Raw genomic sequence first — 61,275 nt, 5'->3', positions numbered from 1 at the left:
TGGGGCGGGGGCGCTGAGGGCCCGCGGGTACTCACGGCGGCAGGTTAGTGCGGGCGCCCGGGTCTGGCGCAGGTCGGCGTCCATCGGGACCCACGTCGGGCATGTGGGAACGGCTGCTCCCAGTCAGAACCGCCGGGTGTGCCGGGAGCCGTTTCCCGGGGCGTCGGGAGCGAGGTGGCTGCGCGCGGAGCCTGGCGGATCTGCGGAGGGTGACTCATCCACTGCAGCCTTCTGTCTGAAATGTGTGTTAGCCATTGGCTGCAGAGAGGAAACAAAGGCAGCCTCTCGCCGCGGAAGGTGGGACCTGATGGCCTTCTTGTCCTTGTCCAGGTTGGAAAAATTACAGGGTGCGCAGAAGGCCTCGGCTCTACGAACAACCAGCTGGGCGTTTAAAGCCTTAAGTAAAGACGAAATCAGACGTGGGAGCATTTTTCTTTTAAACAGTAAAGGTCATCATTCGGAGTCAAGAAGCACTAGTATGATTGCTGCACAAGGAACAAACTTGACGTTTTTTGGGATCCAAATAACCAAGAAGTTTGTAGAATAAAACCTGAAGTTACTTCAGCATTGAATATAATAAAGCTTATTACTAAAATCAATTATATAAGGTGTGGGACTTCCCTGGTGCTGCAGTGGTTAAGAATCTACCTGCCAATGCAGGGGACAAACGCATGTTCCACAGCTACGGAGCCCTCGGGCCTAGAGCCTGTGCTCTGCAGTAAGAGAAGCCACTGCAAGGAGAAGCCCAAGCACCACAACTAGAGAAAGCCTTTGTACAGCAATGAAGACCCAATGCGGTCATAAATAAATAAATAAATAAAATTTTAAAAAAATTGTATAAGGGGAACTGAGGATGTCACACTTGAAGGTTGTGGCTATCATTCAACAAGAAATTCTATTAAAAGGCCTAATATGCACAAGGCATTCCGCTGGGTGAGGGAGCACATAGAATGCCTGATTAACCACAATATTGGCTGCAACTGATTCACATGCTAATATGTGGTTTTGTTTTACAGCACAGCATCCACAGTCTGGATGAAACTTAGGGTATTGTTAATTGGGGTAACATTTTCTCTGATAGGAGTCCATAAAAGTCACTGTAAATAAAATGATTGCATAAAGTGTCACAAAACTAAGACAGGAAAGGAGTCAACACTCTGAGAGCCTGTTGCATGCCAGGCAGTTCACAGCTTTGGTAACTTTGATCCTCAAAACAACCCAATAAATTTAAAATTATTCTATTAGAGAAATATAAATCAAAAGTGCAATGAGGTATCACCTCACACTGGTCAGAATGGCTGTCATCAAAAAATCTACAAATAACAAATGCTGGAAAGGGTGTGGAGAAAAGGGAACCCTCTTGTACTGTTGATGGGAATGTAAATTGGTACAACCACTATGGAGAATAGTATGGAGGTTCCTTTAAAAACGAAAAATCGAGTTACTGTATGATCCTACAATCGCACTCTTGGGCATATATCCGGACAAAACTCTAATTTGAAAAGATACATGCACCCCTGTGTTCATAACAGCACTATTCACAAGAGTCAAAACATGGAATGAAAAAAAAAATGGAATGAACCTAAATGTCCATTGACAAGATGAATGGATAATGAAAATGTACATGAATACAGTGGAATACTACTCAGCCATAAAAAAGAATGAAATAAGGCCATTTGCAACATGGATGCACCTAGAGATTATCATTCTGAGTGAAAAAAGAAAAATATGTATCATGTGGGATCTAAAGTATGATACAAATGAACATATTTATATACCAGAATAGACTCTGATACAGAAAACAAACGATTATCAAAGGGGAAAGGTGGGGGGTAGAGATAAATTAGGAGGTTGGGATTAACATATACACACTAATATATATAAATAGATAACAAGGATTTACTGTAAAGCACAGGGAAGTATATTCAATATCTTGTAAACCTATACTGTAAAAGAATTGGAAAACTACATGTATAACTGAATCACTTTGCTCTACACCAGAAATTAACACAACTATACTTCAATTAAAAAAAAGAAATTATTCTAAATTGAATTCTAATTAAGGGTAAGAATGTTAAAATTACTTGTCAGGGCTTCCCTGGTGGCGCAGTGGTTGAGAGTCCGCCTGCTGATGCAGGGGACACGGGTTCGTGCCCCGGTCCGGGAAGATCCCACATACCGCAGAGCGGCTAGGCCCGTGAGCCATGGCCGCTGAGCCTGCGCGTCCGGAGCCTGTGCTCCGCAATGGGAGAGGCCACAACAGTGAGAGGCCAGCGTACAGCAAAAAAAAAAAAAAAAAAATTTACTTGTCAAAAGCAACCTAAGTGTCCATCAACAGATGAATGGATAAAGAAGATGTAGCACATATATACAATGGAATATTACTCAGCCATAAAAAGAAACGAAGTTGAGTTATTTGTAGTGAGGTGGATGGACCTAGAGTCTGTCATACAGAGTGAAGTCAGAAAGAGAAAAACAAATACTGTTTGCTAACATATATATGGAATCTAAAAAAAAAAAAAAAGGTTCTGAAGAACCTAGGGGCAGGACAGGAATAAAGACACAGACGTAGAGAATGGACTTGAGGACACGGGGAGCGGGAAGGGTAAGCTGGGACGAAGTGAGAGAGTGGCATGGACATATATAGACTACCAAATGTAAAATAGCTAGTGGGAAGCAGCCGCATAGCACAGGGAGATCAGCTCGGTGCTTTGTGACCACCTAGAGTGGTGGGATAGGGAGGCTGTGAGGGAGATGCAAGAGGGAGGAGATATGGGGATATATGTATATGTAGAGCTGATTCACTTTGTTATAAAGCAGAAACTAACACACCATTGTAAATCAATTATACTCCAATAAAGATGTTAAAAAAATTACTTGTCAAAAGTCAGAAAGCTAGTATGCAATGGAGCAAAGATTGGATTAAAATCCAGGTCCACATCAAAGTCCACATTTTCCACAGCGCATTCCTTTGATAGGGCTGTTGTAACAGAATAACACAAACTAGGCTTCAACAACAGAAATTTATTGTCTCAGGTCTGGAGGCTTGAGGTCCAGGAGCAAGGTGTCAGTGTTACATTTTGTTTGTGTCAGTGTTGGTTCCTTCCGAGACCTATGATCTATGCCATGCGTCTTTCTCTCTCTCCTCTCTCTCTCTCTCTCTCTCTCTCTCTCTCGCCCTCTCTCTCCCTTAGTTTCTGGTGGTTTGCCAGCAACTCCGAATGGTAGAGGTCAAGTTTTCTAATTCCTTTTATTCACAATTTTAAGTCGCTACACTTCCGGGTGCAACGGCTCACGCTTACCGACCGATATCAATTTAGTGCACAGAACGGCCGCGAGCAGGCGCCTCCCCACGCCTCAGAGCCCCAGCGTGCAGAGACGCCTGACAGCACGTCACCAGCGCAGGGCCTCGGGCGCCTCGATTGGCTGGCTCGGCCAGGGCGTGACTGGTGGGCGGCCGCTCTCCCAGGCCCCTTCTCTCCTAGCTCACGCTGTCAGGTAGCTCCGCAGTCGAGGAGCACCCCCCTCCCCACTCAGCGGCACAGGGAGGACGCCGAAAGCACCTGCGCTTCGGCCTGGGGGCGGCTCTGCAGCTCACGGCCCTGGGAGGAGACGCCTCACGCTCCGGGAGTGGCGCCACCGCGCGACCGTGACGTAAGGCGCGGCCGGCGCGCCATTGGCCAGCGGCAATGTGGCGCTCTCTGGCGCGGGCGCGGGCGATTGGGCGCGCGGCGTTGGGAGGCCGGGCTCGGGCCGGGGGCGGGCCCTGTGCTCGGGAGCTTGGCCTGCAGGAGACGAGCGCTGCGGAGTGTCGTCCCGCTGCCGGTCTGCTTGTGAGGTAAGGAGGCTGGGTCTCTGAGGGGAGGCGGGCTGGAGTCCCGGGCTCGGCGTCGGGCTCGGCGCTGAGGGGCGGGCCTACTGCCTGTTAGTCGCGTCCTGTGAGCTCAGGGTGCTTTTACCTCTTAACTGTTTTGGGGAGAAGCCAGAGGGCGGAGGTCTCTGCGGCGCGGGAAGCGCGTGGGGTCGCCGCCGGGCTGGGTGGGCGCAGGCCGGGAGGACGGCGCGGGGTAGGTGGCGGGGCGGGAGGAGGGAGGGGCGCGGGGCGGCGGGCTCAGCCTCCAACCCCCGGGTCCCGACCTCCCCCGCCAGGTCCCCGGGTAGGCGCGCAGGCTGGGCCGCGATGCCCGAGGTGAGCACTGACGAGCTGGACGAGCGGCAGGTGCAGCTCTTGGCGGAGATGTGCATACTCATCGACGAGAACGACCGGAGGATCGGGGCGGAGACCAAGAAGAACTGCCATCTGAACGAGAACATCGAGAGAGGTGTCCGCGGGGGCGGCGGGTGGGCCGGGTCCCCGGGCGGCAGCCCCGCTTCCTTCGGACCACAAAGCAACAGGCAAGTAACTGGCCTCTTAAAACTCAATTCATCGTATTTCTTTTGCTTTTAGGATTATTGCATCGAGCTTTTAGTGTTTTCTTATTCAACACTGAAAATAAGCTCCTGCTGCAGCAGAGATCAGACGCTAAAATTACCTTTCCAGGTTAGTGTGCTTTGTGTAGTGTTTTGTTGGCGACTGTATTTAGTTTGATTTTGTCACGTGGAACTTCTGGTAGCCAAGGTCAAAAAAGAAATCTTGTGAATGACTTAGTTTTATATTCTTCATACAAAAAAACTTATACGGCGGTTGCAACCTAATAAGACGTAAGGTTTATCCTAATAAAGGATAAAAACTGCTAGGTATGTGTAGATTCATATATAACTTTCTAAATTGTATCTAATACACGTTATCATCGCTTTGGTTAAGAAGGCGTTCATAAAAACTTATCTACCCAAGTGTCACAAAATGGTTGCTGATAGCTTATTATAACAGATTTAGAAATCCTCAACAATCATTTTTTGTTACTTTTAAAATTTAGTTTTCTTAACCTTTGAGACCTGCTTTGAAGAAAAGTTAATGTACATCTGTATCAACATGTTCCAGGTTGTTTTACTAATACTTGCTGTAGTCATCCCTTAAATAATCCACGAGAGCTTGAAGAAAACAATGCAATTGGAGTAAGGCGAGCAGCACAGAGGCGTTTAAAGGCTGAATTGGGAATTCCCATGGAAGAGGTAAGCAGCCATACTAGCTGAAATCTAGAATACTTTGAATTTAGGTGTAGCTTTCTGCTTTCTTAATCTCTTGCTTTTTTAGGCCAAGAAAGCCCATTGGATAAAGGTTAAATTTTGATTTCATAATACTTGTCGATATTTAACTCAGTGCCAAAATGGATTGATCTGTTAACCAGTTTATAAAGTTGACTGTTTTATAATTGATCAGATCAAAGATGAATATTTTCTTGTGAACCTCAGATCTGATTGGGTGAATTTAAATAATCTTTTTTTCACTGGAATTGTCTCCTTTTAATAATACACGAATAAATAATCTCTCATTTAGTTAAAATGGTAAATTTTTTTCTCCCATTTATATGTGAGGCAGAATGGCACACTTCTAGTTAGAGTGACTGCTTTTCTTTTTTTAATACAGTTTTCAATAAATCTACTTCTATTTTTGGTCCCATGGGAAAAGTGTCAGACACTTGAAGCTATTTAATATTATTTAATACTATTTCCATATATTAATAGGAGACTGATGTTTCAAAAGTTGTCATTCTAACACTAGTTCTGTTGTTCAAGGTATTACTGAAATGTAGTGGGTTGATTTAGATTACTTTATTGATATTTTGGAGGTTTTTGGGGTTTTGTCCTAGGTTCCTCCAGAAGAAATTAATTATCTAACACGAATTCATTACAAGGCTCAATCTGATGGTATCTGGGGAGAACATGAAATTGATTACATTTTGTTTGTGAAGAAGAATGTGACCTTGAATCCAGATCCCAATGAGATTAAAAGCTATTGTTACGTATCAAAGGAAGAACTAGAAGAACTTCTGGAAAAGGCAGCCCGTGGTGAAATTAAGATAACTCCGTGGTTTCAAATTATTGCAGAGACTTTTCTCTTTAGGTGGTGGGATAACTTAAATCATTTGAATCAGTTTGTTGACCATAAGAAAATACACAGAATGTAGATGTGGTGATGATTACTAAAGTACTAAAGAATTTCTCTACTTAGTAAACTTAAGATGAATTTTTTAAAAACCTGGTTCCCCGTTCGAACTCTCATTGGAAATACTGATACTTTACAACCAGAATTCGTGTGGAAAAGAATTCTTGATTTGTGTCATACAACCCATATATGTTAACTGCAATTTGTAAAAAATATTTATGAGATTATTATAAAAAAGAGCAAATAACCTATCTAAACAGATGGTTATGACAAATTTGAACAAATAAGTTCATTTTTTTAACATATTGTGATAAACCTTTTCAGAAGACTTGTAGAGCACTTTGCTGTTTGCCAGGTGCTTGATGTATCTTTCAATTTTTATCATAGTCCAGAAAAATGTGCAATGGAAACTATTTGCTTATCTACTTCAAAACAGTTCAAATTAACTTTTCAGATTGAGATTAATATAGAACAGGTTCAAGGGAATTCAATGGTATGTATCCTGATTTCTGTCATTGTTAATTTTGTGTTTTGATCATTCTGAAGTATTTTGATACTTAAAGTCAAACACTGTTTTTGGTAATGACATTGGCTAGGTTAATTCATTTAAATAATCGTTGCTGATTAGCAAAGTCTGTGGTTTTCAGAGTTACTGGGAACAGACAGGCTATTTGTAAAATGGAACTTGGGTCAGTTGGGTCATACTCTACAACAGGGTATTCTAACCTTGGCACTGCTGATGTTTGGGTTGGATAATTCTTTTGGGGGCTCATCCTTTGTGCTGTAGGATTTAGCAGCATCCCCAGGTTCTACATAAAAAAATGCTGTTGGCACCCCTCCCCCCACGACAGCCCCGGTGACACCAGATGCCAAATGTCTCCTCAAGGACAGCATCACCCACAGTTGAGAACCACTGTTCTGCTGAGTCAGGCTGTGTTGTAGGGGGAAAATTATCAAAAAGAAAGGCTAACGTTCATATTAAATAGATTTGGGTTATGGAATATGTGTGTATTAATATTTAAAGTATACTTTGACTAATGTACTTCTTTAAACTCTTGCCACAGACTTCTCAGATTTGAAATCTTAAGACAGCTTTATTATCTTTGAATGCTGTGTATTAGTAAGTAATGAAGAAAAAGATAAAAATTTCTTACAAAGCTAAATGTTTTATAAATTCAATAGAAAAATCCATTTGTTAACCCTGAACAATTAATTTCAGGCAAGACTGTGTAGCTAATAGTAACTTTATTGAAAAATAAAAACAAAACTAAATTACCACATTTTGATACTGTTGTCTACTTTGTTAAAACTTCAATACAGTAATAGGTCAACCTGCCTATGGTAGCTTAAGTGATAAATGACATAGAGTTTCAAAATGCATTTTTATATTGTTTCTAGTTCTTTAGTAGGAACTTTTAGGCTAAAAGACACATGTAACCAGTTACTGGGTAGCTACAGTGGCTAGTGGTTGCCATATGGGCCATGGCGTCTTAGACTGTTAGATGCCGGACAAACCATTGACAACAGGTACAGAGCAGAGGGAGCCGTCTATAAAACTTTATTCTCTTTATTGGTATTCCTGGTTTGTTCATTGTTTTTTCTGACTTTGTCCACGTCTTCCTTTAGCTCCTTGGGCATCTTTAAGGCAGTGTCTAGTAAGTCTGTCATGTCTTCCTGAGGGACAGTTTCTCAGTTTTTTCCTTTAACGGACCACACTTTCCTATTTCTTTGTATGTGAATTTTTAGTTGTTGGCTATCTGTACCACCCGAGGTCTTCATGTCTCTCACTTCCCTTCTGACTGTGTGTCTTTCCCTGGACACAGACATGCTGACTTTCTAAATTCCCCTGAGCCAGCACTGCTTTCTTAAGTCCTAAGCCTCACATCTGTAGCTCTCCAAAGGGGTAAAAAATGAAAAATGCAAGGGAAAAAGAAACAGGCACTGACCCTTCAAATTCAGCTGATGGGGATCCATCTCTGTCTACACCTCTGCCATCAGAAGCAGCAACTGTCAATCAAAACAAAATCATAATATTTGGAGAACAAGGCCCTTAGGGCCCAATCGGAATCCCACAAGCACCTCCAGAAACGCAGGTACAGTGACTGCCACAGGGTTTGGGTGAGAGGTCAGGCAGTTGCTAAGCCACAGGGGCTAAAACTGACAAACTGGTTTACCGTGGAGCCTTTCCCTGGAAGAGGTGAGCCTTTAAAGACTCTGGAGTCCCAAATATTCAATAGTTACAGCAGAGATTCTGCCAGAGCCACTGTAACCTGGGAGGAGAGGGACTCTGGTGCTTCCTACTCCCTCTCACCTGACAGTCAATGGGTTTCTCTTTACATAATCTTTCTCAGCGTAAACAAATGAAAATTTTTCTTTGGATCCCCAAAATGTAATGCAACTTTCAAACACACCTTGAATCACACTGCATGACACTGGAAAACTCCCACACAGGTGCACTTAGAAATGCCACGAGCCAGCAGAGGGGGGGATGCTTGAAACCGCACATAAAGCGGTGGCCACGGCAGTTTTGTGGTCGAGAAGTGACGTTTTAATCACTTAATATTCTAAAATGTTAATTTCCTATACTTTACTGGGCCTGTACCTCACAATTTAATTTTCAGCAGTGGACACAAGCAGCAGGTGCCCACATTTAACTGCTGTAGTAACTTAGGCAACATTCTGTTCCACTAAAAACTATTTTGCGCTTTGAAAACAAAAGAGAATTGCCATTTACTTTCTCTTCCCTTTTCATCTGCCCAAACTGACGGTGATTTGTAACTAAAAAAAAAACAAAACCAACTAAATAAAACTGCTTTCTTTTGGAAGTTTATTTTGGATAAAATAGTTGAAGACAGTACATCGTACAAAAGGACTAGAAGATAACTTAGTCCTGGCATCCTGACATCTGTAAGCTTTCACCAGCTAAGGACTCTTCACATACAGTGAAACCAAAGTTCCCTGTTGCACAAGAGAGTAAGATTTTTCTCCATCAAAAACAATGTAGTCACATAAATATATCCTTCCAGCCCTGCAAGTCTGAAGCAACCAAAACTCCATAAATGAGAAACCACTGCCTGCTCAAAATATCTGTAATATTATGCAGCGATAAAAATCCCCCACACCTGGACAGTTACGGGTAACCACAGCTTTCAGCCAAGCAACAAGTGCTTGAGTTATTCCATTGTCACGTTCAGTTTACAGATCACGACTCCAATTCTGTGAAACCAAACCAGGAAGAAGTCGAGCCAAAGCGCTTCAGCTGCGATAGACACTATCTCCTGTCCTTTTTACCAGCTTTCCTCTTTCCCGAGAGCAGGTGCTTGGGTTTCATGTCAAACACATGTCTGTCTGCCTCCCCTTTCCTCCCTAAGCGATTCATCTTCTTCTGAGCATTCTTCATCATGGTCTTGGCTTTCTTCACCATCTATAAAGGAGAAGAAAAACACGTCAGCTGTGGAAAATCTAATTTCCAAGCCAACCCATTACCTGTTAACACACTGTCTGAACCGTCCGGGTCTGTGCTGTGAAGAGAAACCCTGGTGAGTCTCACTCACACCATGTTCCCGTGGATCCACCACAGTACCTGCAGGAGCTCAACCAGTATCTCCAAGACGGAAACTACCCAGACAAGTCTCGTACCTACAGGGACCAGATACACTCAGACCTGGACTTCCTCTCAGACACACGGGGACACTGAGATTCCGGCCCATGAAACTACTCCCATCTGACTGACAAGTGTCAATGCTGGTATTGACTTGTAAATCCAGACTACCAGATGGAGGCGGTGTGGTGGAATGGGAAACTCGGGCTCCCAAAATGGAGACTGCTTGTAAGTTTATACACAAACTTTCTCATCTGAATTTTCAAAATGCTACAACTAATCATTTTTGTGTTTATTTAAAAAAAAAAGTTTCAGCAAAAGAGACGGTATACATCCAAAGTGTCTTTCCCAAAAGACTCCCAAACAGCTCTCTATGGGCTGGCTCCCCACATGGGCCTGTGGTGGGTGAAGGCCCCATGTCCAGGTTCTGAGCAGGACCGCTTCCTAGCACAGCCCTGAGCGGCGAGGACAGAGGCTCAGGCTGTGGTGCTATTACCACACCCTGCTCTGTCCACCCCAACAAGGAACACATGCACTGAGGGCAAAGGTCCAGGGACACCCGGCTGTGCCAGGCCCAAGCCCACCTCTCGGGGTACAGCACACAGCCAACGCCCACTCCCCCATCCCCACCCCACAGTTCTTGCAGAATCAAGTGTGTGCCCTGAACCCTCATGCGATCAACAACAGAAGCTACCGTTTTATTAATTTCACCTTACAAGGACTAACCTTGACATCCCGGAGACCAGAGACATCACGTGGGGTCCGAGAGCAACTGCGAATCCGGGCCACAGACGTGGGTGGGACAGAGTCTTCCCGCTTCCTTTTCCTTGTGACGCTCCGAGCCCTTCTGGCCTGGACCACATAATGGGCCTGAAACACACAGAAAGCAAACTTCAGTGCCTCAGGGTCCCAGCCTTAGGGACAAACATGAAATTATTACAACGAGGGGAGAAGGCACATGGAGGGGTTTTTAGAACCATCGTCAAATAAGTTAAATACGTTTAAAATACACATAGTTAACTTCACATTAATTATTGGTCAAACTTTTTTTTTTTGGTTGCATTGGGTTTTTGTTGCTGCGCATGGGCTTCCTCTAGTTGCCGTGAGCGGGGGCTACCCTTCATTGTGGTGCACGGGCTTTTCATTACGGTGGCTTCTCTTGTTGCGGAGCACGGGCTCTGGGCGTGTGGGCTTCAGTACTTGTGGCACGCAGGGTCAGTAGTTGTGACATGCAGGGTCAGTAGTTGTGACATGCAGGGTCAGTAGTTGTGGCACGCGGGCTCTAGAGCACAGGCTCAGTAGTTGCGGCGCACGGGCTTAGTTGCTCCGCGGCATGTGGGATCTTCCTGGACCAGGGCTCGAACCTGTGTCCCCTGCATTGGCAGGTGGATTCTTCACCACTGTGCCACCAGGGAAGTCCCAAATATTCTTTTTCACTTCCACAGCTGCTTTAAGTTACAGAGCTGATTTTAACTCCATTTAAAAAACTTTACTTAGAGCTGCCTGTTCAGCCACATCAGCAGCGCAGTTTATGTAAAGAGCTGTCTCTCCCTCATGCCCCGCTTCCAGGATCATCCGCCTGAACACAGTGACGGCCGCCTTGTGGGTGCTGAGATCCAGCTCTGCAAGCCAGCAGCTTGACACCCGGCCCGTGGCGCCCCCTCATGTTACTGTTTTGAAGTAAGATGACACAATGATGTGAGAGGCAGGCACCCTAGAGCCCAGCACCTGATAAACAATCCAAAGTCAGAAGCCATATGTGAACATGAAAATAACACCCCACGTGAGCAGGATACGCTCACGCACTGCTGATCAAAATCCGAATTAGTCTAACACAATGTCATCCTTTGTTTCGGAAATTCCAATTCTTGGAATCTGTTTTGAGAAAACAATCCAGAACATGAAGATGTTCTTTCACACAAAGATGTGCATTCTCCAGAGTAATTCATCAAGTAAGAAAAACTGGGATCCTGAAAAAGGTATCTGAAATGCCTTCTAACCTCTGGGCTCCGAGGAACAGCTTTGAGCTATTTACAGCCTACGTAACTCTCACGCCAAGAAACTCCAGACCACCTCATGTTTACCTGGTGTCTAAACTGAAGCTCTATGTGAAGACATCAGTCACCAAAATCAAAGTTGCAGCTCAAGTACTAAAAACTGCACAAAACAACATAATTCTCAGCACAAACCCCGGAAGTGCTAACTCCTCTGTAACCCGCTCCTGCCCTGGTTCCCAGGACGGCGCTGCCCCACCCATGGCTCTGAGGCCGTCTGCACTCACGTTGTCTTTGTTGTCCATGTCGACACCAAGACTGCGCATCTCATCCTCCAAAACCTTCCGCTGAACCTGAAGGCGGAAATGGACGTTGTTTTAAGCAAAATTAGCTTGATAAAATGTTTAAAAAAAAATTTCAAGGGAAACCGTACCTTTTACAATGATCCACGATACACTTATTTTAGAAATTCTTTTACTTGGGCTCATGTGTATGTTTTTGTACAACTCATTAAATAACATGAAAATTAACATATCCTGGGCAATTTTTCTGAGCGGGACGATGTACGTGTTGCCCCTGGATTCCGCTCAGCTCCCCGGGGATTCCCACATGCAGACCCCAGAGGCCAGCATCTCCTCCCAAGCACACGGAGCCCCACGATGGGGGGGATACAGCGATGGCCACGTCTGTCAAGAGACAGTCATTCGCCACCACACAAAAACAGTATTTCGAACACATGAATATCCTCCATGGAGAGGTGCCCAGCATCCGACATTTTCCCTCCTGTCCCATCTCACTCTAACTGCCCTGCACACCATCCTCTTTCCCTGGGGAGCTGTGCCTCCGGACAAGAGCATGGAGCAGGAGGAAGAGGCTAAGAAGACGGACCCGAGAACTGGAAGGACCCTGACACCATCTGATCCACCTGTGCCTCAGTGCAACTTCCCCGTCCTAACCAGTCACAGGGCCCAGTTAAATCACCTTTGGCCCTAAGTTAGATTGGGTTAGTTTTTCTGTAAATTGTAAAAGATGACTCCTAATAAAGAATTAAAGAATAAGAATGTGTTAATTGATGACTTTACCTCTACAAATTTATGCGTAACTCACAATCTTCATTTGTACAGCTACAAAGGGGTTGAATCCAACAGTGAAAGTCACCAAGAAGGGGTATAATACTCAGAGTATGAAAGATCAACACTCACTCAACCTCGAAAGCCAACTTATACCAACAAAACAAAGTGAAGCATGTTTAGCATGGACCATACAAGACTCCAATACACAAAGAAATAGGTGACGCTCTTGGACGTGACACGACACTTGCCTTCTTGGCTGTCCGAGGCATCCTGGGTCCCTGTGTGTCCTTCTCTCTGGACTGCAGAATCTTCAACTTCTTTTTTTCCCTAATCTGTTTTGCCAGCTGTTGGATTTCCACCATTTCTTCATCTTCAGTTTCAGATTCACTGTCATACACTCCAGCAGCTGTTCTTAGCTCTTCTTCTTTTTCCAACTCTTCCAATTTCTTTTTAAAAAGTCACAATTAAACAAAGCCAACAATGAAAAACTCATAAACAAGTGTAACAATCTTTATAGAAACCAGGTTTCCCCTAAGCCTTTCGGGGTATGATGAACACCCGGGTCCAGACTCATGTGGGCCTCGCCCTCTTGTGCCAGGGCTCACCTCCCCACAAACAGGCTCCGTGCGGAGATGAGCACAAAGACTAAGCCGACAGCCACAGGCTATTCTGTGCCACTTCTTTTCCTTCTTTAGAAACAACCACTCCCAACTCTGAGGTTACAACGTGTAAAATGTTCCCCTCGCTCCCAGCAGGTACATGAAAGACCCTCCATTCTTGAAGAACTGAGAACATCAATCTGAACTGGCCTTGGACCACGACAGCCCGTGTATCCATCCCAAAGCCATCCCAAACACAAGCTCGTTGGCCATATAGTTAATAAAAATTTTAAATACATATAATGAATAAACCTTGATAGGAACCCGAGTCAGAGGTATCCCCATCAGTACTAGCGTGAAAAGGCATAGGGAGGGAGGTTGGACGGGAAGGCCAAGTCAGGCCATCTGAGCCCAGACTACAGAAACGGGATGCCACAGAGTAAGAGACAAAGCAAGAGGCACAACTGAAGAGATTAAGACATGAAATATAAATTAAGGATGCCATTTGAGAACTGAGGAGTGAATAACAAGGGAAACAAGGAACATATGTTGCAAATATTTGTAAAATATTTTTTTAAAAACTTGGCTGGCAGTTCCTCAAAAAGTGAAACATAAAATTACCTTATGACCCAGCAACTCTACTCCTAGGAATCTGCCCAAAAGTGTTGAAAACAGGCACTCAATACTTATCCATCAATGTTCATAGTAGCACTAATCACAATACCCAAACAGTGGAAACAACCCTATGTCCATCAACGGATGAATGGATAAACAAAATGTGCTACACATATACAACAGAACATCACTAAGCAATAAAAAGGAATGAAAGCTCTGACACATGCTACAACATGGGCGAACCTTGAAAATATTATGCCAAGTGGAATAAGATCAACATATTGTAAGACTCCATTTATATAAAATATATAAAACAGGCAAATCTAGAGATGGAAAAGAGATTTGTGGTTGCCTGAGGCTAGGGGGAGGGGAGACTAGGAAGTGATTACTTATCGAGTACTGGGAGTTACTCTGGGGCTGATGAAAAGGTTCTGCAACTACACAGGGGTGGTGCTTGCACAACACCATAAAGGTACTAGATGCTACTTAACTACACTTTAACACATTAAAAAAAAAAAAACACGACTCAGGAGAGAAAGGATAGCAACTAAAGGAGAACACAGGGTCTAAGAAGTTTTTGTTTTCTGTGGACACTCATATGTTAAGATACAGCAAACAAGGAGAGGACTGAAACAGGAGGCAGCTGTGTGTGCCGGGGCAGAACTTGGGGAAGACAAGGGGTCAGGCGGGGAGCGAGCAGCACCTGCAGCCAGAGGGGCCCACATGGGGTGGCGACGAGGGCGTCCACGCCCCGGGGACTCCCTATGAAGTGAGGCCGCCCCTGAGACCAGCACAAGAGCTCGGGCGGGAGGTCCAGGAGGAAGGGGAGAGTCTGCACCAGCACCCGACGCAGGGACACGGTGCTGCGTGTGCAGGGCCCCAGGAGGCAGGGCCCCCGGGGTCTTGGTGGGCGTAGAAGGAACGAGGGCCACGGACAGAGGTGAGCGGAAAGTTGTGTGCGTGTCTTTCGGTGGTCGTGTTAAAGAGGAATAAAAGTCACAGAATTTAACGAGTGACACAAACCTGCATGATGTCAGGATCAATATAGTCGGCTATGTTATGGCCTTCCCAGATCTCAGGTATCTTATCATGTTTCTCAGATGAATTCATTATATCCCAGTACTCTAAAGGTCAAAGAACAAAAAGTTTATAGTTGTTTTTAACATCAACTACTGTGTGCCCCAAACGAGCCACCACTTACACAAGTCCTACACCTGTGAAGACAACAGAGCACTTGTGTTCAACACCAGGTAAGCAAGGTAACGTGCTCGACCAAAGGATTGCTCCAAGCACATCCTAAGACCCATCAGTACCTCAGGATCAAGTGTCCAAAGGCATGAACAACAGATTATCAACAATATCAGCCTGGTCCAACACTTACATGATAGGTAAGCTACAGAAATGATCACTCACAGAAAACTACCTGGAAGGAAGAAATCTCAGAGTCCTGGCAGTATGCAACCTCTCGCCTTCAAGAAATTAAATTAACAAAATGCTGGAAGACTTGCACCCATTAATGCACTTTCACATTTTTCACACAACTGGCATCTGAAAACAACTATCACATTTGAGCCCTTACTTTGAAGATCCAGAATATAATCATCTCCCATTTCCAGCTCAATGTCCCGTTCCTGCAATGAAAACACAGTTTTCATCAGCGCTATTTGACCTTCAGATCCAGAACTGCTGGGCCCCCTCCCTTCCCTGTGGAATCACCCCTTCTCCAACCGAAGAGCCAATCCTTTCAGCACCTGAGGCTCAGCACCCATTTCTGGTGGGAAAACTGTTTCTGCCACTGGCGGACCCGGCACCTCCACCCAGGAGGGTGTCCAGGCCCCAGGGGGTTTATGCTCCAAAGCCCTGCCCCACACACGCTCTCCAGCGCAGGCCCATGGGCGCTCCCATCACTTACCCGCCTCCTCTTCGGCTCCCCAAGCTCCATTCTCTTTCTGCGTGCCACGACTCCTTCAGGGATGAATGGGGGCCGCTCCTGAGAAGACATGAGTGGAAATACCTACATGAAATGCCTTGCTAAATCAAAACACAAAGATGAAAAACCAGAAGCAAATTCTCCATCTGCAAGGGAAACACAAAACCACACCCAGACCAACTAAAAACCAAGATGATCTGGGGGAGAGGGGAAGGTGCAAGGCCCGTCTGGGCAAGGAAGCTGGGAAGGCTCCGAAAGCCGATTCTAAAGTTTATTTAGAAAAAACAAACGGTAAGAGAATCAAGAAAAATTATGGATGAAGAAAGCAGTACAGGAGAAATAAAGCAGATCAATGAACAGGAGAAATTCAGACATAAGCCCAAGCACAGAAGGGAATACGATGGGAAGACACATCATCCGGCCATCAGTCCTGAGATAAACGATGAGCTGGGTGAAGACCACCACCTGCTTCCCATGAACAAGATAAAATCACAACTAAATGAAGACTTCTATTAAAAAAAAAAAAAGGTAAAATTTTAAAAATTGAACCATCAGAATACAGAAGAAAAAATACCTTTGACAAAAAGAAAACAAATCTACAGAACATACAAGAGTCTGATTTCCTTAATATAAAAATTACAAATCAGTAAGGGATAACCTAAGGAAGTGAAAAAGCAAGTATGTCAATACCAAGATACATATCCTGTTCCACATGACGTTCACTAACTGAAAACAATCATGTTGAATAATCACTGACTGTGACTGCCTGAAACTACAGTGTAGAAATATCACTTCTTATAATGTAATTTCCACTTTATTTTGGGGAAAAAAAGTGTGGTAATGAAAAAAACTGAAAACTGGTCTAACTTTTTGAGAACAAATATGATAAAAATCATTAACAACGTCACTGACAGTGATCTTTACCTGTATTGTTAATGCCTAGACTAGCTGCCAAAAATTAGTGCTGAATGAATAAATACATAAGAAACATTAAAATAAATAAAAAGTGGGAATTCCCAGGTGGCCTAGTGGTTAGGATTCTGGGCTTTCACTGACATGGTCCTGGGTTCAATCGCCAGTCGGGGAACTGAGATCCCACAAGCTGTGCCAGCATAGCAAAAAAAAAAAAAAGAGAAAAAAGAAACACATCACAACAATGGAAGCATCTTTAGTCCGTCACACTGACACAACAGGAAGCATGCATTCTCAAACCTTCAGAAGTATAAACCTGCAAGGCATTGTTGGAGGACAATGACATTTTCAATGCCATGCCTTAAAATTCAATCTACAGATATATTTGCAATTAAAAACAGAGACCTATGTATGAAAACGTACCCTTGAGCACTAGTTTTTAACAGCAAGAAAATGAAAAACTTGAAAGAAAATATATTCCTGTGTTTAAAGTGTTTTAAAAGCTTATATGCCAAAATGTTTCTGGACAAATAGACAAGCCGAGAGTTACAGTAATAGCCTCTGGTGAGGGAGCAGGTTTAACCCGGCTCTTCATACTCTTCCTCTCACCGCTTCGATTCTTCCTGACATACATGGCATAACTTTCATTCTGAGAAAGATGCGAGAACACCCGGGAAATCCACTACCGGGGAGGCAGGCGCATGGGTCCCCACCAGCCACTGCAACCCCCTGCCTCAAGGGCCTCCACAGGCGGCTTTACCTTGTCATCTCTTCTGCTGGGAACAGCCAAATGCAGTCTGTTCAGCACCTCGTTCACTTTATTTCCTTTCATTTTGGTTTCAACTCGATGAGCCAAAAGCCTGTCACAAGCCTAAGGTGAGAAAACGTGGCACCAGGTCACAGGGCACCCGGCACAGCCTCATGTTGCCTTCTGGAAGGAACCAGGAACCAGAGCCCCCATAACCAGAGGACGGTCCCCAGGTTTGGAACCTGCTACGCTTTTCCCTCAGAGGTAGCATCTGATAGCTGAGTGCTGGGACCCCCAAGGTCCAAGTAACTGCCCTGGGGCAGACCTCACGCTCCGGGACGGGGGAGGGTGGGCCGGGTGCGGAGGGGACCTCTCTCTTCCTTCCCGGGTCAGGGTCAGGCCCAGCCCAAGGAAGAACCCTGAGGCAGCAGGACTAAGTGAAAATGACCTGTGCTGGGAGTGTGAGCATCTCTTCACATGTTCACTGGGCGGGTGGGGGCCCCGGGATTCATCTCTCAGGCGGAGCTACTAGCGCTCAGGGTTGTTAACACTCAGAGAGAAACATTCCTGTCAAGGAAAGGGATCAACCCTGCTTGTGAGGAAGCACTGACCTCTGTCTTCACTTTAATAACCCCTTCCTCCGTCAGGGTGCTGGTCTCCACCACAGAAAACCCTTCAGCCTGCAGATCTAGAAATATTTTCTGGGAATACAAAGGACAAATGAGAGCTGCGTTTATCCCCAGTTCCCCATGAACAAATCTTACTTCTCCTCAAATGGGTGCTATAAATGCTAATTATAATTAACACATCTGTGGCTTTTTAATTCTTTTGAAGGACATCTCCCCAAAACAGTTATTTATTTTTCCCTAAATTCAGCTGTGATTAAGAAAATACAAGGGCTTCCCTGGTGGCACAATGGTTAAGAATCCACCTGCCAATGCAGGGGACACGGGTCTGAGCCCTGGTCCGGGAAGATCCCACATGCCGCAGAGCAACTAAGCCCGTGGGTCACAACTAATGAGCCTGTGCTCTAGAGCCCGCGAGCCACAACTACTGATCCCGTGTGCCACAACTACTGAAGCCTGCGCACCTAGAGCCCATGCTCCGCAACAAGAGAAGGCACTGCAACGGGGAAGCCCGTGCACCTTAATGAAGAGTAGCCCCGACTCACCGCAACTAGAGAGAGCCCGCGCGCAGCAATGAAGACCCAACGCAGCCAAAAGTAAATTTTTTTTAAAAAAGAAAAGAAAATATACATTATGGGGAGGATCAAATCAAACTACAGCAAGCAAACCAGAGGCTCTCTGGAACATTCTGTGAGACCTACCCTTCTGAAGAGAACCTTGAGAAAATTAAGATACAGATTTTCATAGAGAATATTCTCAATGCTGTTTTTTATAAAATACCTGGCCTCCACAGCCTAAGATAATTCCTTAGAAAACGATACAGCAACGTGTACGAATCCAGCTATGAACGAACCACCAAGACCCCAGGACAAGGGACTTCATTTGCGCCTCCAGCAACGCCACCCGACACCTTGCTGCCGGCCTGACCATGTGACAACGCTCAGACACAGGTGGCCAATTCACAACAGTCAAGCTTCTCAGGAATGAGTTCTGCTCCCCTCACTCCCTGGAAAGACCAGTCATACCACCTACCAACATGACCCGCATAAGACACCGCACCTGCCGCCATGTGCCTTGTGCGAGACGGGGCAAAACCTGCACTGCAGCTCCAGAGACATCAGTCACCGACCAACTCAGGGCAGCCCCCACGCGGCACTGACCAGCGTTCACAGCACCCGCAACCCTGCTTCCCAACCCAGTGATGCAGCTGTTCCCACCACTGAAACTCCATCACAGCTGGCAGTGGGGGCAGGACTTGGGCGTGTCTAACCCCAAGGGCTGAGCTTCCGGCACAAGGATCACTCCTGACCTGCCCTCCCCTCCACACTCCAGTGCTCTTAGCCTGAAAAACTGAGATCACTGAGTAAGTATCTGATCCTTTCAAAGAAAAGAGAATTCTCTGACATCAGTGTTTACATCATCAGTAACGTAGAGTACACGGCAGTGCCCAGGGACACCAGAATGGCTGTTTAAACACACCACGTTCTCACCAAGGATTAAGTGTTCAAACAGCACCAGAGAGAGCCAGAGACAAGAGCACAGCCCCCCTAGAGACCCTCTGCTCAGGCCAGACAAGCGCAGCGCCTCTCACACCAAACGGGGCCTTGCAAAGCGGGCTGCTGGGCCTCCCAGAGTCTGACTGCGGAGGCCCGGGGTGTGCCCTGACTTACGACACATTACCACCAAAAAGCAACGCCAACACTGCTGGCGGGGCCATGAGAAAGAACCACTGGACCAGCGCAGAGCTTCTCGAAGCATTTGTCCTGAGAGATGCCACCTGGGGACGGATACAGGGTCAAACAGCTTGAAAACCTAAGGCTAACGGCGTTACCTGCCACCTGGAAAATTACAGCAGACACGACAGGGTCACGGTTCTGGAAGGTCTGCAGACACTCCTTTTCCCTCACTCACTCAGTCCCCAACATCTCCCCACAGAATCTGTGAAGCAGGTACTCCAGTAACACCCGAGAAACGCCTCCCACTAGACACTTCGCGGCAGGTGCTGCTCCAGAGCAGCCAGCAGCCCAGGCCCAAGGAGCTGAGGCGAACCTTGGGGTGCTTTGCTCGTTTTAAGGCCCCAACAAGAGAGGCAGCCCCTTCCAAACGAGCAGTCTCCTGAAGGCTGCTGTACTGACCACACGCACAGCCCGCCCCACAGCCTCTGAGAGAGTAGGAACCAGGAAACCTCATGGTCCGTTTGCCATGAATGGGCTTTCATAAGGTCACGTCGACTCAATCAGTGAGGATATTATCTCAGCTGCAAAACAAAAACCAGACTAGCATCGCTAACATTCCTTTTCAACTCTGATTGTGTAAGACGAGATTCAGAATTAGTAGGAAATATTGAAAACATCAAGGTGATTTACCTGATCGTCCTCAGAAAGTTCAGCTATTCTCTTCACGTCACATTTGTTTGCTACAATAATAAGAGGCTAGAATGAGAAAGAAAAATAATGAAATTATTACCTTCACGCTGCAGGTTACGAACTAAAACATCGGTCCCCACACTCACCTTGTTGACAAAGAGCGGCCTGATGTTCTGGAAGAGCTCCAGCTGCTCGCCGAGTCCGTGCCCACACTGCTCAGACAAATCCATCACGTAGAGAACCGCGGCTCGCAGGTGAGCCAGTGCAGTGATGGCTTGCATCTCAATGGTGTTGCGATCCTCCAGAGGGTGGTCCAGGATCCCCGGAGTATCCACCACCTAAGGTCAGACTCGTCACTCCAGAGCCCACGTCTGCACAAGCTGCTTGCCCAGCACAGGCCGAGGGCGGTGACAAACCCAGACCAGCTCTGACAAAGCTGGTAAAGAAAATGCAGGGCTCCCAACTGACCACGGTGAACAAACAAGGCAGCAGGGGAGAAGGACAAATTAAGTATGAAAAATGGGGGAGGGGGCTGCAGAGCTCATCGAAGAACGAACTTGCCAACGACCCTGAGAAGAACCCCTATTTCCATTAGTGACAACACAGAAACACTGGGATAACTGCTCCCACATGCTAGGAATGACATCACCTCTCATAACATTAAATTCAACTACGGAAACAGGCTGCGTCACGCTTGTAAATGGTTTCTGATGACCGGCCCATCAGAAGCACCACCATTAGCCAAGCGCAGAAGGCTCGCTGGGAGCTGCCGCGTCCCCTGAGCTTGGCGGAGCTTGTCCACGGGGACGTTCCCGGTGACCCCCCAGCCTTCCCTGTGACCCTGCATGCACTGGGACATGGGCAGACACTAACTAGTCGGTGGGAATCCCCAGAATCAAACTCCAGGAACAAGGCCACGACTGTCCCAGCTTAGACAGCTCTCACCTGCCAGCGCAGATACTTGTAATCCATGTGCCCAACAAACAGAGACTTGGTGGTAAAGGCGTAGGGCTGGACGTCCACATCTGCTCTCGTCACCTGGAACAAACCACAAGTCCTGTACTGCGTATCCTCTGCAATAGAGTAAACGCGGCCCCTACGTGTTATCGAGACTAACTGCTGGGGTAGGAAAAAAACAAAAAAACCCCACGAGATTCAACCTCACAGGATTCGACTCTGACAGGAGCCAGCCCCTCAGCAGGCGGACGGGCTCCTCTTCTTCAGGACCTGGGCTGCAGAGGCAGTGTATGAATCAGGCATCAGGGAGCAAGGAAGGCCCAGCGCCTGCAGGACACCACCAGCTCCTCCTCTCACCCATCCTGGCCCCAGCGACGCCCAACAGAACTTCCTGTGATGACGGGAACGTTCTACACCTGCACCCCACGACGGCCTGCAAGCCACGCGGGGTCCCTGAACTCCTGAAATGTGGTTATGAGACTGAGGGCTGAATTTTCTGTTGTCATTTAATGTTAGTTAATTAAGCGGCCCGTCTTACCCCCAAGGCCTGGCTCACAAGCCCTGGAGAGGTCGGCTGAGACACTGCAAAGCTCAGCTGTCACTGTGTCAGTGCCACTTGTAGACAAAACAAAAACCTACAAATCTGCAGGAGTGTTCTTAGTAGCAAAGAGCCACACATGTAACCATTGTTTTTTTGGCACCTGGGCTGTTGCTGGTTGTGAGCTGACACTTTAAACATTTTCTACTCCATTCAGGTCCCTGAGCTCAGCTAAGGTGCTGCGTTACTTAAACAGTTCCTTTAGCTGTGATAATAAACTAAGTAAAGGGCAACCACTTCCCACTACACAAACCAAATAGTTTACATGCAAGTTGACACAGCAACCCGGGTGACATCACCTGAAAAACACCTCTGGAGCCTGGGAAGGCCAGCTCAGCAGGCACAGTCTGCACGGTCAACAGTGACTCCCTGGCACTACTGTTCCCGGGACACGCATGTCCATGTGTTAACAGAAACGTATTTAAACGTCTCAAATCCCTTAGAAATTTGTAGGACACACACAAAACCCAAAAATAAAATGGTCCCCATAACTGCAATATCCATCCAGGTTCAGGGTCGATCCTCGAGGATGGGAGGAAGAATGTTTTGGGCCCAGGGCAGTGCCGACTAGAGGACTGACTGCAGCCAGCCTCACCCCAAGCAGTCAGGTCCTTGGTCACTGCGCCGTCAGGCAGACCAACCTTATTGATGAAGCTGGACTTGCCGACATTCGGGTACCCACACAGAAGCAGGGTCCTTGTATTCGGGTCAATGGTCGGCAGACGGGACAGATGCTGACGCACTGTGAGAAGTTTACAGTAAACGTGCTTAATTTCGTAAGAAAACTTAAGAAACTCAAAGCTGAAGATCTGCTCAACTTAGCTGTGCACTCCAGGACTGTGGTCACATCACCGTCACTCCAACATCTATCACGTACGTGACAGAGAGAATACGAATGAACGGAGAAGGGACCAGCTGCGGAGGCACCGGGCATCCAGGCTGTACCAGGAATCCTGCTCCCAGGCCCGACAGCATAGATTCCTATCCAACAGGTACAAGATGGGGCCCAAACCACACAACCCAGACAACTGAGTATGAGAGATGATATTTGAAAGAGCACTTTCGAGCGAGTGTATGTGCCATCACTTCCTGGCTGGGCAGCAGGCTACTTTCACGTAATGAGAAACCCTCAGGGGCCTCGTCTGCTCCAGCGACACCAGTGGGCCACCCTGATGACCTAACAGCTCACTGGAAGCACTGTTAAAGCAGCCCACTGTTACAATCTTGTCACAAATTAGTTGCAAGATGCTGGGAGGGGTGGGGGTGGGGGTCCAAAACCAAATCAGTTAAAAACACTTGAAATGTAAAAATATATGCATGCAAAAAGGCAAAAAATTGTTTCAATAAAAGTCCTACTACAGGGCTTCCCTGGTGGCGCAGTGGTTGAGAGTCCGCCTGCCGATGCAGGGAACACGGGTTCGTGCCCCGGTCCGGGAAGATCCCACATGCCGCGGAGCGGCTGGGCCCGTGAGCCATGGCCGCTGAGCCTGCGCGTCCGGAGCCTGTGCTCCGCAACGGGAGAGGCCACAACAGTGAGAGGCCTGCGTACCGCCAAAAAAAAAAAAGTCCTACTACATTAATTAAGAAATCATCCTACTGAGAAAACCTACCAGGTAACAAAACTGGAATAGCAGTTTGATGCTAACACGTTTTACAAAGAAATGCACCATACTGTCAGTAACAGGTAAAACTATGGGTCACTTTATTTTTATATGTTTTATTACTTCCCCATGATTTATAACGTACATGCCGTACCTATTAAACTTAAAAAACATAAATTTTCTTAATAGTGCTACTAGTGTGTAAGCATGTTAAGTGCTAGCTGCTTTTTCAGTAATATCTAACCTGTTAGAATTTCTTACAGGCTAGGCTGGGAAAAATAATTTGATCCCCTTATCTCTAAAACAAAACAAAAATAAACATTTTAAAAATAACTTCTTGACAAGGATCAAGTACGTTAACAGAATGCACTAAAACCCATTTTTGCTGATGCATAACAAGTACCTTGTTCCAAATATTCCAAACTCTGCTTCTGTCTTTTGATAATAGTACACATGCGCCCAAGGGCCGCACGTTTCAGCTGCTTGCAGCGGTAGAGAGAATCACCATATTTCATAAGCCGCACGTAATCTTTAGCAACACTGAAAGACATAAAAAGAAATGTGTAAGAGTTTTCTCTCTTTTAACAGTAACTTAAAAGATACTACATTAAGAAAATATCTTACTTGTCCACTAAATTTTTGGCGATATTTATTTGTCCTAGAGCCAACTTGTAATGATCCTTGTCATACAGAATGTTCATCAAATCAGCATAAAATGGATGAATATCCTATAACAAGAAAAACAAAGTGGTCATTTTGCTCCAGCAGTTTCTCCTCCCAATATATGAATAACACTTGAAGAATAATTTCCTCGGGAAACACATCGCACCTCTTACTCTTCCTCACCCCGCCAGGATCTTCTCTCTCCTGTTCAGTGACTGTTTAGTTCACAGAGAAAAATGGAGTCAGCAGGGCAGCCAGGCCCATCTCCATCTGAGCACCAGAGCCCGCCCCTCACCACCCAAGAACTGAGCTGGAGAAATTCTTCCCTGTCCCATCAACCTTACGCTATTATTGCCCCAAAAGTTTTAAAAAGTTTTAAAACTCCCTTAAGCCCACGATCCGCCCATCTCTGCTCCTCTTCTTGGCAGACGCTTCTCAGCTCCTCAGCTCTGGAGCCACCAGTGCCCTGGCAGCCGTGCTCCCCACCTAGTGCTCTCATCCCCACAGACCAGTCCTCCTTCGAAAGTCAGTCACAGCAAGGCCAGGGAGACTGGTCCCAGGCTCCACTGCAAAGGCCGCTACACAAGTCGCCTCGCCCCACCCCACCCCCTCCAACCCGCCTCCTGGACCTTCCTGTTCCTTGAAGACACCAGACTCTGGAGCCCGGGGCCTTTGCACTTGCTATTTCTGTGCCTCAGTGCTCATTCCCCAGGTAGCGCACAGCTCTCGCTTCCTTCAGGGCTCAGCTAGCGGCCCTCCCTCTTCTCCATACCCATATGACACACATGTTTTCATGTTTATTATCACTTCCCTGCCACTAGACAAGATAGGGGCTTTAAAAGTGACTGCTGAACAGACACAGCAATCGTTTAATGAATGATAATCTACTCCAACCTTTTACTCGAAAATTGTTCTCAGATAACTTTAGTTTGAAAAATAAAAGCCAACAGGAATAGAATGTTCATAAATTTGAACCCCTAATATATATTTTTAAAAAAAAGATACCAAGGATAAAAAAGATAAATTTTTTTTTACAAAGAACAAAATTCTAGTGTTGATTAGATCAAAGTATTTTCTGTTTGCTCACATCAGGTGTTTCCTGGTGTCTTCATCTCATTCTTACTGCCTTCTTTATCCCCAGGTACTTCCTGAAGTACACGCACTTTCCCAAGAAACTACACCCTCATCCAGCCAGTAGTCACTGTGCACCTATCAAGTCCCAGAATTTTGTAACAGCAATTTCTGTCACATAAACCAATCTCTTCTCACTGCCTTAACCCACCTTCAGGGACTGCTGTAGGGCAGTGGCACATTTAGGCTCTCAGGCTGTACTGCTGATCCCACATCCATCACCTCCTCAACAACCCTGCAGCAGCATCGCCCCACACAGGGACTCCACAGGCAGTGTCCTCTCTTGCATCCTACAGCTAAACACACAAGCAAACTGCTCTACGCAGCAGAGCTCAACCTTGGGGGCTCAATGTAGAAGGCGGCTCCCCACGAGACTGTTTCTTGCCCGTGAAGAAAGTACACAGTCGTTAGCTGATGAAGCAACAACATCACAAACACTGCTGGGCCTCAAGCCACTGGCCCAACTTGAGGCCACAGGAAAGGGAGCCTTGGAAAGAGGGAGGAGAGGAAGCACACAAGCTGCCAGAAGCTCGGGCTCCTGAATTCTGTCCACAGCTTTCAGAGCTCGGGTTGGCCCCTACAAGTTTAGAGGTTACAGAAAAAGCCCGAGCGAGGCATGCTCTGGGCCCTCGTAGATGGAGTTTGACCGGAGGAAAAAAGATACTAAGGAATCAAAACACCTGTACTCTGTTCCCAGTTTTGCCACTAACTCTCAGAGTAAACTTCAACAAGTCAATTATTTCCTCTTTCCTTCATTATCTCTAGACAGACCTTGTTTAACCCTGTCTGAAGGCTCATATTTACATAATCACTTATGTTTCCCAGAATCACTTACATCCAATTTGGGGAAATCCGTCAGAATCTGTGAGAGTCTGTCATGGTAATTCTGCTGAGTAAATTTGACTTTCCTCATATAAAAGTGTCTAATGCGATGGATTTGATAATGTTTATGGATAACTGTCGGAGTCTTTCGTTGAGTCTTCGACAATGTTAAATCAATAAAGTCCTGCAATTAAATAAAGTAAGACACAGTTATACCAAAAACATCTACCTTCACCCACTTATTTGAAACCATCTTAAAAGACTAATATTTAACAATACGATATATTTTAAACTACAAACTCATTTTCTAATTAAATCTTCAATATAAAACATGCTCAACTTTACAGTTCCTGGCCTTTAAGAAACACTCAGCAAATGGCTGCAGAAATAAATTTTATCCTACGCTTTCTTCACGTTATCCTAATTTCCAAATACCTAAGAACCTCTGAAACGTAAGTAGCCAGACAACTCAAGCATAAATTAGAAAAAAAAATTTTTTAATGAGAAACAGTTCTACTGTTTCAGTTTGCGTATCTGTGGCTTTGAAAGTACATAAAATAACATATAAAACTAACACCCACTATATACAATTTCCTAAGGTAAGGTGACTAAGGTATGTAAGGTGACTACCAGAGGATATAAAAGACTTCTGCATGAATTCCCCAGTGCAAACTAGCCAAGAAGACAGGTGCCGGCAACACTGTTAGCTCCGGGAGGGACGCCGCGGTCCCGCCTCTGACCGCGACCCCGCTTCCATCTGGCAGAATCCACGAGCCCTTCGGAGACAGTTCAAAACCTACCTACTTCGTAAAGTTTGCCCTGACTCTCCCCCTCTTCTCTGGGGAGGACCGTAACATCTGAGGAGGGACCGTAACCCCGGACAGCCCTAATTTCTGAGGAAGGACCGCCACCCTCTCGGGAGACCCCTAACCCGGGGGCCCTAATCTGTAGAGGACATGGTCTAAGACGGGAGCCTGGTGGAGGAGGCGACCCCTCTCAGCCCAGCGTTACAAACCGGACCCTCGATTCCCATGACCCGGCAGAGAAAAGTGTGAGCGGAAGGGCCCTCGGGGCCGCCTACCTTGGCGGACGGCACCACCGTGATCTTCTTGAAGTTGTAGTGCGCCATGCCTGCGATCAGCCACGAGGGACGGCGGCCCGGACTTCCGCCGGGGTGGGTAGAGGGGAGGTCCAGCGGGTAGGAGGAACTTCCGCCGAGGTGGACGGGACTTCCGCTAGCTTTGCGTCACTTCCGGGAGCTCCCTACGTCCCCCACGCACGGCCTCGGCGTCGCACAGCGCCCCCGCCCGGCCGGAGGAGGGGTCACGGGGCCGGGGGTGGCGCTGAGGGCGCGCGGAGGGCGGGAGGAAGACCGCGGAGGGGGAAGCGGTTTTGAGGTTCAGTCCCTGACCCTAAAGGAGAGGGTCCTGAGAGGCCTCCCTGGGGGTCTGTGCTCCCCTCGACGGTCACCGGCTCCAGGGCCCGGCCGCGATCCCCTCCCGGCCCGGGTCAGGGGTCTCGGGAGCCTCGGGCTGTCGGGGTGGTCAGAGGGGCTCGGAAGGCTCCGGGGGCCTCGGGGAGTCTGGGATCTCGAAGGGCCTAGGGGACTCAGGATCTGAGGAGGCCAGGGGCTCTGGGCTCTCAGGATCGGGCAGTCTCGGGGGCCGTGCGTCGCGGCCGCTGGCGGGGTGAACGGAAGGTAGGGGGGCGCGAGGGTCTGCGCTTTGCGCGCTCACGCCACCTCTCCATTTGTGAGCGCGATAAATCTTATTAAATAAACGCCGTTGAGGCCGAATCGTCTGCAGAGAAGAGGCCCGTCTCCCTGCGGGCCGGAGTCCGCGCTGGCGACCCCACCCCCGGCCCGGGCCGCGACCCGGGCCCTGGGCCCTGGGCCCCGCCCGATCTGCCAGCCTTCCCCTGACCTGGGCCCTCAGCCGCAGGCCCTTTGTCAGTCATCATTTTCTCTGCTTCCCGTCTTCTCAAGACCCTCTCTTCTATCCCGTGGCGTCTGTGACTCTGGCTCTTAGTCCCTCCGCGCCCCTGACCTTGGCTGACTTACCTGCCCGCGCCTCGCCCTAACAAGCTCCACCTGGAGCTTTTGCCCCTTCCCTTTGCTCTGCCTGCCGGGGTCTCACCGAATGCTTGTATGGACTAGACATTTCCAATCAGTTGTGTAATGTCCACCTACACGATTCCAGATATGGCAACGCAGCATTTCTGAAAATCAAACTCTAGGTCGGTCCATCCTCAGCGCCCTGTGCGGGAGGGCAGCCCCTCCCCCTCCCACTGAGATGCCAGGAGTGTGAAACAGGCCTCGGGTGAGATCATGCAGAAGGAGATGGCCCCCAAGGCCTGTGAAACCCCACGGAGGAGGGGCCGGGGGCTGCAGCTGGCTCCGCACGTGCCCTCTGGAGTGCACTGAGGAGAAGGTGAAGGGGCTGGGGCACTGGGACACTCCCCACCAGCCCAGGACCACATACCTGGTAAACTGTACCTGCGTGCGTGTGACCAGATGTGGAGCACTATTCACTAGCCCACATGTTAACTCATTTCATCCCTACAGCAACCCTGTGACTGGACGGGAAAACCGAGGCACAGCACAGGGGTAACTAGCCTGGTCACAGCTAACAGGCAGCAGTGGGGCTCGAACCTGGGTGGCCTGGCCCAGCATCTCTGCTGTCCACCAGCAGCTGCTCTGCTTCTCAAGCATCTCTACTTCAATCATCTTGACTTCTCAGATCTTTTTAACAAGTCTTCCCATTCTTAACGTGAAAATGCCTCATAAACCCCCCAAATTCCAACACCAAAAATAATTTTGAGTCACAATTCTCTCATCTGTTATTAACTGTACTACCCGTTTTTGTGTCATGGGTTAGAAAAGCATGCTGCCTGTGTCTCTGTGGCACTTCTGAAGGAAGCCTCTGGGGTAATTAGGATTTGCTAGAATCATTTGCTAAACCCCAGACAGCTCTGCGCACCATTCCTGAGATGCACGGAACCGTGCTCACACCCCTGTGTCTTCCTCAGGTACCTGCATGTCCCTCAACCTCTCCCCCTCCCCTCACTCTTATATGGCCGGTTCCTCCTTAAAAAATACAGTATTTAGATAAGTTCAACCAATCCTTTGTTTTGGGCAAGCAACTATCCTTTCTTTAGCTTTTAACTCTGGGCAATAATTGAACAATTTCTTACATTTGCGTAGGACTTTTACATTTACAAAGTGCTTTACTTTTTAGTATCAATAATATTCTCAGCAACTTTGTGGTGCAGCACTAAACCAAGACCAGAGGCTTGCTTCTCCCCAAGGATGCTCCAAGTGGCAAACAGGACCCCAGGCTCTGCTGAGGACCAGCATCTTTTCAGCTGTCCCATAAACACAATCATGTATATAGGCAGTGTATGGAGTGGACAGAATTTTTTTAAATGATGGTAATAATATAAGATGTCAAATATGTGATTTTCTTGGTTTTACAAAGAACAGTTGAAGTCTGCTTGTTCAATAGAACAGAAGAGAAACCATTCGTTAACCAAAAAGAGGACCCTTGACAAAGAGGAAGTGCATTAACATTCCTGTCAGAGAATAACGTCAGGACTTTATACGTCCTGTCAATGAAAAACGGACAGGTCTTTGGTATTTTTACTCTTCACCCATGAATTTGAAATCGTGTTTGCCTAAAAACACTTAATATACACTTGCCCTGGTGAAAAGCTCTGCACCTTACAGATTTGTGCGCCATGGCGAGTGACAAGTCCTCGTAGCCCTGGTTCCTCTTTCACAAAATGGGGGAAATAAAGCCCCCCTCCAGAGGATTGTTTATGGAGGCTAGTTAAGATGTGTGCAAAAGCATAAGGTGTGTGCAAAAACATAAAGCGTAAAGTAAGAGGTACTAGTATAATGACCACCATGAATCAGTTTTATATGAAAACCTTATCGGGGCAGCACAAGGTCATGCTCTGAGCATTACCATGAAATGTATCAAATGCCTAATTTCTCGCCAGGGATTCTCGGTTCCCACATGTGGCAATAAAATCACCCCTTAGAGAGCGTGGTCGTGCAGAAACTGAGCTATTTGCCAGCCTTCAAAGGAAAAGAACTAGCACATGAAAAGAAGAGACTAGAAACACCTCCCCTCACTGTGTGTCTGTGTGACAAGTCCACCGGCGGGAGCTCTGTGCTCGGCCACCAGGCCTGTCTGAACGAACACACAAGCGTCATGACTTGTGGCGCCTAGAGCTGCACGCCCAGGGCAAGGAACGGAGCACCGCACACCACCTCCTACTTTCTCTGCTCCTCTACCCTCACTCTGCCTGCCTGAGTGCAGCTTCCTGGGGGCAGGTGCGCGTCCCAGACCACACGTCCTTGGACACACTGCCGGGCTCCTCAGAAGAGCCGGGAAGGCAGATGGCCAGTTCTGGAGCCGATGGTGACAGTGTGGTGGGATGTTCAGTTACCAGGACTCTTCAGACCGTGAGCCTGGTGACAGGGACAGGCAAGCCTCGGCTGTGGTGAAGGACACTCTCGAGGGCGCCCTGCAGTGCTTTCTGGCAACTTCTGTCAGGGCACTTCACAGCCAAAGGGCTTGTTGCTCAGACCTCTATATTTTGTGGAATTGGTCTCCTCTGCTTTACTTTCTTGTTACTATAATTCTGATTGGTGAAAAGTACATCTTGCAGCAGAATCCGTGCCAGGAACTGTGACCAAACTTCTTGTCTAAAAGGAGCCTTTGTGTGGGGATTAGTACTTGGCCGTAGGTCACTCAGGGCACGGAATTAGCAGTTGTCAGGACCTGTGCATCCAGCAGTCATTTCCCTGCATCCCCAGAAACTGTGTTCTGGGAACTCATTCAGCATGAATCGTGTGTCCCCCTGGGTCCAGCTTACTTCCCGAGGAGGTGGCCCCTCCGAGGGCAGGACCGTCTTGTCCTCCTGACGTTTCCCTCGTCAGAACTCAGCTGACTGAAAGCCTGTGCAGCTGGGCGGTGACATTTGCTCTCTGGTTTCTGTGGTGCTCGGGGTCCCACCTCTTTCACAGCTCCATCTGTGGTACCGGGCCTCCAGCTAACAACAGCTGGGGAGGAGCCTCGGGGGGCGCCCAGACACCTGTCCCCTGGAGCCGCAAGGGACACAGCAGGCCTCGGGCTCTGAGGCTGTGCCCCCTGATCCTGAGAGGCAAACTCTCCCCCGAGAAGCTGCAGCCAGCAAACCATGGGACTGCTGCTCCGGCCCGTCCCACGGTGGAGGGAGACCTGCTGCTGAGGACCCCACGGAGCAGGGTTGAGGAGGGACACCCTGAGCCCAGTCCCGCCCCTCGGCCTCCTGGCCTGAATCAATGGTGCCTCAATGCTGGACTGGGGGACCTAAGCCAGGTCCACACAGCAGAGGTCTGCAAATGTGTGTGTCTTTCAGTTGTTGAAGTGATTGGTTATGAAAAGAACTCACTGAAGAATAAAGAGATGAAAGGTTTACTCATTATGGTTTTCCTTTAACATGACACTGAAAACTCAAGAGAAGAGGAATTTTACTTTAATGACATTACTTGGTGACTTAGCTCAGGTTACTATAACAAAATACCACAGACGGGTGGTTTAAACAACAGATGTTTATTTCCCATAGTTCTGGAGGCTGGCATCCCAAGATCAAGGTGCTGTCACGGTCACATTCTGCTGAGTTCGCAGACAGCACCTTCTTGCTGTGTCCTCACGTGGTGGTGCGAGGAAACTTTGGTGTCTTCCTCTTCTTAAAAGGACACTAATCCCATAATGGAGGCTCCACCCTCCTGACCTCAACTAATCCTAATCACCTCCCAAAGGCCCCACATCCTAACTCCATGAGATTGGGGATTGTGGCTTCAACATATGAATTCTGGGGGGACACAAACATTTGGTCCATAACACTTAGCAAGTGGATTTTGCTAATTTAACAGTGTCTGTCAACCCTACTCTGTCAGTCTTGTGGAATCTTAAATGTAGCTATGGGACAGATGTCATCTTAATCTCACAGAGATATGACTCCAACAAGGATATGCCCTCTTTCCATGGAGGGCAGTAGCAGCATTAGAGACATCCTCAAAAGTAGCAACTGGGAGCAACTGGCGCAGTGGTTGAGAGTCCGCCTGCCGATGCAGGGGACACAGGTTCGTGCCCCGGTCCGGGAAGATCCCACATGCCGCGGAGCGGCTAGGCCCGCGAGCCACGGCCGCTGAGCCTGCGCGTCCGGAGCCTGTGCTCCGCAACGGGAGAGGCCGTGACAGTGATAGGCCCGCGTACCGCAAAAGAAAAAAAAAAAAAAAAAGTAGCAACTGGGCATCTCTTCAGAGCTACATAATAGTGCAAGAGTGGGCTTTTTTTCGAGACCTTTCTCTGCCCCATGTGATCTTGGGAAAATCTCTTTATTTCACTAAGCCTTAGTGTCCTCCCTTGTAAATTGGGGGTAATAATAATGCCCACAGAATAGGGTTAGTGTGAAGACGATAAGTGTAGAATGTTTATCATAGAGCCTGGGGCCCAGCAACTATGCGGAAATATCCTCTATCATTAGTAGTAGTGGTTTTTTGTTTTGTTTTGTTCTGTTTTTTGGCCGCACTGCGAGGCTTACGGGGTCTTAGTTCCCCGACCAAGGATTGAATCTGGACCATAGCAGTGAAAGCGCCGAGTCCCAGTAGTAGTGTTATTTACGTACTTACTAAATGCTTAGTTACGATAATAGCCCCTAAAATTTGCTTCTGTTCATAAGTGCTCACTGGACCTGACGTAATAACTACGGTGCAGGGAACCTCTGCTACATGCCAGGTGACTGTTTATTTCTCACAGTAGCTCAATGAGGTGGCCACGGCTGTCTCTGTTTGACAGATGAGAACACTGCTTTTGGAGAAGTGAAGGAGTTTGCTCCTTGTCACACAGCTGCCGGGTGGCACAGTTGGAAGTGGAGCCCAGGGCAGTTGAACTCCAAAGCCACTTTTCCTATTGCATTGCCTTCTAAGGGTAACTTTGCTCTTCACTTCCTCAGAGTTCTTACTTTTTTGGGTTTCAACTGGAGGTGCATGATGGAATGTGCTGGAAATAATCCCCCAGAAGCGCTAATCGTGCGTGTACATGGGTAGGGTTTCTTCTGCAAAATTGTGCTGCTCCTGTCGCTCGAACACAACAGACAGGCAGGACATTTGCCACTGTGCTGATGAGCTGACACCCTCGCTCATGCTGCCAGCTGTTGACAAGGGACAGTTCCATGCATTAATTACAGCACCAGTATATGAAGCATCCTATTGCATGACCACACTGCTGAAAACACTCTTTCCATTTTACAGGTCCCAAAAGGACCTTTAGGTTTGATGAAAATCTTGCAACCTGTTTTCTAAGAGCAAATAAAGGGTGATAATAAAAGGTTTGTAATCTGTGTACTTATGTTTCTATGGTGAGTTTGCCAATGATTCTAAATATCTACAGGCAGAATCTCTTAAGATGAACATAGTATGCGACACCCAAAAAGAATCACAAGGCTCACGTTGCAACAGGCACCTGACTTCTTGGTGTTCAGGAAAGCTGGCTGAGCAGCTGGCTGTGCTGGCCACCCCTCAGGGTAAAAGCAGCAAGAATATAGATTCTGACAATGTTATGGTCCTGTCAGCAGTTTAATTATTGACTATGAAGTTCTGCATGAGGAAAGCATGATGTTCTAACAATCTCAGTTTTCCAGAGAGAGGAAGTTTAAAGTGCCCATGCCAGCCCTGTGACTAACTTTTGTAGTGATAGCAAGCTACCTGCCTTCACCACTATTTGAGTTAAAAGCATAATATTAACTTATCAGTCTGTATAGTCTAGGTGATGCTGTGGTAACAAACAGCCCCGAATCTCAGCATCACATTGTTTTTCTCCTGTGAACCATGCCCACCCTAAGTCACAGGGGACTGTGTCCTGGATGGTCACTGTGGGAGCCAGCCTTCCCCAGCAAATAGTGCCAGCTGCTATGCTGGGGAAAAGAGAGAGTATGACAACGACATGTTTCAGCCTCAATTCATCGACTGGAAAGAGTCACATGGGACAGGATGTACAAGAAAGTGGGAAGAAACAGAGTTATTTGCAAACGGTACTGATGTCCACCCCGTGAGCCTCTGAAGCAGTTTCCCCGTAAGTGTATGTTCAATCAGTAATTCAGACATTGCACATAAGATAATTTCAAAATACTATATGAACAAGAAAACTTGAACTTCTAACCAAACATTTAAGGAACCAGCAACAAGCCCTTTTCTGATCATCCGTCTCAGGCAGTGATGCCCAAACCTCAGGCTGGAGGGCAGGTGAGGGAAAAAGGTACCAGGGCAGCCTCTCCTGCTCACTGCTGCTGGGACCACCCTTTGACCTTTGACCTAGCCCAGTGGCCAGAGTGTAGCAGAGCCGAGGGGACCAGCCTGTAGGGTCACTTCCTGGACACCGTGTGGGGCAGAGAAAGAACATGGGGGGATCTGGGGCAGGTGGGAGCACATGACACAGAGGCCAAGAGATATGAAGGAGGTGGACTGAGGAGACCAGGATGGCTGTCTAACAGGAGCTCCAGGAGGACCTGGGAAGGAGCAAGGGGAGGAGGCATGACAACCAGGACTGCCCCAGAGCTGACAGAAGGTAGCAGCCCACAGATTCCAGAGAACCAACAAGCACCAGGAGATTAAACAATAAGAAATGTACTCTGACTATGCACACATAGTCAGAGTGTACATAGCAGAGACAAGAACAATCTATTAAAAGCAACCCAAAGGAAAAACCTGGTTACCTTGAAAAACCAACAGCTTGTGAGATAGTAACGTTGACAGACAGGAGACAGTGAAATGATATCTTCGATATGATGAGGGAAAAAAACAGTATCAGCAAACTGGAATATGGTGACCAAAGAAAATTTCCTTTAAGGACCAGAAAAAGAAAAACTAGGAAATCCGACCCTAAGTAGATGACCCTCTCTAAGGGCAAGTCCAGAAAACATACTTGAGGCAGGAGCAGTGACCAGAATGAAGAGCAAGAAAATGTATAAACAACAACGATAATAATATTTTACTGAATTTTAACACATAATAAAGTATATGAATTTAAAAAGTGATAGATTTCTAGGTCCTATTTTCAGAATTAGGGTAAAAAAGTACCGATGAGCGCCAGACTTTGATGAACTAAGTTTTCATGTTATAATTTTTTAGGGTAATGATTTAAACTACAGAAATAGAATGTATAACTTCCAAATTATTAGGAAAAAAGCAGAATGCTTAATAAAAGCTAATAAAATGAGAGCAAGGAGGGAAAAGAAAAAGGAAAAGCACAACAAATGGAAAATCACAAATAATATAGTAGATTTAAATCCAAATATATCAGTAATTACAATGGTTCAATTCACAAAAAATGTAATTTCAGAATATGAGCCTAGTAACATTACCTTGAAATACAGAACACAAAATTGATGGAACTACAAGAGAAGTTCATGTCTCTCAGTAACTGATAAATAACGCACACATGAGAGGATTAAGGATATAGAAGATGTGAACAAAACAATAAAATTAACTTAGTGGAGATATATATGTTACTGCATCCAAGATTTGGAGAATATGCCCTCTTTTCAAGCACACTCTGAAATATTCATCAAATTGAGCACATGTAAATCATGTCAACAAATTTCTATAGATCTATATCATAAATTGGATTATTTGAACACAGAAAAATTAACTAGAAATTATAACAAAATCCTAGAAATATACAAAGGCTTGGAAATTATAAGAATACATTTCCAAATATAGTATAGACCAAAGAAGAAATTACAATGAAAATTAGGAAATACTTTTTTTTTTTTTTTTTTTTTTTTTGCGATACGCAGGCCTCTCACTGCTGTGGCCTCTCCCGCTGCAGAGCACAGGCTCCGGACGCGCAGGCTCAGCTGCCATGGCTCACGGGCCCAGCCGCTCCGCGGCACATGGGATCCTCCCGGACCGGGGCACGAACCCGCGTCCCCTGCATCAGCAGGCGGACTCTCAACCACTGCGCCACCAGGGAAGCCCAGGAAATACTTTTAACTGAATAATAAAAATTCTACATGAGGGACTTCCCTGGTGGCGCAGCGGATAAGACTCTGCGCTCCCATTGCAGAGGGCCCAGGTTCGATCCCTGGTCAGAGAACTAGATCCCACATGCATGCTGCAACTAAGAGTTCACATGCCACAACTAAGGAGCCCGCATACCGCGACTAAGGAGCCAGCGAGCCACAACTAAGGAGCCCTGGAGCTACAACTAGGGAGCCCGCCTGCACAGCTAAGACCTGGTGCAAACAAATAAATATAAAAAAAAAAAATTCTACATGAAAGACTGAAAATTGATGACCTAAGCGTCCATTGTAACAAACTAAAAAACAACAGCAAAATGTAAAAGAACAAATAAGGTGGAGAAATTAGTGATGTATAAAACAAAAATTGGTAATGAAAAGACTATAAAATGTCAAACCTGGGACAAGACTATCAAGAAAAGCAAGAAAAGGTACACATAAAACAGTGTTAGGATTACAGACCTAGTATCATTTATGTTAGCACCAAAAAAACTGACATATTGGGGGATAAATCTAACAAAATTTGTACAAGATGTACATGCTGTTCAGGCATAAAGCTCGAGAGGGAGGTCCAGGGCTTGTGAGGCATAGCTGAGAGTCAAGAGCGTCCTGGTGGTAAAGAGGGGATGAGAGGAGTGGGCTGAACAGAGAACCCTGGAAACACGGAGGGAAGAAGGGTGGCCGAGGAGGAGGACCCCATCAGCGGCCGAGAGGGAGGCCAGGGAGCAGACGGTGGTGCACCGGCTGCGGCCTCGGGGGAAGCAAGGACTCAAAGTGGCCCGATCATCTCGGTATTTTTTCGGCGTTTTTTACCTTTTCTCTCTCTCTTTTTTTTTTTTTTTTGGTTTTGCTTGTTTGTTTTCGGCTGCGCCGTGGGGCATGCTGGATCTTAGTTTCCCGAGCAGGGAACCCGCGCCCTAGCAATGGAAGCGCGGAGTCTTCACCACTGGACCGCCAGGGAAGTCCCCTCTTGGTGTTGGAACTCTGCTCCTTGAAGTGCTGTCGGCCGTGCGCCCACGCCCCCCAGGGCTGCGCCCCCGCTCTGGGGGGCATGCGGCCGTCTGTTTGGGGCCAAGACATCGAACCACTGGGGGGCGCACTTCCTACCAATGGGTCTGGGGGCACCCCGAGGAGAGCAGAGCGCGGCCTGCGGGTAGTGAGCGGTGAGAGGCCGAAATCAATCCCAACCCCCCATCTGGGAGCGTGATCCTGCCGACGCGGACGCTGACCGTCCCCTCTGCGTCAGGACGCAGGGAGGGAAGGACCGTGACAGGTGTGATCTGATCCCCGTCACCAAATCCGCGCGGACGCCTGTCGGGTGTGTGTGCTCCTAGCAGCCCGCGCAGAGCGAGCCCGAAGGCTCGACGTCCCGGTGCCAGCGGCCCACCCGGCAGACTCGTCAGTGGGGCCGCTTGCGCCAGACGCGATCTGCAAACATAAGCGGAGAGATCCAGCTGAGAGTCAGGCCCAGGTCCACATCTCTAGAGAGCGGTTCTGAGCACACCCAGCGACCAGCGATGCTGCTGCTGGTTCCCAGATTCTCTGCCCTGAGTGCTGCCCAGGCGCAGGGTGGGGGTCGAGGTCGTAGGGTTTGCATTCTGGCTGTGTGGCCTGGGGTAAGTTACTTAGCCTCTCTGAGCATCAGTTTCCGCCTCTCATCACAACTATGAGCTAGAACAGCGCGTGCATGGTTCCTGGCACACGGAAGATGCTCCGTACGCGCAGGCGTACCGTTCAGTCCCAGCTCGGTTCTGATTCCTCCCTCTCACCTTCCAGGTGCCGGCGCTGCGCTCTCCTGCACCAGGCTCGCGGCGTGGAGGAAGCGCTGTTCACTGGGCACCTGAGGTGGCGTCGACATGAGGCAAGTCCTAGAGCGGCTTTTCTTCCCCGGTGCGCACCCAGGGCTTGCGGCTGCGAAGTCAGACTTGGAACCTGCTGGGCCTTTTAGTGGCTCTCAGAACAAGGCTGAGTCTGAGTGAGCTTGGGGGCTTCCCCTTCTGAGGGTCCTTTGCCCACCCCTCCAAGCTAGCACGGGCCTATGAGCAGGACAGGGATGGCAAGGGGCAGCTCCCCTGCCCTGTGGATCGTCCTACACGTTCCTGGGACCTGCTCTCCTTGCCAAGAGAAGTGCAGTTAGAGGGGACACCCCTGGTGACTACAAAGAAGGAAAACAGTGCCAGCATCCGGGCAGGGGCTCCAGGAGGGGAAGGAACTGGGCCTTTTCATGATGTAAGGGGTGGAGGCCAGAGCAGAAGACGGAGGCTCAGGCCTTGGCCAAAGCGTACCTGACCGTTCCTGTTGGTTCACTTACAGCAAAGTCATAAGGGGAGATGGGAAGCTAAGTGTGTTTGTTGGGGGAGTGGAGGGAGACAGAGGTCCCAGCACCTCCGTCAGGGGTTGGGGCAGCACTGAGGGTCCACAGGAGAATCTGTGTCCTCGGGACAGCTGCAGGAGGTTTCCCCTTGGCCCCAGACACCACCATGAGCACATTCTGTTAAAGAAGCAACATGGGGACTTCCCTGGTGGTGCAGTGGTTAAGAATCCGCCTGCCAATGCAGGGGACACCGGTTCGATCCCTCGGTCCAGGAAGATCCCACATGCCGTGGAGCAGCTAAGCCCGTATGCCACAACTACTGAGCCTGTGCTCTAGAGCCCGCGTGCCACAAATACTGAGCCAACATGCTACAGCTACTGAAGCCGGCACGCCTAGAGCCTTTGTGCTCCGCAACGAGAAGCCACCACAGTGAGAAGACGGCTCACCGCAACGAAGAGTAACCCCCGCTCACAGCAACTAGAGAAAGCCCACGCGCAGCAAGGAAGACCCGACGCAGCCAAAAAAAAAAAATCAATGTGGCCTCACAGGCCGCTGCTGCCAGAAGCAGGGGGAGTGGGGGGGGCGGGGGGGAGGGCAGAGAGGAGGCTGGAGACTCGCGCATCCCCAGCCCCTGCTCCTCCTCCTCCCCCAGCCCCCTGCGACTGTTTAACTTCTGACTCACGTTTCCACCCAGAAATCACTCAGTGCAGGTGCAACTTGGGGGCTGCTCTCCGTTTGGTCTGCTCATCTCTCCACTGGCGGGCTGATCCCGACACAAGCCCTTCCAGCCAAAGGGCTGGATTCAGACCCTGCTCCCCACTCAGTGGCTGCCAAGCCTCAGGTGAGCTGTTTGCTTCTCTGTACCTCAACTTCCTCTCGATAGTAACAACACCTACCGTGGTAGGAAGAATGGTGGCACCTGAAGATTTCCACGTCTCCACAATGGGAACCATTGTGGAAAAGGCTTTGCAGGTGTGACTGAGGTTACAGGACCTTGGGATGGGACGATTATTCTCAATTGTCTGGGCCCAATCTAATCACACAAGTCCTCAAAAGCAGGGAATCTTTCCCCACTGTGTTCAGAGAGAGATGTGACCATGGAAGGCAGGGCCAACAAATGAGGTCGCCACTGAGAAAGGTGTGGCAGGTGTGGTGACCAAAGCCATCTCCAGACATTGCCAGACATTCCCTGGGGGGACCCCCATGGCTGAGAACCACTGACATGTACGTCAGCTGTTGTCTGCAATGCCAGCAACACAAGACACCGTGCTGGGTGATTAATCTGATTTCTTTTGCGAGCAACCGTGACTTAGGTAAGAATGTGTGTGGGAGAGTTTACAATTAGAAATGCCCAGAATTCAGTCATGTTAACCACCGCCTGACTGCAGTCTGGGTTGTGACCACCAAGTAAGTCAGATTATAAACCCAGGAGCTATGTCCATGCTTTGTGATTTGTCGAACCCTCAGTGCCTAGAGCATGTTGGGTCCACAAAATAAGAGAATTCTAGAGCTGGAAAGGGTCTTTCTGGTGGGTTTGTTCTACCATAATAAACAATCACCAGACACTTGATGGAAGGGTGGGTAGGTGGCTATTTAAGGAACTCGAAGGACCTATGACATCATGGAGTTTACGTATAACTGACCACTTAGATGTTCTAGTCTCATACAACACAAAATTCTCAAACTCAGTATTTAACTCAGGCAGGACCTTGGTTATTTTTAGAATTACAGCCAACTTTTTGATTATCTATGGCTTGTACAAAGACAGGGAAAGAGAAATGGAAGAGAGAGATTGAACTCTAGTGAAAGGACTGAAATTATAGATTTAAAAAAAATCACACAAATATCACTAAACCTCATTTTAGGCTGTCTATTCTGTCCATGCATCCATCCATCCATCCATCTATCCATCCGGCCTGGGAATGCACAGGCCCATCCAGACCCTCAAAGGGGAGGGTGGGGAATTCCACAGGTTCACCTGTAACTCATCTGTCAAACCAAATGATGGTGACAATGGGGTGGAGGGATTGAGAACCTTTGGGTGGTTCAAGACTAATTCACAGGTTGACATACTAGAAGAAACGACAGTCAAAAGTATTGCCCCCAAAATACAAAATGGCAAGGATTCTGAAGAGTGGCAATGGAATCATTCATACTGAAGAGAACCAAACTATCCTGATTTCTGTTACTGTTGTGTTGTTACCACACCTCTGCGCCGCCCTCTCTGTTCCTAAATTGGGTTGTCAGGAGCCCCAGTCATGGCTGTGACTCTCTTGAGCATCTCGGTAAGTGGCGCCCTCTTCAGAAAGGGCTCTGAACAGGCCACGTCCACGGGACAGGAACCCCTCTGCGGACGCGGTCTCCTAGAAGCCCTGTCACGGACTCGGGTCATCCGTGAGTGCAGCTGCCTCCCAACGAGTGTTGTTCAGTTAACTAACCTTGTGGGGAGAGGAACTCAACTACAGCTACTCCAGAAGTGAAGGTGGAGGAAAAAAAGGGGGCTCAAACGCCAGCGATTAGCAGACATTTCCATGGAGCATGTATATTACATGCGAGGCCGTAAGGTAGATGTTTGTCAGAAAAGCAAAAGTCCTGGAGGCTTTGTTCTGTCAGTGCTAAGAGAAATCACGCCGCTGGACACGCTGGCGTGGTCCCAGCAGGATGTGATCTCTCCCTAAGGGCCGACTGGCATCTAACCATGAGCACGTTGGCTATCCAGTGCCACTTAAACGCGGCCTCCTTTCTCAGTCGAGGAAATACGATACAGACGTTCACAACCCTCTACTTGTGAATGCCGGGAAGCATCTACCCACAGCCCACACTCCCTCACTGCTGTGCAGAAGGGTTGTCATCGTGTCTGGAGTGACAGCAGGGATTTCCCACGCGTTTGCTCCTCGCTGGCGGAGCGCATTAGAGGGAGGAGGCCAGCAATGAAGATGATGATGACCAATGAGCATTTCTGTATATCTTTACGGCCTGCCTCCTGGAACCGGGAACTGGCTTGCTGGCCCTGGCAGGCTCCTGATTTCTGCATTTCTGGGGTACTTTCTGCATTTCCGGGCCGTGGTGGGAGAGGCAGCATGGCTGACCTCCGAGGCGCCTGACAGCTCTGCTGTTCCACTCTGTAGAATCCTCCTCCTTCACTCTGTCCCTCTCTGGTGCCTCTGGTTCTAGCTGGCAGAGTTGCTGCTGGTTCAGTCCTGTCTCTGTCCCTGTCTTTGTTGGGGATGGCAGAGACCTTTTCAAATCTTCAAGTTCTGGTTCCTTTTTGCTGAACAGTTCCTTCTGCAAGTCCTCTCTCTCCTCTCGCATCTTACTCTAGCAGCCAGGAGAAACCAGCCTGTTCCCTCAACACTTTGCTCAGAAATCAACTCTTCTGTAGACCTCGAGGGCAGTAAGTCAGACAGAGAAACACAAATACCATACGATCTCACTTACATGTGAAATCTAAAAAACAAAACAAAACGGAACAAAACACCAAGCTCATAGTTACAGAGAACAGATTGGTGGTTGCCAGATGTGGGTGAAATGGGTGAAGGGGGTCAAAAAGGACAAACTTCCAGTTATAAAATAAATGTCATGGGGAAGTGGTGTACAGCATGCTGACTATAGTTAATTATACAATATATGCATATTTGAAAATATGCATTCCAAGGTATGACATATTTGAAAGTTGCTAAGAGAGTAGGTCTTAAAAATTCTCATCACGTGAAAAAAAATGGAACTATGTGTGGTGATGGATGTTAACTAGACTTGCTGTGGTGATGATTTCACAATATATACAAATATTGAATTATTATGTGGTACACCTGAAACTACTATAATGTTGTATGTCAATTATACCTCAATTTAAAAAAATGAAATCTCCTCTGCTAAATATACAAGTTTGTTACTCACAAGTTCATGCCTCACAAAACACCAGAGCACAGCCAGCCGAGTGCTTTGCCGCTTTATAACAAGGTTGCTTTCCAATAACCTGTTCCTCTTTCGTGTCTGAGTTCTCACCAGAAGTCCCTTTAACGCCCACATTCCCACAACAGTCTCTTCACGGTCCTCCGGGCTTTTTCTAACAGGCTCCTCAAGACGTTTCAGCCCCGGCCCTCACCCAGTGCCAAAGACACTTCCGCCTTTTGGGGTGTTTGTTACAGCAGAACCCGTGCTCCTTGGTACCAAATCTGTAGTCAGAGTTTTTCAGAGAAACAGAAGCCGCGGGACGTGCATACACTGAGGGAGAGACTTAGGGAACCGGCTCACGGGATCATGGAGGCTGGTGAGTCCAGTCTGCAGGTGGAGCCCACAGCACCTGCTGGCAGAGCTCCCTCTTGCTCAGGGGAGGCTGGTTTTTCTGTTCTATCCATGCCTTCAACTGGTTGGATGAGGCCCACCCACACCCTCACCTCGACGGTCACCTGCTTCACTCAAAGTCCACCAACCTCAATGTTAATCTCCTGCAAAAACTGCCTCACAGAAACATCCAGGATATTGTCTGAACACATATCCGGGCACTGTGGCCTAGCCAAGGGGACACATAAAATTAGCCATCACATCCACCAAGCCTCCCTTTCATTTCTTTTTCTTCTTTCTTTTTTTTAAAAATAAATTTATTTACTTTTTCTTTATTTACTTTTGGCTTCATTGGGTCTTCGTTGCTGTGCAAGGGCTTTTTCTAGTTGCGGCGAGCAGGGGATACTCTTCATTGTGGTGCGCGGGCTTCTCTTGTTGCGGAGCACGGGCTCTAGGCGCGCGGACTTCGGTGGTTGCAGCATGCGGGCTCAGTAGTTGTGGCTTGCGGGCCTAGTTGCTCCGCGGCATGTGGGATCTTCCCTGACTAGAGTCGAACCTGTGTCCCCTGCATTGGCAGGTGGATTCTTAACCACTGTGCCACCAGGGAAGTCCCACCTCCCTTTCATTTCTTTGTTTTCTTTTTCACCATTATCATAGCCATTTTCTTGTTAGCACAAAAGAGAAGTAGAAAGCCAGCCGGGGGACTGGCAGTGCCGGCCCCCAAATGAGGCAGCTCAGCTGCCGGGACAGACAGGAGCATGGTGGCGTGATGCAGCTGGGGTGCCTGCTCCTAGGGGCTGCGCATATCTCTTCCCAGAGATCAAAGGAGACTTCGGGGGTCCGGAGAGAATACTTCCGCCACCACCGAGGCTTTATGACATGGCAATGACAACTGCGTGTAAAACCTGTGGAATTCATTCAGCTTCCCTTAGGTGAAATCTGAGAGTGGCGTCGACAGCTGATCAAACGACTTTATCAGGCAAACGAGCCAACACCCGTGGTGCTGGGGGCAACGTTCTGCCTGCCCTGCAGAGTCCAGGAGCTCCAGGAAGTCCGGAGACCTGGCGCCTGTGGTGTGTGGACTGCGGCTCCACACTCCAGAGTGTGCTCCGTCCACTGTGTCGTCAGTCACCTACACGCCCAGCGAGAGTGGCACGTTTGCGAGCATACTACCAAGTCACTTCTCAGCCACTGAAGAGTGAATCAGGAGTGAGCTAACTAGTTAACTGGTTTACTCCAGGCAAAGATAAACATAAAGCAATTTTTAAATGTTATTAATATGGCTTTGCTGAATGAAGATTAATATTGAAACTGTCTAATCTGTCTTAACCTTAAAAAATGAAACACTCAGGGTTGAGACGTTAGCAGGAAGGTAACTGGTTGCGTCGGTCCTGACCCCAATCTCCTGGCCTGCGACCACCGGGCTGGCATCAGGAGACTCCTGGTTGAAGACGACCTTGACTGGAGTCTGCTAACAGGAGCACCCTCCTGCCGGCACGCTCGGAGCCACCTAGAAGGCCTTTGTCCCAAGGGATTAGCCTAGGCACTGCTGCGTCGGGCAGTCAGTGCGACCACTGACCTGGTTAAGCCACTAGACTGTTACGTTGTCAGCATCTAGCACTTTGCATGCCCATAATCCAGGCTCAATGAGTACTGGTCGAATGAATAAGTGTATTCATCTACGTTTAGACAGCAATGTCTGTGCACCAAGCACTGTTTTAACTGCTTTACAAATTGTTAATAGTTTGATTCTCATAACAACTCTATGTACAGCTACCATTACTGACTCCTTTTTACGAGAGGGAAAATTGAGGAACAGAGCACTTGAGTCAGCTGCCTACAGACACACAGCTCGTCAGACTCAGAGGTGGAGTTCAGACCTGACTGTCCAACTCCAAAGTCCAGCCCTTAATCACTATGGATGAATGAACAGGGAATGAATGGTCTTTCCAGAGCCAGGCTGAGCCTCCCAGGTGACCTGCAGCCCTGTTACTGGACAGAAGCTTCCCTGCCCCAGAAGACATCCTTGGTTGTGGAGTGGACCGGGGTCTTGGGCAAGCAGCCCCCAGATGACTGGCTACCAGCAGGTGCAGGCTTACGGCTGCACCCCAGTGTGGGAGAGCAAGGGGGACTAGGGGAGCGGCACCCAGCTTTCTGGCTGAAATACACAGGCCACCCCCCAACGGCGCTGTCCCTCGGACCCAGTGTCCGCTTGCGGCTTGTTAAAATCAACACTTCACAGAGACCAGCACTGACAGCTCCCCAAGCAGACAAAAATAGTGCAGCCACACAGGCGAAGCTTAATTCTGTTTGTGCGAGAGTAACTTCACTCCTTGTTTCTGCCTCTGGAATCATGAGTGAAACTTAAACTGCTTCCTGAGGTTGCTAGGAGGTCACCTCTGGCCAATAACCTATTATTTAGGAAAATTCTAACATTATAACCAGTCACTGTGAAGAATACAGTCACCACTTTCTCACCAGATAAGCTGCGTTATAACAACACACCCCTGAGCCTCACCCCGTTTGGTTGGAGAGCTCCCAGTTTTTTTCTTTTTTTTTTTTTTTAACATCTTTATTGGAGTATAATTGCTTTACAATGGTATGTTAGTTTCTGCTTTAGAACAAAGTGAATCAGCTGTACATATACATATGTTCCCATATGTCTTCCCTCTTGTGTCTCCCTCCCTCCCACCCTCCCTAACCCACTCCTCTAGGTTTGCCAACCGTTTGGTGTGAGCACAACAAACGTTCACTGATCGCTACTTCCCTGATCACGGAACACTGCTCCCCACTGCGCCCTCTGCTTCAACTGCCCCCCATCCCCGACCCCAACAAAGTCAGCAGGTGGCAGGATGAAGCAGGACACCCCTCGGGGGACGTGCACCACAGACAGATCTGCGAGAACGGGCTCAGGAGCAGGTCGGGGAGACACACGCAAAGGGCAGATTAGAGCTTCCAGGACATCACAAGTGACATTAGAAACCCCAGAAGCAGCCAGGAGCTACTCGCTCATTAGTGGGCAAGCCTCCTCTCTGGAACCCTCCGGTTTGAAAGCTCTGATAGTTTTAGATGTTACCTTTCCTCTTCCCGAGCCCAAATCTGGCCCAGTCCTCAAGGAAAGGTACTCAGTGACTGTGGAAGCAGGACTCTCGGCAAGAACGTGCCAGTGGGCTTCCTAATGCGTGTCCACTCCTAGCTAAAGCCCTCACCACTGTGGCTCTTTTCAAAATAGAATCAGAACTAAAATACAGTCACTTAAAAATAGCAATTTTGATAGATACTTTTAAGTAGTTGAAAGACATTTTGATATTTTTGACAGATAAATACTTTTAAAAGATATGGATCTTAAATAATTATCTCCAGATCCTAGTGTTAACTACATCCTGATCCTGAAGTTTATGAAAATGTGTTTTTCCTTTGAGAGTAAATAGTTCTTTTAAAGGGCTTTGTGGAGAAGCCCTTTATCTTATTCTTAACACTCATCAAGCTATTAGTTACCTGTCCTTACAATACCACCAAACAGGAAGTAAGAAGAATTTAACCCAGAGAATGGGACCAAGCCTCTTTAATGGTCTCAAACAAGGAATCAGGCAGTGGAGGGAGAGGTGGACACATCAGAGCCCGCTGAGCCCCGTTGGTGATGCACTCACTCTTAGAGGGTAAGGCACCTGCCAGCTGAGAACTGCACGGCGGGGTCTGGAGGGCTGCGCGGAGGAGGGACGCGGCTCAGCCCGGGAGGGGAGCCGGGGAGGGAGCCAGGGAGAGCCCCGCTGGAGCCCTGCCAGCCCGGCTGCGGGTGACAGTGGAGGAAGTGCAGTGAAAGCAGTGAAAGGTGAGAGGTGCGGAGTTCGGGGAGTCCGAGGTGAACAGAAAGTTTTGCTAGGTCTGGACTGGGGTGTCTGAAAAAAAGAGGAGTGGAGGTGACTCTGGTTTGGGCCTGAGCCACTGATTCACTGAGAGCATCAGGCGGACCCGGCGCAAAGACAAGATCGGGACCTCGGCTTGGACGCGGTAAGTTTGAGAGCAGATCAGAGGCCGGCCCCAGCGAGGCATGAAGGAGGCCACTGAACAGGAAAGTCTGGGACTCGGTGCAAAGGCCCGGGCCAAAGGTGGACATGTGGGAATCAAGGATGCAGATGACATTAAAGCTCTGAGACTGGATGAGACAACCACAGATATGAGCAAGGAGAGTGGGAGGAGGCGGAGAGAAGGGAGGCCGGTGCGGGGGGTGGGGAGGGGATGTGAGGGAGAGCGAGGATGGAGCGAGGTTCGCCCTGTACCCCACACTCCGGTCTGAGACCCCCGTCCTGCTGCCCTGGCGTGGTCTCAGGAAGTGCGAGCCTTAATCTTGTTTTCCTGCCCCACGCTCTGACTCCTGCCCAGGGTTGACGTTTGGCCTTAACCTGCAGCCTGTTGGGCTGGAGTCCTGAGATCTGCCTTGGTCCAGCCTTGCCCCCAGAGGCCTGGAATCTGGCTGGTTCTGAGAAGAGGAAATGGATTCTCCAGGACGTTGAGGAGACCCACTGTGAACACACCTGGCTGCCCGGGAGTCTTCCCTGCGTGATCTTCTGAGGTGCATCCTTCCCACCTCTCACTCTGCATGAGGATCACCTCTGGATCTTTGGGCCCAGGACCCATTTACATAGCTGACGTGATGACAGCTCTGTGGCCCAAAGTCCCCTGGTGTCTGTAAGAGGGAGACTTGTGGCTGAGGTGCTGGGGTCTAAGTGTGAACCCCGGTAACGCTGTGGTGGAAGGAAGGAAGAAGATCCCTAGGACTGAGCACTTGGTACACCCAGCACTTTGCTAAATGTTTTTCTGATCTTCTCTAACTTAATGCCCACAAAATCCTATGACATAAGTTGTATGCCTATTTAACAGATGAAACCTGGCTTCACAGAGGCTGAGCAGCTCACACAGTCCCCTGCCAGCAAGTGAAGAGCTCAGGCTTAAACCCACCCCCACGGCCTCAGGAGGCCTAGTTTACACTGACAATGACGGCCATACTGCAACCTGCCCTCATGACACCCTCCACCCTGCCCAGTGGTGTACATGCACTTGAACTCCAGTCTCTCCTTTAATCCTCGTGTCAATCCTATGATTATGCCCTTTCATAAATCAGGGAACTGAGGCACAACGTGATTACATAACTTGCCTAGGGTCCCCCAGTGAGCAGGTGCTGGAGCCAGAATCCCACTCCGGAAGAATACCAGTTACACCATCAGCATTATTTAATTTTCTTACGTATCGATGTCTAGATGTATAGCCTGTCCTGTTCTTAAGAAACATGAGGAAAGTTATGGAAAATATGCTCTACCATAAAATGAGAAATATATGAAATATGAAAAATCCAGGACAAAGGTAAAGTAAGAAGAGAACAGGAGACCAGAGAAAAGTTATGGCCGAAGGTGTGCTGTGAGGTCTCAGTGACCAACCTGGGCTGGGGGGGAGGGGAGGGGTCCTGCAGGACAAGAGCCGTGTCAGGTAAGCGCGAGCAGCTCCAGCACATAAGGGCTCCAATCCAGCTCCCAGTGCCGCTGTGCTAAGTACTCAGTAAACGGCCTCCGGCTGCTGAGCCTCCAGGATGAAGGCCAGAGGATGCTGAAGGAAGAAACTCTGCTTCTCTAGTTGCCACCCCCCACAGAATCCAGACAAGGCGAGAAGTGGGGACCTTCTCCCCTGGAGTCAAACCACTTCCTTAAGTCTGGGAAATAACAATGGCTTCAAAGGAGCATCCCATTAACCATCCTTCTTCCAGCAGCAAGGGGGAACAGAATGGCTTCTTGTGCTGCTACCTGGATTTGGCCAAATTTCCAGTGTTTCAACAGTGAATTGGTGGGCTCAGCGGCTGGCAATGGGACCACCTCTATGATGGAGGAGACAAGACATTTACTGAGAGCACAGGTGGCCTTCTGGTCTCTGGAAGGCTGGATATTTGAGTTTGAGTGAACCATGCGGAAGGTCCCACACCTTGAGTGCGGCCTAGGTGAACTAGACACACGTACCCCCAGGACCACTACCTCATAACAGCCCCTCTACCCCGATGCGAACTACTGTCTCACGTTCTGAGCCCAAAGTGTCTCATGGGGCATGCCCAGGTCAGGGGGGCTTCTCCAGTTGCAATAGAGGCTGAGGAGGGATGTACCTGGACCTTGGGTCTAAAGCAGGAAGAAGGCTCCACCCCCATGGACACCTGTGTCACTGTTTCCATACTGACACTTTGAATCTAGACAACACTTCCTGTGACATGGAGCACAGTCAGCTCTGAACTGAGGAGGGGCTCCCTCGTTTGTCCGTTTTCCCCTCCCTCTCACATCCATCTCTGTTAGGGAAGTGGTTCTCAGCTGATAGCTGAGGCAATGGCTTTCTAAATTTAATCTAAACCCTGTCTGTAAAAGGCAGACTTAATTTTCAAAGGTGCTGGTGTATAGACTTGGGATGTAGATGATCCCGTGGGTCTCTAAGTAGATGTTATGTGACTCAAATACATCCTCCCATCATACTCCCTTCCAGTCGCCTCTTATAATAGGAATATTGAGTGTTTCCATCATCAAAGGGCACTGAATTTTGTCAAATGTTTTTCTGCATCAATTGATCATGTGTGTTTTTTCCTTCATCATATGAATGTGTGATACTATGTAACTAATTTTTGTATGTTGAACCATTTTTGCATTCTAGGAATAAATGCTACTTGGTAATGGTGTATGAACTTTCTAATATGTTGCTGAATACAGTTTGCTAGTATTTTCATATTTATAACAGTTGTTTTAAAGTCTTCATCTGCTAATTCCAACATCCGGGCCATCTGTTGATCTGCTTCTATTAACTGATTCTCTTCTTGATTATGGTTCACGTGTTTTGGCATATCTAGTAGTTTTTCACTGTATACTTGACATTGTGAATGATACCTTGTACAGACTCTGGAACACATTTTTATCCTCCTCTACAAAGAACTGACATTTACTTGTTGTTTTTCTCAAAGACAGTTAAACTACTGGCAGATTACCTTGATCTTGTGAGGTTAGCTTTAAACTCTGTGAGGACAGGTCTGCTTTGGTTTTCTTCTTTGCTCTAGAGTATACCCTTTTCTATTGTTTCTATTTTTAAGTTTTTGTATATTATGATGTTTTGACACCTTTAAAACCTTTCTGGCTGGGCAGCGACTGCCCCTCCCAGGGCTAGCCATTTCTTTTTTTTTTTTTTAATTTTCAGTACGCGGGCCTCTCACTGTTGTGGCTTCTCCCGTTGCGGAGCACAGGCTCCGGACGCGCAGGCTCAGGGCCATGGCTCACGGGCCCATCCGCTCCGCGGCACGTGGGATCTTCCCGGACCGGGACACGAACCCGTGTCCCCTGCATCGGCAGGCGGACTCTCAACCACTGCGCCACCAGGGAAGCCCTAGCCAATTCTTAAAGATACTAAAAGGCTCAGCTGGAAGCATGCCTCTGCTCTGCAAACTCACCAATCATCTAGAGCCAGACCTCCTCTATCCGGGTCACGTGCCCCAGGAGGCAATATTCCTCTGCCTTCATCAGATCAGAGCCAGGAACCACCACGACAGCACTCACCAATCTAGAGCCAGACCTCCTCTATCCGGGTCACGTGCCCCAGGAGGCAATATTCCTCTGCCTTCATCAGATCAGAGCCAGGAACCACCACGACAGCTTAGAGCCTGCTGGAATTATTCAAACCAGCCAATCCTTAACTGTTTACCCTGTTGTCTTGCCTTTCTCTCCCACAGAAAACCCAGTAAAGGTGCTAGCCTTGGCTTTCCCCTCACTCCTGACCTCCCTGGTGTCTTCCCCACGTGGCGCCGCATGGCACGACATGCCTCCCATTTCTAGGACCATAATAATAAATTTTGTTCTTTCCCAGGCTTCTCCTGCATCTTCTCTTGTGACTGCACCTGACTATTACATAAAAGAGCACAGAACACCCTCAGTCCTAGAACGTGACCAATATCCCAAAAGGTGTCCCTTCTGGGAAAGCCATGGTGTCCACTGAGCCCTTCCAATGTGATGACACTGGACTCCACACTGTGTCTCTTGCACTGGGCAGCCCAGTGCCCCTCAGCCCTTTACTTTTCCCGCTGCTGATTTCTTGGTTGGGGGGAGGTTCCTTGGAGTCTCACCCACACGTGTAGTTAGGAGCCAGTCAAGATTGCAACACATGTTCTTACACAAATTCAGGAGATGCCCCAAATATTTCCCCAATGTGCAAGTGTGTTCAGATCATTGAATAATGTGAAATCAAGATCAGACATTGTTACAAATTGAGAAAAAAATTATTTTCCCAACTGTTGTTACAAAATAATTTTGGTCACCCGTACGTCCAATTTTTTGTATTATGTAATTTAGAGACACATTCTATACTTAAAGAGCAATAAAATAGAGTAATTTCTTCCTCATTTACATCTTCTCTTTTCCTGTGTTTAATATCTGTGACACTACATAGAACTTGCTAAGAGTTCACTCAGAGGGCTTCCCCGGTGGCACAGTGGTTGAGAATCCGCCTGCCAATGCAGGGGACACGGGTTCGATCCCTGGTCCGGGATCCCACATGCCATGGAGCAACTAAACTCGTGTGCCACAACTACTGAGCCTGTGCCCTAGAGCCTGTGAGCCACAACTACTGAGCCCGCGTGCCGCAACTACTGAAGTCCACGTGCCTAGAACCCGTGCTCCACAATGAGAGAAGCCACTGCGATGAGAAGCCCGCTAGCCGCAACTAGAGAAAGCCCGCGTGCAGCAACGAAGACCCAACACAGCCAAAAATAAATAAATTAATTTAAAATAAATTAATAAAAAAAGAGTTCATTCAGAGTGGCAAAAGTAATTTTTATAAGCCTGTTAAAAATAGAAAGGAAAAAAAATAGAATGGAAAAGTTACTTTTCTACAGTTTGAACCAATATTTGAACTGATGGAATTCTTGAAGTTTTCAATAAAATAAAAAATAATTAAAATGAAAGACAAATTTCTGTTTCCAAAGCTTGCTCAAATAACTCTTTTCTAAATGATAGCTTGGGCTTGAATACCTGCCAAGGAACTGGGCATGAACACTGTGTGGGCAGCTTAGCACACGCGTGTATGTGCGTGTGCACTAATGCCACTTTAATCGCTTTTGCAAACACTGACGACTTCTTCTGACACACAGCACAGCGATCACCGGAGGACAGTCAAGCCAAGCCCAACATTTGGAGCGCTAGGACAGCCTGTAATAAAACTTCTAGCCTGGCTTGGAAATGACACTTGCAACATTTCCGTTCTTTCTTCTCAATCGCTATCTTTCATTTCCTTTGCCCCTAATTTTTCCGTTGAGCTTCCAGTTTTTACTTCAAATTTCTTCTCTCTTGATGCTCGGTGTAGTCTTATAGTTACCATTAAAATAAAGAAAGGAAAACACATTCCTTAGACATCACGGAAGAGAAAGATACACCCCAACCTTGAGAAGAATCAAAGCTGACACAGCTGTCTTTTCCCTCTATGCCTGTTCTAGGAGCCAGAGTAAAATTAGCACTTGAGCTGTTCTTCAGTGCAAGTGTTCTGACGCAGAAGTCCCAATCACTGCTTTCAAAGGACTCCTGTGTAAATATTTACCAGCTACTTAGAATCTCAATCCTGCTCCCACATTTGAGCCAAGGATTCCAATGACTCATAGAACCACAGAACTCCAGATGTGGAAGGCATGGCAGAGATCACAATCCAATTTGCACCACCCATCATGACATTTTTCTTTAAAACACCCCTGAAGGATAGACAACATCAAATTAAGTTTCCACTTATGAGCAGAGCTCATGGTTTCTCAAATAAGTCCATCCTACTGCCAGGCAGTGTCAATGGTTATAAATGTCTTTCCTGAATTAACTAAAATCCTCTTTCCAGAACCTTCAATTCATTGGTCCTTGCTTTGCCACGGAGCTATACAAATGTAGAGTTATCTAGTCCATAAATACAAACATGCCAGACACTGTAATTCCTTTCTTTAAGTCAACTTACATCCACACCCGAGCCTCCTTCTGGCAGTGTTGGTGGTGGTATAGTAGACAGTTTCTAATCACAGTGAGTATAGAGTTCACAGCCACTACCCAATAAACCCGGCCAATGAAAAGGTCCGAGGGGACGATGCACAGGCATATGTTCAGGACTTTCCTGTTTTGACCAGCCCATGCTCATCACCACTGGGATGCTCATGGTCCCTTAACTTCCATGTCCCATTTGGGGCTGTTGTTGGGGAGTGTAGCCCCTGGCACGCCACTCAGCGTCCCTGAGGTCTTCTCACCTCCCTGGAAAGGGAGTCAGGTGCCTCTAACTGAATCCTTCTTTTTCTCCTAACTCTTAGAAGCATCACCCCTTTCACTATCCTACCACTTGAAACTGTGTGTTTGATTTCTTCCACACTTTTATCATAGTCGAGAAGAGTCCTTGTCATCGAGTTTCCCCACAAATACCCCAGTCAACAAAACTCAGCCAGAATACTTACCTGAAATGTGTGGCGTGGCAGGGAAGACAAACAAGGAAGGTAAATGCACGTTGTAACGGCCACACTTGGTGAAAATGAATCATTTTCTTAACCTCCTTCCAAATATTTGAAAATATCCATCATCTTTGCCTAAAATCCTGTCCAATTCAGAAACTACTCTTGTTTCCTCCAATTATTCCCCATAAAACAGAGTTTCTGGGTTTTTTAGCCTCATCTTAACCTGCTGTTATTTGCCCAAGTCTTTCCTAAAATACGGTGCCGAGACCTAGTGCCGAGACCTAATGCCCAGACGCGTTCTGCGCTAGGCAGAGAAGCGGAGCCAGGAGACCCTTGCTCTAGGCATTAAGATAATGTCAGTCTCCTCCCCAGACACACCACCCTGTTGGCCCACCCTGAACATGCAGCCAAGACAGGACTGCATGGTCTCTTCCTAGCACTTTCTCCAGAATGTGTACCCTGACTTGGAAACAGCCCACAGGTCAAGGAGCTCACTTCCATTGCTTTCTCCACAATTTCTCCAAACGTTTCCATCACTTTCAGTTCAACAGCCAAGCTCTTCTTTGTGGTTCAAAGGGATTTCCGCTTTCTGAGAGATCATCAGCAAAGGAAGTGAAACTGTGAGATACTGGGCTTTTAGGAGAATCAGATTTACAACTAGCTAGGAATCAAAGTCTCCATCCTCTGTGACTTGTCTTTATAAAGTGTGTTTTATCAGAGGAGCCTCATTAAAATCTTCTATCTGCATCTATAGTTCAGATGCCCACATGGATCACAACCCTATCAACTTAGGCTAATTGGAGGAAAGGCCAATGGAATTAGTGAAAAGTCAAGTACATTTAATAACCAAAAATATGCTAATAAAGGGCTGCTAAGTAGAAAAAATTCCTTTGGAAACTATCTCTAAGAATCCCTTTAATTAGCATACAAATTGTTTGTATGGTACATCTATAATGTTTGACCTCAATTTGCTCTCAAGTAACATTACTTGCTTTAAAGAGCCTTTTATGAGCTCAAAGGTAAACCACAGTTTGAGTCCAGTGAGATTATTACAAATTACCAGGTTCCAATTTAATGAGGTTTTTATGCTGTAAGGCTTATAGGGTCTGGGAGATAGAACCTCAGCGGGATATGGAATCTAAATTTCTATTCATTGCTAAAAGCCCCTGCTTGAATATTTTTCCTGAACAAGGACTGTGTGATAGAATATGTTACATAATATACGGGGAGAGGGAGAGCAGAGAGGGAGAGGGAAGACGGGAAAAAAATGCATTTGTTTTAGCGGAGCCAAAACCTTTGCAGGTTAATTTCCACCCCCATCCCCCCACCCCCGCCTCTTGTGATTTGCTTTCTGAAACAATGTGCAAGAAGGCTGCAACACTCCCCTCTGATGATATTTTTTTCACCACAGGCTAGATAACATTAGTCGCCTGGACCAGGGGTGGGGTCCCAGACCTGCCCAGCCCCCTCACTCCTTATGCATCCTCCCACGGTGGCACCCCATCCATGCAGCACACCGTGGCAAGATGAGTATCTTCTGAGTTGGGCGACAAGAGCTTTGATCACCTGGCTTTGAACCAGCCTCTCAGCAACCTGATCCTTACTTTTCTTATCTGTGTGCAAAGTACCTAATACCGCGCTTGGCACATAAAGGTGATCAGTAACTACTGATTATCCCTTCCCCTTCCTTTCCCAATCAACAGAAAGGACAGTGGGATGCCTACACCCAAGAGCCAGACATTCTACCTCTCCTAGAAGGAGCTTAAGAGGGAAGTTGAGTGCAGCGCTGAGTTGGTGGCCCAGATTGACTGCAGCCTCGTGGGCCCACCGGCAATCTCTCTTCAGGGGTTCTTAATTTGAGCTGCTCATTGAATCACCTGAAAGCTTTAGAAACCATGATTTGCAGGCCACACCCAGACCAATAAATCCAACTCACCAGATTTATCTTGGAAAAAAGTGGTCCATAATGCTACCTCTTGCTCCTTTTGTTTTAGTCATTATCCATTGACTTTCATCGTGTGTGCTGGGGTTTCAGCTACTCACTGCAGGCTGCTGCTCACCACCAAATACACACGTGCACATGCACACACACATCCCACACGTGCACACACACGTCCCCCACACACGCGCGCACCCACACACTCCAGGCACCATATTCTCAACATGCTCTATCATAAATATTTGTTTATTTGACTTGTATGTAAGTAAACATTTTTCACATGGAAAAGTATGATTCTGTTTCCTTTCTTCCACACTCTTCCCCCCTAAAGTGAATAAATTGCCTGGGTCTTTCTTCCAATTGTTTAACTTTCTATGTGCCTGTTATGAATTCAGCCCCAAACTCTCCCATGAACATAAATCTCCTCTCGACACCAACGGCACATCCGGCATCCCGTCTGTCTCTTCTGGGTGTCGACCTCCTGGAGGCCTCGGTCTTCCTCTCCAGTCTGCACTGGTTTTGCTCGGGATCCGTACAAGTGATCCTGAGGATTTTTCCCTTTTTCCTGTGCTGGGTTTTCTTTCCTGGATCCTGTGTGTGTGTTTCTTGTTTACTCCCTTATTGAAGAGGACACATCCTCCACTGGCTTCCCGAGGAAGAGTGCATGAGAGCTAAATGCTTTCAGACCCTACAGGCATGAAAATCTTCACTCTCCTTGGGACCTTGTTACATAATTGGATAGGTGGAGAACTCTGGAGGGAAATGATACGTCCCTCAGAGTGCTTGAACTCCACCAGCTCCTCAAGTCCGGCACTGCTTTCAAGTCCGGTGGAACTCGTTCCCAACTCTGACTCAAAAGTGGGAGGAGGATTGAGATTCTAAGTAGCTGGTAATTATTTACACGGGAGTCCTTTGAAAGCAATGATTGGGACTTCTGCGTCAGAACACTTGCACTGAAGAACAGCTCAAGTGCTAATTTTACTCTGGCTCCTTAGAATGGGCACTGAACTCCTTTTACAGAGGAAAAGACACCTATGTCAGCTTTGATTCTTCTCAAGGTTGGGTATATCTTTTTCTTCTTTGATGTGTAAGGAGTGTGTTTTCCCTTTCTTCTTCTTTTTTTTTTGCAGTACAAGGGCCTCTCACTGTTGTGGCCTCTCCCGTTGTGGAGCACAGGCTCTGGACACACAGGCTCAGCGGCCATGGCTCACGGGCCCAGCCGCTCCGCGGCATGTGGGATCTTCCCGGACTGGGGCACGAACCCATGCCCCTGCATCGGCAGGCGGACTCTCAACCACTGCGCCACCAGGGAAACCCTTTTTTTTTTTTTTTTACTGATAACTATAAGACTGTACTGAGCATCAGATACCAGAGGATTTATTAAATATTCATGCATCCAAAAATCACCTGGTGAACCTGTAGAATATGTAAAAACCCCGGCTCCTGTGCAGGGAATTCTGATTCTGTACGTCTGAGGCAGGGCCTAGTGATGGCCATTTTACCAAGATGGGTGGTCCTCAGAGCACACATTGAGAAATAAAAACCTGGGGAATAAAGAAGGAATATGAGGCAAGTAAGAAATCCAGGGTCATCTCTGAATTCAGGGTCTGAAAATCAAGTTTCATGGACTTGACCTGCCCCACTTAGAACATTCATGTGCATTTCACTTTACAAGATTGAAATGGCACCTCTGGGGTCCTCTCGGTCTGCAGAGCTCAGATGTGTCTTGCTGGAGAGGAAGAACTCTTCCTCTGCCCCCTTAGCTCCAGTAACTGTGAATTAAATGACAAGAGACAGAGTTTATCTACTCATGAACAGTGCATACACACAGAGATTCAGGGATGAATAACTCAAAGCGGTGGTTAGAACTTGGGGCTTATGTACCCACCTTAGTAGGGGAAGGGAGAGTGGAGAAAAGGTTCCTATGGGAAGAATAAGCACATTTCTTTAGGAAAGACAAATGGGTTTTTAGGAAAACAAATGGGAGATAAGAAAGTTGATAATGTTTGTTTGTGCAGGTGCAAGTGGTCTTACTGTCTTCTTCATGGCCACTGGGGGGCCAGAGAGGGGGCTTATGGTAGGTTTACTCTTAGTATTTCTGCTGGGAGTAGAAGCTGCCCCCATGAGGGAGCTTATGGCAATTCTCATTTCCCTGAGGTAGCTGCCTTTAGTTAGATAAGGGGAGCTTTGAGAAGGCTTCTTTCTATACCTGTTGAATGAAATGCTGTGAGTCTAAAGTAATCTGCATACCAACTCTGGGGTTCTGAGTGGATTCCCAACAGTCTTAAACTCTTTCTTGGTTTAAAACTAAAAGCAAAAATTTGAAGCCTGTCAAGAGTATAGTTATTTTCCAATGACAGCTCAGTGGCTGCTCCCTAGAAAAAGATATTTATTTCAAGTCATGTGACTGAGACAGCTCTAAAGCAACATGGAGCACTGCTATCTCACTGCAGATAAATTGATGGCAAAAGCTATCATACAACAATTGAAAGTATGTGAGAAAATGAGCTCACCATGTGAGCGAGGGCATTCATTTCTTGATAGGAAAATTGTTATCATCCTACAAGATGAGAATTAGGTATTTAAAATGTCAGTTTTCTGCCTTAGAAGGGGAAGTTTCCTTATGATTGCCTGGGTGGGGTCAGTTTCCCCATCTACCTTATCTTCAGCATCCTCCTAGCACCATCCATGCAGAAATACACACAAGGCTTTCAGACAAATGTACATCAAACAGCCCAGAAACCCCTCTGTTGGGCAGGTACAACTTATCTTCCTATGGGTGGGCCTGGAAACGGAAGATAAACTTCTCTTTATCTTTAATGAACAGAAGGCCCCAATCCCATTTGAGCTCTGATTCTACCTGTGGTTCTCAAAGTTCTGCTATGTTAGGACTACATCTTTGATCAGCATCAACCAAGGTGATCACGTGACTATTGCTGGCTTTGTTGGGTCTGCTGTAAACAAAGTATTTTAATACAGAAATGAGAGATCTTGCAAAGCCACAGGGTGCCAAGGAGAGAACAGCAGTTAAAGTCAGAAAGGAAAGAGGCAAAGCTTGTGCACTGCTGAAGATAAAAGGAGCAAATCCACTCCATCATGAGACAAACCTGAAATGACGTCAGGGACAGAAGACGTGGCTTCAGAAGGAAAGCCACCCTGTTGGCATGAGGACGCCTGTGTGAAGGGGCACAGCACTGTCTGCTCTCAAGTCTTCGCCTTTTTTCCCCATCAGCAACCGGAATGCTCAGTACTGGACCTCAAAACCTATCCGACCAATTCTCTGACAGCTGGTTACTTGGCAGGTAATCCAAGCATACAGCTAAAGCATACCTTTCCTTTTGTGAAGGAGAGGAAAGGAAATAAGATGGAGAGAGGGTAGCCTTTCTCTTTCCCCTCAGCCTCCAGGAGCAGGTGAAGCATATATGTCCAGAAGGAGCAAGAAACGAAGCACGGATACATTCCCCATTGTGGAGCATTAAGAAAATCTAAGGAAGAAGCAAATTAGGAGAAAACAAATGGTATTACAGCTGTGGAAATGCCATGCTAACACATGCAGAAGTCGAGAAAGTGAAAAATACATTTTGAAAGAGGGTAATTTAGCTCATGGAAAGTATTATTTATGCCCCACAAATAAAGAAATTAACTGCAGATGAGAAGCAAATGTTTTCCTAATCCTCTTAAGCATCAAAGTTCTAACTCTTTGCAACTTGGGGTTTTTTTTAACACCTTGATCTTACTATGTTTTTGATCCTTTGAGTCCTTTGTCTCTTCTCAACTTATAATCAGACCTGTACAAAAACTGTCCTCACTGAACACTCCCGTTTTACTACTTTTAAAAATTTTGAAGTACAACATACATATGAAAAATGAATAATTAGGGGGGCTTCCCTGGTGGCGCAGTGGTTGAGAGTCCGCCTGCCGATGCGGGGGATGCGGGTTTGTGCCCCGGTCCGGGAAGATCCCACATGCCGCGGAGTGGTTGGGCCCGTGAGCCATGGCCGCTGAGCCTGCGCGTCCAGAGCCTGTGCTCCGCAACGGGAGAGGCCACAACAGTGAGAGGCCCGCGTACCGCAAAAAAAAAAAAAAAAAAAAAAGAATAATTAGGAACATCCATGTAACAATCCCTCAAGGCAAGAAATAGAACATCAGCAGCAATTCCTGGGTGCCCTCCTTTTATATATTCCATCTTTTATCTTCACTTTTCACTTTACTTTTGGGTGCTTTGTTGTTGAATCTACACTGTTTGGAAACTTCACCTCTCACCAGAGGGGCAGTAGCAGTTAAGAGCTGGTCTTTGAAACTGGATTGACCAGATATCAAACTGAGACTCAATAACTTACCAACTTGTAACTCTGGGCAATTTACTTGCCTCTGAGCCTCAGTTTCCTCACACATAAAATGGAAGAAAGAATGCCTGTCTCATGAGCTTGTTTGCTGATTACGTAAACTGGAACCCAGCTTCTGAGCCTGAGCAGTAGGTCTGAGATACAGAGTGGAATTCATGATTTTTAAGCGCTCTCTTTTGTTGAAATGTCTTACCTTCTCCATCCCCTTGCTTACTATCAAAACCGAAACTAAATTATTATAGAAAGATAGTCCAAAGATTTTTGATAAGGAAGTGTTTTGTAAAAGGGTGGAAGGGTTTTGGTTGTCATAATAACTGGAAGCAGTACTGGCTTTAATAGAAAGGGAACAGCGTTACAAAACATCATGCAATATGCAGCACAGCACCGCACGGAGGAAAAGGGTCACATCCAAAATGCCACTAGTATTCCCTTTGTGAAACAAAGCCGTGTCTTAGAATCCAGAAGGAAAGAAGGAAGGATTGAACAAGTCTCTGAAACAAGTCTATCCATGTTTATACTCTTTATAGGTAGTTTCCCCAATGTCTAGATTATACCACCTTTGTTACACTTTAAGACCATCTTTTTTTAATCCTATTTGCAGAAGGAAAAAGAACAGCTGATCCTCAGTTTTTGTGTTTGTAGAAAAACAAAAGTATATATAAATTAAGTTTGCTTAGTGAAAAATTAGAGTGGGAAAGGTCCAAAAATAGAGTAGTGGTTTAATAAATTGGGGTACTCATTCTTAAAGAGCCTATTAAGATCTATATACAGCCATAAAAATAATATTATAAGATAATCTTTTATTGACATGGAAAATATTAATGTTATGTTGCTAAATGAAAAAATAAAGCAGAATAAAAACCAGACGTTGCAGCTACAAGACATGCAAAGGAAAGTATAACCCAGACACCAGAATAAAAGAAAACATAAGCAACAAAAAGTGCCAGTGAGAGTGACCTGATGTTAACTATGACTTCAAAACAGCCATTATAAATAATGTTCAAAGAACTAAAGAAAACCATAAAGAAGTAAAAAAAAAAAGGTATGATGACAATGTCACATCAAATATATTATACCAAAAAAGAGACAGAAATGATAAAAAAAAGAACCAAATCAAAATTCTGAAGTTGGAATATAAATAACTAAAATGAAAAATTCACTAGAGGGGCTTAATAGTAAATTAGACTGACATTAGAAAGAATTAGCAAACTCGAAGCTAGAGCAATAGAGATTATAAAATCTAAAGAACAATAAACAAAAAATAATTAAGAAAAATTAACAGAACCTTGGAAAATTTGTGGGCCACCATTGAGGGCACCAACATACTTGTAATGGAAATAGCAGCAGGAGCAGAGAGAAAGGAGCAGGGAAAAGTACTCAAAAAAACTAATGGCTGGGACTTCCCTGGTAGCACAGTGGTTAAGAATCCACCTGCTAATGCAGGGGACATGGGTTCAATCCCTGGTCCGGGAAGATCCCACATGCCATGGAGCAACTAAGCCTGTGCACCACAACTACTGAGAATGTGCTCTAGAGCCCGAGAGCCACAACTACTGAGCCCACAT

General features: G+C 47.2%; 2 protein-coding genes across 2 annotated transcripts; one reads left to right on the top strand and one right to left on the bottom strand.

Annotated features, from left to right (window-relative positions):
• The first annotated feature begins 4,152 nt into the window (after positions 1-4,152).
• Positions 4,153-6,323, top strand: IDI1 (isopentenyl-diphosphate delta isomerase 1). The gene is made up of 4 exons (XM_065872077.1): positions 4,153-4,322; positions 4,448-4,540; positions 4,982-5,112; positions 5,751-6,323. Exons 1-4 carry the CDS (start codon positions 4,181-4,183, stop codon positions 6,066-6,068), a joined length of 684 nt encoding a protein of 227 aa, XP_065728149.1. The 5' UTR covers positions 4,153-4,180; the 3' UTR covers positions 6,069-6,323.
• A 2,994-nt stretch (positions 6,324-9,317) lies between these two features.
• Positions 9,318-27,438, bottom strand: GTPBP4 (GTP binding protein 4). Its single transcript, XM_065871378.1, has 17 exons — positions 27,364-27,438; positions 26,296-26,466; positions 24,291-24,394; positions 24,070-24,206; positions 22,707-22,807; positions 21,456-21,548; positions 20,657-20,848; positions 20,511-20,576; positions 18,130-18,219; positions 17,531-17,641; positions 15,841-15,918; positions 15,508-15,559; positions 14,952-15,052; positions 12,963-13,160; positions 11,929-11,994; positions 10,374-10,517; positions 9,318-9,470 (listed from the first exon to the last, which is right to left on the bottom strand). The coding sequence occupies exons 1-17, from the start codon at positions 27,409-27,411 to the stop codon at positions 9,318-9,320; spliced, it is 1,905 nt and encodes a 634-aa protein (XP_065727450.1). The 5' UTR covers positions 27,412-27,438.
• Positions 27,439-61,275: the final 33,837 nt, after the last annotated feature.

The sequence above is a fragment of the Phocoena phocoena genome, chromosome 2 (assembly GCF_963924675.1).
Source record: "Phocoena phocoena chromosome 2, mPhoPho1.1, whole genome shotgun sequence".
Lineage (NCBI taxonomy): Eukaryota > Metazoa > Chordata > Mammalia > Artiodactyla > Phocoenidae > Phocoena > Phocoena phocoena.
The sequence above is the reverse complement of the archived record's forward strand: the minus strand, read 5'-3'. Positions and strand labels throughout refer to the sequence as shown.

Bases quoted from the DNA above. Each gene is read 5' to 3' on its own strand.
- IDI1 (XM_065872077.1), top strand. From the start codon at position 4,181: ATGCCCGAGGTGAGCACTGACGAGCTGGACGAGCGGCAGGTGCAGCTC. The intron at 4,323-4,447 runs GTGTCCGCGGGG...TTTTGCTTTTAG, and splicing joins GAACGAGAACATCGAGAGAG to GATTATTGCATCGAGCTTTT. The intron at 4,541-4,981 runs GTTAGTGTGCTT...AACATGTTCCAG, and splicing joins CGCTAAAATTACCTTTCCAG to GTTGTTTTACTAATACTTGC.
- GTPBP4 (XM_065871378.1), bottom strand. From the start codon at position 27,411: ATGGCGCACTACAACTTCAAGAAGATCACGGTGGTGCCGTCCGCCAAG. The intron at 15,919-17,530 runs GTAAAGCCGCCT...ATGTCTTCTCAG, and splicing joins CCAGCAGAAGAGATGACAAG to GAGCGGCCCCCATTCATCCC. The intron at 10,518-11,928 runs GTGAGTGCAGAC...TGTGTGTTTCAG, and splicing joins ACATGGACAACAAAGACAAC to GCCCATTATGTGGTCCAGGC.